This window comes from Thunnus maccoyii, chromosome 14 (assembly GCF_910596095.1).
Source record: "Thunnus maccoyii chromosome 14, fThuMac1.1, whole genome shotgun sequence".
In the NCBI taxonomy this organism is placed as follows: Eukaryota; Metazoa; Chordata; class Actinopteri; order Scombriformes; family Scombridae; genus Thunnus; species Thunnus maccoyii.
The window spans coordinates 29,993,100-30,053,199 of NC_056546.1; the positions used below are offsets into that span (position 1 = coordinate 29,993,100).

At 40.2% G+C, this 60,100-nt stretch overlaps 4 protein-coding genes and 1 long non-coding RNA gene across 5 annotated transcripts in view; 3 read left to right on the forward strand and 2 right to left on the reverse strand.

Annotated features, from left to right (window-relative positions):
- ncapd3 (non-SMC condensin II complex, subunit D3) overlaps positions 1-11,685 on the reverse strand; it is a 21,298-nt gene extending 9,613 nt beyond the window's left edge. The window contains exons 1-21 of the mRNA XM_042434133.1: positions 11,578-11,685; positions 9,995-10,167; positions 9,608-9,770; positions 9,115-9,281; positions 8,767-8,937; positions 8,617-8,678; positions 8,439-8,526; positions 8,205-8,338; positions 7,332-7,404; positions 6,984-7,109; positions 5,865-6,117; positions 5,498-5,536; positions 4,154-4,246; positions 3,921-3,994; positions 3,629-3,763; positions 3,306-3,526; positions 2,160-2,351; positions 1,954-2,051; positions 1,757-1,866; positions 862-969; positions 262-376 (exon numbers count right to left, since the gene is read on the reverse strand). Coding sequence (XP_042290067.1) covers positions 262-376; positions 862-969; positions 1,757-1,866; positions 1,954-2,051; positions 2,160-2,351; positions 3,306-3,526; positions 3,629-3,763; positions 3,921-3,994; positions 4,154-4,246; positions 5,498-5,536; positions 5,865-6,117; positions 6,984-7,109; positions 7,332-7,404; positions 8,205-8,338; positions 8,439-8,526; positions 8,617-8,678; positions 8,767-8,937; positions 9,115-9,281; positions 9,608-9,770; positions 9,995-10,167; positions 11,578-11,638 — 2,656 coding nt within the window. The 5' untranslated portion in view covers positions 11,639-11,685. The remainder of the gene's footprint in view (positions 1-261; positions 377-861; positions 970-1,756; positions 1,867-1,953; positions 2,052-2,159; positions 2,352-3,305; positions 3,527-3,628; positions 3,764-3,920; positions 3,995-4,153; positions 4,247-5,497; positions 5,537-5,864; positions 6,118-6,983; positions 7,110-7,331; positions 7,405-8,204; positions 8,339-8,438; positions 8,527-8,616; positions 8,679-8,766; positions 8,938-9,114; positions 9,282-9,607; positions 9,771-9,994; positions 10,168-11,577) is intronic.
- Positions 11,686-13,204: 1,519 nt separating this feature from the next.
- hells (helicase, lymphoid specific) lies at positions 13,205-24,561 on the forward strand. The gene is made up of 23 exons (XM_042434134.1): positions 13,205-13,410; positions 13,952-14,049; positions 14,582-14,700; positions 14,862-14,984; positions 15,094-15,135; positions 15,231-15,258; positions 15,409-15,467; positions 15,563-15,604; positions 15,760-15,987; positions 16,346-16,528; positions 16,768-16,911; positions 17,345-17,541; positions 19,081-19,174; positions 19,365-19,526; positions 20,134-20,276; positions 20,575-20,719; positions 20,932-21,015; positions 21,197-21,316; positions 21,492-21,608; positions 22,207-22,366; positions 22,575-22,671; positions 22,779-22,855; positions 23,507-24,561. The coding sequence occupies exons 1-23, from the start codon at positions 13,403-13,405 to the stop codon at positions 23,593-23,595; spliced, it is 2,559 nt and encodes an 852-aa protein (XP_042290068.1). The 5' UTR covers positions 13,205-13,402; the 3' UTR covers positions 23,596-24,561.
- Positions 24,562-25,194: 633 nt separating this feature from the next.
- On the forward strand, positions 25,195-37,734 carry LOC121912072 (calcium homeostasis modulator protein 2-like). The gene is made up of 6 exons (XM_042434135.1): positions 25,195-25,405; positions 25,556-25,908; positions 27,250-27,377; positions 27,487-27,614; positions 32,273-32,893; positions 36,853-37,734. The coding sequence occupies exons 2-6, from the start codon at positions 25,622-25,624 to the stop codon at positions 37,264-37,266; spliced, it is 1,578 nt and encodes a 525-aa protein (XP_042290069.1). The 5' UTR covers positions 25,195-25,405; positions 25,556-25,621; the 3' UTR covers positions 37,267-37,734.
- A 40-nt stretch (positions 37,735-37,774) lies between these two features.
- LOC121912074 lies at positions 37,775-42,029 on the reverse strand. Its single transcript, XR_006100010.1, has 3 exons — positions 41,950-42,029; positions 41,290-41,596; positions 37,775-37,862 (listed from the first exon to the last, which is right to left on the reverse strand). It is a non-coding gene; the product is annotated as an uncharacterized LOC121912074 (long non-coding RNA).
- Positions 42,030-42,183: 154 nt separating this feature from the next.
- LOC121912073 (ras-related protein ORAB-1-like) lies at positions 42,184-51,410 on the forward strand. The gene is made up of 6 exons (XM_042434136.1): positions 42,184-42,610; positions 45,899-45,971; positions 46,384-46,479; positions 47,196-47,291; positions 50,150-50,281; positions 50,955-51,410. Exons 1-6 carry the CDS (start codon positions 42,597-42,599, stop codon positions 51,153-51,155), a joined length of 612 nt encoding a protein of 203 aa, XP_042290070.1. The 5' UTR covers positions 42,184-42,596; the 3' UTR covers positions 51,156-51,410.
- Positions 51,411-60,100: the final 8,690 nt, after the last annotated feature.

Here is a 60,100-nt window from a genome sequence, read left to right on the forward strand (position 1 = left end):
CTTCAAAATCCTCACATTTGAGAAGATGAAACCAGCATTTTTGTTGCATTTTTGCTTTAAAAAAATGACTAAAACAAATATTTAGTCATCAAAATTAACTGCCTATTAATTTTCGACTACACAATTAATGGACTAATCGGTCTTTACCCTCTCAGGGAGGAATGTAGCACGCTCAATCAAACAAGCAGTGGAAAGTTATATCAGATCCTGTAGATTTGAATGCAGTGTCTCTGTTTTTAGATGTCCATCCTCTCCTACTACCTGTGAGTTTGTCAGAATGTGTGGTGAGGACAGATTCCACCAGCAGGACCGTCCTCTTGCCCACCCTGGCAGGACAGTGGAGTGAAGCCACACCCAGAGTGTGGAGGTGTTTTACCTGGAAGACAGAACATTTTCAGTTCTATCAGAACCTCTGCAGGTACTGACCTGGGATAGTGCAGCACCTGGGGGCTGTGACAAATAGAGTAGTGTGACTGCTGGCACATACTGAGCACTAAGCAGTTGCTTAACTAGCTCACTACTAGTTCACACTGCTTAATGACACCCAGGCAGCAATCTGGTTGGTTATTTGAACATCAGTCAAAAAATCCATTATAAGACATCAGCCAACGATGTGACCCAGACTGTATTCTGAAAGCCTGGCTTTAAGAGTTGCTTGCCCCAAACACAGAGAGGTCAGGGTCAGAGAAACACATGGTTATGGGAAATTTGTCTGTCAAAACCACAACAGTAGTTGTCAGTGACAAATAAAAATACAAAGAAAAACTCTTTTAGACCGGTGTTTATTGAAGAACAACGACAGGTTGGAATTGGAAAGCTGACTTTTAACCTGCATAGTAAAGATAATAGAGTAGTTCTCACCATCAGCTCCTCATTTAGGTTTTGGGTTCCGTTTTCACTCAGCAGGATGCTGGCTAAATGTGCCTCACACACCGACACCAGCTCACCACAGTGCTGGTTCAGAAAAGCCTGAGGAAGACAAAACACATTCTACTGTAACACAACAGAAAGTGTTGAGGATTAGGGCTCAGTTATGTGATTTGAAGATGTTAACATTGCTTAGTCCTACTGTTAATTCTTAGAGTCTCTCGAGTATGTGTGAGTTTTTGTTTTGTCATTCATGATGCAGTGTGAAGGTTTTTTTGGTCTCATTCCTCATTTGTAGCCTATTGAAACTCCAAACTTACTATCTGGCATTTGGTTTCTTGTTGGGTTGAACTGAAGCTGATCCGTAGTGTTTTCAGTTCAAAAGCTCATCTGTCTCAAACATACAGGTTATGACTGTGAGATTTCTCTGTGTGCCATGTCTGTGCGTCACCATAGAAACCAAAGCCATGTGGCTTTCAATTTTATTTAAATCTTATCTTTTAGTTGTTATTCAATGTCCTTACTAACTCAAATGCTTTGGACAGTACACAATAGTATCATATGTACACTATGGAAGAATTGCATTTCTAAAACAAAGTTTCTGCACCTTTAAACCTGCATTAGCTGATTTTTTGGCCACTTGGGGGCAGTGGAACAACACTGACATACAGTTTAATCAACCTTTAAGTTGATACGTTGAACAGTAATAATAAGTATTCATGAGAATGAAAAATATGTATAAATAAGAACAAGCATGATAAATTCAAGTACCGAAGTCGGAGGCAACTATTAATATCTTGAGTCTGCATTTTTAACTATAAAACTATACACGAAAGAAGACTTTATTATTACATCAGCAGTTGTAAAGTGAGAAGGCAAAATCTCTGACCTGAGTCTGTTTGATGTCTTCGCTGCTGCCGAGTTGATAAAGAGTCTCTACTGCAGCACTGATCATCTCCAGAGACAAAGTAAAAGTCTTCAACCAAGACATCAGATCATCTGGGGACGAGAGAGAGGAAGATTAAAGCAGGCGGTTCCAGAGTGAACCTGTGAATTTTCTCATCATCCAATCCTGTCATTACTCACTAACTATCCTGTTCTTGGTATCGTCGTTCAGATGAGCAGCAATGTCTCCCATCACACACAGGATATGACAGCAGGTTGTCACGTTTACATCCTTTGAACTGAGAGAATAAAAAAAAAAACTTGGTTTCTCTGGATTTTTAGCTGAACATTAAACAAGGGCTGAATGTAAGTTTGTTGTTGCTGTAAATAAATATTGCCAGTCTCACCTGACCATGCTATCCCAGGCGTCCAGGATCTTGCCGTAAGGCATTCTGGGGGATGAAGCGACAACCTTGGAGAGCAGCAGCCAGGCCCCCGCAGCGTGATCAGCCTCCGTGTGTGAGATCAGGTTGGTGATGAACGTTTGTGTGAACTTGTTTTTTTTGGACCAGATGGTGAAGGCCCGGCTGAAATATCGGCTGGAGAACCAGGAAAACAATATCAGCAACAGCAGAGGTGTGGTGTAAAGATAGTTAAGAAATGACTGCTGATACCTGATATTTATTGCCAACATTCAGGATTATGTTTCATATTTCAAGCTAAATACAATAATGAAAGTTAGTTTTGGGATAATTAATCGATTATTGATTAATTGTAGTTAATTATTTAACCTATTGAAAAATAAGTCAATGCAGAAGACGAGGGATGTGTGGTGCAGCTGTCAAAAAAAATGTAGATCTCTTGTAGTACCTGCTTGCACCACAAGGGGGAGCCTCTTACTGTTGAATGAGATGAGTTACAAGTGTGTTTGCTGACCAACAGTAAGGGCTGAACAAATTGTAAAGCCAGCAAGGAGATAAGTCATCCGCTCTGTTCACTGTAGCAGAGTCGTGTTCATGAACTCTGCAGCATAGAGTTGTTGTGTGGTGGCCATCTAGTTTATCTAGCTATCTGAGGCTCATGCTAATGCTAAACTAGCATCTTCAACAGAAGTAGCAAGCAGCTGTGAATGCAGGCTGAGCATCAGACAGCAGAGAGCACCTGCTGTAGCTGCGGTGCTAACAGCTTATCTAATGTTGAAGGCTGCAACGTTTGTTTTAATTATTAGATGTCTACACATTTAGTTTGATCTCATTTATGTTTTCTAATAAAGCTGGAAGAATTGATTATTGGTTAATGTTTTTATTAACCAATAATTTACCTGAATTTATAATTCAGGTAACTTGATGTTTAAATTATGTACTTTGATTTTGTGTCGAACATCAGTCACATCAGTACTTAAAAACACTTTTATTAAGTAAAAACATCCACTTCATAAATTCATTAATTGCCTATTGCTTATTAACATGGCTGACTATCAATTAAGGAAATTGCTTTAAATTTTCATTTTTGAAGTTTGAAACACAAACTGGACTAAATGTAGTTGGTCCAACCTGAGGCTCTGGCACTCGTTGCAGAGCAGGCCCAGCAGGTCCCAGGTCAGCCTCTGACCGGCATCCAGGTGGCGGCCGGCGGAGTACAGTTTGACTTGGCTGAGCAAAACCTCGTCGAGAGCCTCCAGGGCCTTCTCCTGAACCGAGTTCTCAGTGTCCACCACAGCTGGCACCACACCCTGCAGCCACGCCTTCTGCACCGCACTGCACTCTGGTTTAGCCTGGTGGTGGAAGTAAAACATATACAATTTGACTTTGAAACTTTTACTGATGTTTATTGTCAGTGTTTCTGAGTTCTCTGTGTTCTGCTGGTTGAGACTCACAGTAAGCAGCTCTCCCACACACTGCAGCGCTTTCTTCTTCACAGACACAGCCGGGTCTCTGCAGCGCTCAGACAGCACAGCCAGGTTCTCCCAGCTCATGGGGATCACATCATGCTTCAGGAGACCGTTCAAGGCCTGAGGAGAGACAGCAGAGCGCAGAGGTTAAAGGTCATCTGTGCATCTCTTTGTTCACCACATGCACACTGCACAACATACATAATGTACAGTGAATGATCTTTCATTCCATGTATCACCCTTTTGATTTGAAACATGAAGCCATCTGATAAAGTACCTGCAGTGAGGATTTCCTCACGTTAGTCTTGGGGTCTTGTACGCGCCGCAGGAGAAGAGCCAGGTTCTCTTTTGCTGCATTGAAGATATAAGATAATGACTTAAATCTCCTTAAGTTCATCTCAAACATTGAGTGTATAAATCTACATAAAAAGTACAATGTGTAAACAATACTTTCACATCTCTTCAATTTACATAATGCTGCCAGATACCTGTTGCATGTGAATGACTCACCATCACAGCTTGAGCTGTCAGTGCTGCTGATCTCCACAGTCCTGAACGGTAGGGTGCGGTAGGTTTTCTGAGTCTGCTGCGAGCTGAGACTTCCTGAAGCACACAGTCACATCTATCAAACACCACAACTTCAAACAACATGGACTATAATGAACCAAACGTGGGTATCAAACTTCAAAGAGCTAGCACTGAATGCTTGGTTTTAGGCCTTGTTTACTTACCTTAAGCAATGTCATATCTCAAACCACTAGTGGTATCTGTCCACACAGTTAGTTTTGGTTTTATTTAGTGAGGTTTTGCTGCTGAAACTGCTGGTGGCAGCACTGTTGCAACCATCATCTCTTCTTAATGACAGTTGTTAAGAATAATACTGGTTTATTACAACTTGGGTATAATTTTCAGAGTTTTGGCCATCATTTCTATTGGCTAGAACATGATACTCCCCAGATTTATTACCTGGAATCTGACAGGTAAAAAAAACAAGAGCAATCAGACAGGTCGTAAACAAACTTATGTACTTTCTAGAAGTACATGAACTTTGGGTGCAGGGTTTGCAGGTATGACTCACTGATTGGACACATTGGACAGTGCAGCTGCTTCAACTTGTGTACCACTTCATTCACAAAACAAGGAAGTACTGTAGTATCAATTTAAGACAAGGGGAGGACATTTCTCTCTTTGTTAACATTAAAAGTAAAGTAAGGAATTGTTGTCGGCTTCCTGATTCATTTTAAAAAAAGGGCGAGAGATAGTGCCAAGGAGCTGAGAGCATGAGTGAGAGAGAATGTGGCTGTGTTTGGAATCACATACTAACGTAGTATTCATACTAAGTATGACATGGATTTTATGTACGCAAGAAATGCCCGCATGTATACTAGATTAGCAAGAATTTCTGAGTATGCAGTGTGAGTATTGCATCTCTTTAGACTGCGCAATCACTGAGATTTTGAGCCAGGCTAAAAGCTGTTAAAATGTCACTTTATTAAGTTTTAATATTTTTTCAGGCAAGAAAGTAACCAATTCCCAATATGTAATCAGTTTATCCAAATAACACCTGTTTGGAAATTTGCTGCAACATTTTCGAAGATGTGAGGAACTGCTGGCCATCAGTCACATGACACGCAGTCACATGACTGTCTTGTTTGAGTATACTTCAGTGTTTATGGCATACTTATTTGTTTATTTAGTAGGCAGTATGCAGTACATACTGAAGAGTATGTAGGCAGTACGTTGTGTGTGATTTCAAACACAGAGAGAGAGAGTGATGATGGTCAAGCAAGCTAGAGAATAAAAGAGAGGGAGCAGCAGTAGCGTGAACAAAGCCAGTGAGACAAAGGACTGTACCTTCTGTGGTTTCACCCTCCAACATGGTCTGGGTTCCAGCTAAACACAGAGTAGAGAGGTTACTGATGTATTCAAGGAGTTTCTATGTGATTCTTTAATAAACCCATTTCTTCTCAATCTGACTTTTATTTCAGTTAATGATTTCCTACAGTTCCCAGAGAGCCTTAAATGAGCCCTGGAAAATAAAATGTTGTGAACATGTTATGGGGAGAGAGAGAATTAACACTACATGAAAAACTGCTCTGGATTCTCAAACTCAGGTCCAATGTGTGTGTGTGTGTGTGTGTGTGTGTGTGTGTGTGTGTGTGTGTGTGTGTGTGTGTGTGTGTGTGTGTGTGTGTGTGTGTGTGTGTGTGTGTTTTCTCACTGGCGGAGAAGAGGTTGTGGACGGCTCGGGTGGCGTTGAATGAAGGCAGCTCCAGACACTGGGCCAGACAGGCGAGCGCGTGGCCTTGGACGGTGGGTGAATGGTCCATCCGCCGAGCAAACAGCAGACTCTGGATCAGGAACTTGTGTGGCAGGAAGCGGGCGAGCTCTGGGTCCTCACATTCCTCCGTCCTCCTCTCTGGCTGCTCCAGTAAAACCATCACCACATCCACAGAGAATAGCCGGCACACCATCTACAGAACCGGTCCACCATATTATTGGCTGAATTTTAAGATTTGCCTATTAGATGAAAGAAGGACTGTTGCTAATCAAGCTTAGCTTGTATCATATGTTTGGGCATATATACAAAATAAACCAACATACAGTGTTTGAAATACATCTTTTAAATAATTAAAGAAATGATATGGATTTTGCCTTCAGAATAAAAGTAATTAACACATTTCTTTTTGAATGCACAATATGTCATTTCTACCACGAGGGGTCTCTCAATCAAAACAATAACAAAAGACGGAGTTTGATGATATTGTGAAGTAGTGTGAGATCATGGATTGTTAAACAACCAGCTTCTCCCAAACAGAACAAACAGACCCGGTGATTAAAACCAGTAAAAACAGTGAATAAAGTGGGTTCACGTTAAAAATGAGTGTTTCTCTGACAGTGTTCGGTGGACACAGGGCTTAAGGAGGGTCAACTTGTTTCTCTGACAACTTAAGATCCAGACATCCAATGACTAAAATCCTTCATCTGGTTAAAAGATATGCTTAAAAATGACCAAGATCTACAAAGTTTATCATAAAAATGTGGCTTAAAACTGAATAAAAGTCAATTTATTGCCAGTTTCTGGCGGACAACGCACATGATGATTATGGCGTATACTCTTTGGTGTAGGGATATGACGCCGTTGACAGACAACCAAATGAAACAGACCGTTGGATTTTCTCTTGGTTTGAAAATTGATGGAAACATTTGGGATAATGTAAGAGCACAACTCAACAAAATATATAACATAGGTCTAGTCATTTTAATGCGGAATAGTTATATATAATAGTTTTGAACAAGAGTGTGTGTGAGTGTTGCTGTCATTTCTGGAAGGTGTTACCTTTGAGTGTCTGGAGAAGTTAAACAGCCACTTGACAAAGCAGGCATAGTCTGTACTTGCCATCTGAGACGTCAGCATGCCCACAGCCTGGGCTCCATGAGTTCGAAACTCATTTTTCTCCACCATCTAAAAACATCCACAGCAGACGCATTACATCACAGCAATACATCAGCTAAAAAAAAACACTGGAACAACAAACGATTCTACCAATACGATCATCTGTAAACATGTTGGGATGTGCCTTCATAAACTACAACACAAACAGTTGAAATGGGCGCTCTGCACTATTTTTATCTTGACAGGGCGACTGCAGAGCAGAGGTGGGTCAGCATGTGCTGGAGGATTCACCTGGAAGCAGATATGCTGCAGGAGGATTTGTAGGAAAGGCAGCGCCAGCTCCTTCAGCTCATCCACAATGTGACTGTAATCACAAACACACATCATGTTAGAGGTGAATGATCGGTTGATTGAAAGAAAAGTACATGGCTTTGATAAATTTGATAAAATTGACAACTGAGTAAAAAATGCCAAACATTCTGTTGCTGTTGCACGAAACAAGCAACCTGAACACATCACCTTGTGCTCTGGGAAAACGCGACGGCCATTTTTCACTATTTTCTTTTTTTTAAGACTAAATGTCAAATCAAAACAATTATCAATAGATTGTTCAATAATAAATATAATTATATAATTGTTAGTTTCAGTCCTAGATCATTTGCAAAGTGATGTATTGTTCATGTGTGCAGTTAAATTTTAAATAATATCACAATTCTGAACTAGCAGGAGAAATCCTAATGTGAAATGTTTCCTCCAACCTTTAGACTCCACCAACAGAGAAGAAGAAAAGAAGGAATGGTTGATAACTTGGAATACTTCATGTCATCATTTTATTCTTATGACTTGACAGCTGGATTGTAAGATGTAATTGTCCCGATTGGTTATAAGAAGTTAATTCTTCGTATTAACTCAAGACATTTGTGGCTATTTTATAACTTTAAAGGATAATGATGACACCTGATTTAATTCCATTCACAGATGAAGACCATGAGATGCAGTCCAAAGCTCTGTAAGAAGCTAGTAAGTGAACCTTAGGTTGAGATTATATTGATGAACTACAACTCCCAAAGTGGAGAATGAGCACTCAAATCTCTATACACCATCTTAAGATTTAGAAAAATAATTCTACTAGTTGGTTTGACATTTGATCGAAGCACTGTTTACCAAACGAAATGGATGGCCTGGTCACGGGTAGCGAGGATGGCTTGGCTGGGTACGAGGAGGGTGGGTTTCCCTCTGTTGCCTTTATTCATCATCAGGATCACGTAGAGAAGCCGGTGGAAAACCCTCCGCAGGGACTAGACAACAGATACATTGGTTTAAATTCAGACATTGCTACTAGCCTGCTGTGGAGCAGGATTGTTCATTGCTGCACTGAGTGAGAGGTTTGGAAAGTACTTCTTTCTGGTCTCCGTGTTTTGGTGAGTAGAGTAGCTGCAGACCGTAGAAAGCCATCTCAGGAATGCTCTTCAGCTTAGTGATTTCCCTGTGCAGAAACAAAGACAACCTTCAGCTCTCCTGCCTCCTGGAGACATTTTCAAAAACACAGAGAAAAAACAAAAACACTTCAACTCACTGTCCAGCAGCAAAGGTCAGCTCTCCAATGGCCGGCTCAAAGTAAAGCAGCTTACTGAAGATCTGCAGAGAAAAACAAACAGGTCAGATATGAAGACAGAGTCCTGCAGTGAGGTATAAAGTGGCTGTGATGATGGTAGTCAGTAAGTACTTGGGTGCAGTTGCTGGCACTCTGTGGTGTTTTTTTAAGGGGAAATGTCTGCAGGAGTCTGAGGATGCTTTGAACCAGGAGAACCACAGCATCTCTGATCTTCATCAGGTCCTGACCAGAGAAATGAAGTTCCTCTTCCTCATCCTCCTCCTCTTCCTCATCTACTTCCATCTGAGGGTAACAGACACAGGTACCATCATTACTAGCCATCCTGACTAATGCTGCCACACGGCTAACCTTTATCAAGAAAGCTTTCAAGCCAAGCAAGTGAAGTTACATTTCCTGAGTTAAAGAAGTAAATGGATCATATCCTATGATATTCTTGTGAGTCGAGGTGATTTCTGATACCTCTGGGGTGTCTTTTCGGTGTGGTTTGGAGCGTTTGCCCTCTGCCTGAGAACTCTTCAGGTTGTCCTTCTTGCGTTTCTTTCCAGAGTCCTGAGGCCAGCAGTGAGAGGTCATGTCCAAACACGTGTCCAACAAAACCTCATGGAGGACCTTGTTAGCAATGCTTCCTGGAGGCAACATACACATATACAGTATTACTGCATTATTTTCACACACTGACACGCACACACACACACACACACACACACACAGTACTGTAGCTTTTGAAAGTCATTTACTTCATTTATTTATTTTGCTGTATGTATTATTTGAGCTCTTTATCTGTTTCCTACATCATTAGACTGTTTCTTTTCCTGCTGTAACATGTGACTTTACCCTCTAGGGATCAATAAAGTCTTACCTCAGCAATATTTAAACATTTGAGACATTTGACTGAAACAGTGAGCAGACTTCCCTCCGTGTATGTTCCCCAGATTTCCCAGCACATTCTTACCGGGGATTCCCAGCAGCAGCAGGTAGAGCGAGGCTGCGTGCAGGCTGCTCACCCTCTGCCGGACATTGGCCGCTTTGGCTTTCCCTGCCAGGACAAAGAAAGACAGCGCGGCTACCAGAGACTTGACCGACATCCCGTTCTCCACCAGCAGTGCCCAGATACTCTGCAGTGCAACATGGGAAACAGTCATGGATTACTGCTGCTACCAAAAATGATGAATATGCAAATAACAGCTGGACACCAGATGTCTCTTACTTCACTGTAAGTTGTACACTGGACCACGAATGGCCATGCTAAACTACATATATAGCCATTTAAATAAATCAGTCCTCTCTGCAATTTCATTTTTTCCCTGCAGCAGGAGAGCAGAGTGTGGATCAGTTTTACCTGTGAAGCTTCATCACTGCCTGCAGATTGTTGTTGTTCTTCAGCATGAGCCAGTAAACATTGATACAGGTTTCTGAAGGCCTTGTCTCCAGCAGCCGTGAGTTCTTCCTTTATGGGGTCATCCAGTGGCTTGCTCTCTGTGAATTCCACATCCCACACTGCATCCACCCAGGCTGGAAATCACAACACAGTTGTTAGATCATTTTAGGTGATCTGAAGTCACACTGACAGGCTGTTTTCAGTTTTCTTCATAAGAGCAATACTGATTGTGCCTTTTAAATAACCCTGTTGTGTGGAGCTGTAGGGAGAGCTGCATACGCTTAAGAATCAGCAGTTTGGTGATGGCCGTTTCAGAGGTTGTACAGGGATTAGAGCAAGAAAATATTTGTGCACCTGAAAAGTTGTCCAGGAGGAAATGTGTACAATGAATTGAATTAAGTATTATATGAATTTAAAACTGCTCTTTGCCTGAAATCTGTCATGGTGCCTGAGAACTTTAAGTCCTGCTTCTAAATAGGGCTGCAACTAACAATTATACCTTTTAAACAGTCATTCACAACTTCAGTCTAAACCCATCAGATTTGGTATCAGACGTTTAAGAGGCTACTAAAATAGAAAAAGTGGCTGATGAAAATACAATGCCCTGTCAACTCTGTATCAACTGCCACACTTACATCACAGTAGATTAATCCGTTTTAATAGGATGTAATAATATTAAATGAACAGCCCTTGATGACAACAAATTACACTCTCTTCCCCTTTCATTGATAATAAAAGAGTGAGTTGTATGCATTGTGCTAAACACATTTTGATAGTATTCAACGGGCAGAAGATCCTGGTTGTCCCAGAGGGACTGGGATTTGACAGCAATGTTTTGAAGCGACCCACTGGACTAACGTCGAGCAGCTGATCACCCAGACGTGACATCATCAATTACGTAGACTGTATTTGTATTGCTTATAATTCATATTCAGTGTACACATGTGTATGTGTGCGTACAGCTATTCCTAATACTTGACTTAGTGTAAGATTGATAAGTAACGTTATGTGGAGATCCTGGCGCCAAACTCCCTTTATGAACCTGTCAATTTAACGTTGCCTCGGTTAAGCTTCGTGACTTTTTGGTACAAGTAGGCTATTACACATTTGAGCGTATTTTACCGACGTCCACTCTTCAGTTGTACGAAGAGCTACCTGATTAAAATAAACTCTAATAAAATAAAATACATTTCATCGATCGGTTGGCGTTTCTTCTCAGACTGAAAGGTCAGCCCTCTGAGGACACAGTTCAGTTGTTTGCCGAATTTTCCACCGGCTCCCAACGGTTTAGGTATGAGGTCTGATGTTTCGTTATACGAGTGGCTTTGCTTCCAAACCCGGTGGCATTAGCTAATTTACGACATATGCGAATGGGATTGAGAATGCTGTTCTTCCTGTACACATGAATACGGCATATTACCCGATAAATACGTTAGGGTATCTTCTCTATCTTCCCTATCTTCTCTTCTTATCCGAGCCAGGCGGCCTCAAATTTAACTCTACAATTCAATATAACGGAATACGCACAAAATACACAATTTTACCTTCAGGAATTTCATGTAACTTCAAAAACTGCAGCGCAGGAATCAACTCCATCTTGTTCATGTTTTGAAACAGCGCGCCGAAACTACAGACGTTTACACATGCGCAGTAAAGCGTTCTACTTCTTCCTTTTTTCAAATTTCATCACCGCCCCCTCTGGTCTAGAGAGGGAACTAAGCATGGATGTTTTATAATCTACTGCATACCATATATACTGTATCTTATAATACATCCATGGACCTAACCCGCAGTCTGACCTAACCACATTAGCTAACACTAATGAAGTGATACTGCGAATACAGCAGATGCCTCTTCACTGAGGGGACTTTTAATAAATTGTTCTTCAGAAGCCTTCAAGAACATTTACACTTATGAAATCGCCCTTACTAAACAACTGCAGAGCAGAGCAGAACACCTAAAATTTATTAAAATACAAAACAACTGGTAAATAATTGAGTTTGATACTTCCCTGAAGAAGGAACTTCAGGAGACCACTACATTCATATTCCCAACCTCTATACAATCAATAACATTTTTAAAGGTGCTATCAAATTAATTTTCACATTAATTGTTGGCATACATTTTTCTTGTAGAACAAATTTGCTGCAAAAAGTTTATCGAGAAGTAAACTGGCATATAAATTAACTTTGTGTCTCCCTGAGCTATATTATATTACTATATATACAGTATAATCAAATGCAGGCTGCAGGAGAGTTCATTTACAGGTTGATCCAATGTGGCATTCTGTACTTTACGTTACTGTTTTGCAGATACTAAAGTTTTGTTGGTTGTATGTGTAGCATGTAAACTCCACTTGGACCTGAAGAAACATTAAAATGCTGCTTATTTGTTAACAAACTAGTAATAATCATCCCATAGTATAACACTGACAGGGGCCACTCTGCATGCATGATGAAGACTTACTTGTTTTAATGATAATACTTATGTGTTTTTACATAAGGGAGGTTTGAATACATTAGTTTTATTTGTAGTGGAGTACTGAGATACTGCAACTTTTAAACTTTCTTCCACCACTGCCAACATGAATCGAGAGGTCGGCTGTGCACCTATAAACATCAAAGGCATTTACTATTACGCATTTGCTTATTCATTGCAAAAATCCTGCAAATTCTGCCTACTGCAAGTAAAATTAAATCTGCAGGCCATATGACTAGCTAGTGAAAAAAACTTCAAAGCCAGTGTGGAATATGATGACTTTATTGACCCAATATATACAAATATGGATAAACCTTTTCCTGCAATCTACATTCGCGGGAAATATCAGATTAGGTTTGGTACATATATCCAATTCGAGGGGTGCTACATTGTTAAATTGTTTTCCGTGTTCACTGAAATGCTCTGTAGTCTGTAAATAACTTTTAACCCTCACTTCTAAATAATAAAGAAATCGTTATTTTTACTCCGACCTTCGTATTCACGTTTAAAATACCACAGTATCTACACTCGTAAACAAAAATCAACCCTGTTTTATAAGCAGTGGTTTAGTCCAAACTGGCGCGAAAGGGAATGATAGCCCCGCCCATAACAACACCCCTCGCTGCGTCAAGTCAGTCGAATTGACGTAGAAAAGCGGCTGGAAAAAGGTACTTTTGCTTTCAAAATAAACACAATCACGACCTGTACAGCCAGCTTTACAGCGTAAACGGGCGGTACACAGTTTTATTTTGAAAGATATCAACCGGAGGTGCATTTCATTTTCATTTTCTATCCCTTTACTGTAAGTTAGTTCAGGACACGAGAAATTTTTTAGTTCAGTTGTAACTTCGAACCATATTAGCCACATCCTCTGCTTCGCTGTTGGTAACAATGAGCTGGTAAGTTAAATAATTTTGCTTCTAGTTTTCATTGAAATAGTACAACGTCGATTAGAATATGGTCATTGTAATATTGAGCAAAGCATGTGGGAAATAATGCAAAAGCATTCACTTGACGTTACTTAACGTTAGCTAGCCGTATGTGTTAAAGAATTGACTAGTATTGCCAAGGATATTCAAATTTTTCATGATTTACTCGCTCACTTAACTGTTCAAAATGTAATGCTCTAAAAATCTACCGCACTAAATTTCATACTAAAAACGGTGGAAAAAGTTAAATACTGCTCACCCTCTCCACAGAAAGTAAAAAGAAAAAGGCTGGTAGAGTATAATGTAGAAATATTTTGTGTTCATTAATTAACCACCATATATCATTTTTTCTTATTTCTGTCTTATATTGTTGGTTGTAGACGGTGTAGACCATGTTCGAGTGGAGTGCTTTGAAGTTTGAAACATGTGAATGAAGTGTGTCCTGCCTGCTGTAAAACCAGCCGGAAAATTTCCCCCTCTGGATTTCATTTGTGTTCTTCTTCACTGACAGCGTGAAGGAAGTAACTCGCAGTGCCTCCCCTCACTGCCCCAAACCAGATGAGTCTGAGGAGCCGCTGGGCACAACCATGGAGACTGGAGCTGCGGAGGGTCAGTAACACTCCAGCCCAACATATAACCTCCCAGACCCAGAGGAGTTTACTATGGGGTTATCTTGAGCTAATCCTGGTTTAATTGTCACTGTCATGTAATCTAAGGTTGGCATAATGAGGGACTGATGGCGCTTATCACAGGTTGTGCTTCCATGAATCTCCTCACCTACATTATTAACATGGAATCATATCATACTTACATTAAAGGACGGGTTCACAATTTTTCAAGTGTCTTAAAACAACAGTCAGGTGCCCATATGATCACTGAAAGAGGTTTTTCTTGCTGTAATCATTCCTCCTGTTCATGCTGGTTATTAAAAAAATCCTTCAAATGTGCTTTCAATATAAGTGATGGAGGCCAAAATCCACAGTGTGTCCACACAGTCATTTAAAAGTTGATGTGAAGCTCATATGAGGCTTCAGCAGTCTGAGTTAGTCATATCAAGTGGATATCTGACACTGATAATATAATAAGGTAATGTTGACTCCTTCAGCTTCAATATCAATGTTGTTTTTTTTTAAATTTGAAGATGCCGGTGTGAAATCTGAGAATATGACATCCGAAGTGGTTATCACCAAGGAAATGGAGGACGAAGAGAAGCAGCTGATGGAGGAAGGGGAGAAGAAAGAGAAGGAGATGATGGACAAGGTTTGTTGCTCAGTAATTCCTCTCCTCCCCTTTTCTTTCCTTTCTTTTTTTCTTCTATCATGTCTCGGGTTGAGTATTGAACGTCAAAGCTTTTTTGGTAGTGACTGAAATTCGTAGTCTCTGTCATTAATGTCTGATCATTTTGCAACACTCACCATAAGGCACGGGAATCCTGGCAGAGAGACTCTCATGACATGCGATTCAAGAGACTGCAGCATCTTCTTCAGAAGAGCAACATCTACTCCAAATTCCTGCTGACTAAAATGGAACAACAACAGAATGAGGTACTGTGTGTGTGTGTGTAAGTAACTACCTGTGCGGTTTGTGCATTTACTGGCTACAGGCTGAATCCATCCAACACCTCACATTCTGTTTTTCCATCAATGATTCCAGGAGAAACTCAAGAAGGAGAGAGTTGAAAAGAAGACAAAGAAAGTGAGTGAATGTTCACTGCCAAAACATTTTTGCTCAGCATTAAAATATTCTTGTAACCTTTTATTCATTGAACTATTTTTGCTTTTTTCATGCAGAACATAAACAGTGCAGAACCAGAAAAAGGTGAGTGAGGAGTTCTGATCTTATGATGTTCATATCAAGAAAATAAATGAATTAAAGTCACTACTTAAAGTACAAGTCTAAAGCCTGTTTTCAGTAAGCTTTTAAATCCAAATGAGAGAGTGTATCAAGTGTTGGCTGTTCTTTAACTAGATAAAAAGAAGAGGAGGAGGGATGACGACTACAAAATTGCAGATGTCATGTCAAAAGAAGTAAGGTCTCATTTAACTTGTTTGTTTTTTTTTTTTTTGTGAATTTGTCATTTTCTGATCTGCTTACACGGGTTTTGCCTGATTTCATCTTCCAGGAAATCATGTCGCAGGCAAAGAAAGCAAAGGTGGAGGACAAGGTAACGGTTCATTTTATGTTTACTTTTACCAAAGTTCTGGGTAGGATAACATTTGAATAATCCATAAGGGGGAAATTTGAGGTGTGGGACTGTATAATAAGGATAAGGCAAATAAGAAAACAGCCACCAATATATGTCAAATATTTTGATATTAGGATGTGGCACCCGCCCAGAAGAAACTGCAAGCTGAGGATATCGAGAAGATGAGCGATTCCAACCAGGACATCAAGAATCGTCTGTCGGAGGCGGTGCGAGACAACGCCAAGCATCTCCTGCACCCTGACAGGAAGGTGAACGGCCAGCCGGTCCCCGCCCAGCAGCCACACTTCTTCACCGGAGGAGTCATGAGGTGGTACCAGATTGAGGGCATCGAGTGGCTGAGGGTGAGAACAGCCTGACCAAGACACAGAAACAGATTTATTCATTCAGTAGATAATACTTCCATTCCCCCATGAGCAAGCAAGGCAAGGAAAAACTCCCTTTAATGAGAAGAAACCTCAAACCTCCTCGATTAAAGGCTGCTCCAGTAATTATTTTGCACTTAAATAAAGTTAGAATTGCAAGAGATGGCGAGTTTTCCTTCAGATGGTTGGAAACTACACACTGCACCACATCACATGATCAGCGTAGCTTGTAGCACATCAAACAGACCCCGTCAGTCTCTTCACAGTAGAAGTCAGTGAGTGACGGTGTTCCTGTTGAGTGTAAGCCAGCAGCCTGTTCTCTCTCTGTGCTTGTCAGATGTTGTGGGAGAATGGCATCAATGGGATCCTGGCTGATGAGATGGGACTAGGAAAGACCATTCAGTGCATAGCACACATCGCCATGATGATAGAAAAGAAAGTGATGGGCCCCTTCCTGGTGGTGGCCCCTCTGTCCACTCTGCCCAACTGGATCAGTGAATTCAAGCGCTTCACACCAGAGGTAAGAGGGACGTGTTGTTGAGATGTAATCTGATGTTACTGTCACACTGGCTTAGACAATAAAAAGATCATTTGTGCTTCTATTCATTATATTCAAGGTTAGTCAACATCTTTTTAGAAAGGAAAGATTTCTCTGATCAAACATTTTGGTTTGAAAAATAAAAGCATATGGACTAGCTGTGGTGGCATTTGCTGACCAGTAACGCAGAGCAATCTGAACATGTCACATGTTTGTCCTAGGTGTCTGTGCTGCTTTACCACGGGCCCCAGGCAGAGAGGGCCAAGCTGCAGAAGCAGATCCGCAGGCCTCAGGGGCCCCTCAACATGTGTCCTGTGGTCGTCACCTCCTTTGAGATCGCCATGATCGACAGAAAATTCCTGCAGGTAGGATCACTGCTCGTTCTTCAGTAAAGTAAACACTTATTATACAAACATTATAAAGGGCCAGTCCATCCAAAAAAGTATCATGAGATTACACCTGAGCTACAAATCCTGACATGTTTCCCATCAGTTCACATAAAATACCATAATACATACATAGTCATCTTGTCATGTGCAAATTAATGAATGAGACAACAACAGAAGTTGAACCAGGAAGCATGTGTGTAAATTGAATGTACAGCTTAAGCTATAAGCAATGCTTCACCATAAATGACAGGAATCTGCCTTTTGAGGTTTTGCACTATAAAAACTTGACCTGACAAGATCATCTAGAGGACGTCAGAGCTGCAGCCACATGTGAATCAACAGGTCACAATCTGACTGTGGTTGTAAGTATTGTATAAGAAGCCAGGCCATGTCTGTTTTTCTTTTCCAGCGCTTCCAGTGGAAGTACCTGATAGTGGACGAAGGCCACAGGATCAAAAACCTCAACTGCCGGCTGGTGCGGGAGCTGAAGATGCTGCCCACCGACAACAAGCTGCTGCTGACAGGAACACCGCTGCAGAACAACCTGGCTGAGCTCTGGTCCCTCCTCAACTTCCTCCTGCCAGAGGTCTTTGATGACCTCAAGAGGTATGTTTGATCACCGGATGCTGATCAGTTTAAAGATGTACTGCCTTGTTGTGGCCTCTCATAACACTCCTCCACCACTTGCTTTTTGCTTTTTATTCAGAGGATTAAATGATGCAGCAAAACTAGAAAATCAGATTGATGTTAAATGGAAAAATTGGTAATGAAACAGTAGAGGCTTCGCTTTTTGTCCAAGTGTAGTTAAATGTGGTGAGTTTTGTTGTTGTGTTAGTCTTCTGGTGAATACTGTGACTGAACTGCTGCCACGGGAAATCTTTCACCGAGACAGCTAGTCAGCACTGCAACCGGCAAATTAAACTTTCCCTCACAATTTACACACTTACTCGTTCCCTTCCCCTCATGTTCACAATCTCTCACTGTTGTCTCAGTGCTCACACATGTATACAATGTTCAAGCAGAGAAGTTAAACAAGCGTTCCTACAATCTACAACAGAAACTGCAGTAGTGATCCAGTCTGAGCGTACTAACAGCTGTATAGTGATGGAAAGTCTGCGTAAACACTTTGAGAATTTGAGAGGTGTGTTTACCCTCCACTACAGTCCTGGGCCTGCTCCAGAAAACGCGTGAGTTTGTCAACCCTGAGATGAGGGAAACTCTGGCTTTTCAGTTCCAGAAAGTAAGCTAACTTAAACTCAGGGTCAGTTACCATGGTAACTAAACTGTTACCGTGATAAACATTTAAAATCTACTGTATTTTTAACCTCAACACCAACACATCATTACTGGATGATACTGTGAGCTTACAGTCATGTCTCTGTGTCTTTGATCTATACATTTTAATAAATCTGTAACTGTATTTTTCATCTTCAGTTGCTGCCGTCTGTGTTTTGTCAGATTAAAGCTGAACAACCACATATTTAAAATGTGACGTAGCTGCAGCCTGGTACAGTCAGATTCCACTTTATCATCATTAAGGAAATGTAAGTCTGCTAAATGATGAATTAACGGACAACACTGAACGAAACTTTGTGTTCACTTATTGACACTTTTCCCGCTTTGACTCAGGCTCTACGTCAACTAGATTAAAACGGAGGCTTTATCTTTTATTTACCTGTCGTCATGGTAGATTGTAGTATTGGAGCTCCACTCTACTCTGAGTTTCACATCTCAGTGTTACTCAACTCAGAATTCAGGGTTAGGCTCAGAGTTTTGTTTAACTTGCTTTCTGAAACAGGCTTCTGATCATAGCGCTTTGTTTTACCAGGCGTTTAGCTGTCTGATGATCACTGGTATCACACACACACATTCAGAGCTTCACACATGACTCTCTTCAAAGTCCTTTAGTTAGGTTTATTTCCCCTTAACTTTAGTTTCATGTCTGAATAATTCTCAGTAGTACAGACCTGTCTGCCTTCATATGCTGTTAGATCAGACATCTGTTTCTCAGCTTTCCACTGAGTGAAATGATGATTGGCTGCAGCAGGGTATAGATATCTGCTAACCAATGATGAGGAAAATGTCCCCGTGTGAACAGAAAGTATCTAGTTGGTTTAATCTCTCGTTGACATGTTTGCTGTGCAGCTTTGAGTCGTGGTTTGACATCGACACCCTCGGTGAGGCAGAGAACGTGGTGGCTGCTGAGCGTGAGCAGAACATCCTGAGCATGTTGCACCAGGTCAGTCCAAACATCACTACAGAGTGTGATCACTCGTATACTTACAGTACGTGTTATTATGTGTTTATGATGTGTGTTTTAATATGACGGCTGTGTGATTGGCTGCAGTTATTTGCAATATGCTGTTAAGCCACACTTTTTTTTCTCATTATATTACAATAGACTGAAGATACTGATTTTTCCCCTTCAGATTCTGACTCCGTTCCTGCTGAGGAGGCTGAAGTCAGACGTGACACTGGAGGTTCCTCCTAAGAAGGAGATCATTGTTTACGCTCCTCTGACTGCCAAACAGGAAGCCTTCTACACTGCTGTGGTCAACAAAACCATCAGCAAGATGCTGGGCCAGGAAAAGGTAACAGCACAGAGCTTTCACTAGTATTGATGTCAGGTTGTCTCTGTTGGTTCATTATCCATCCATCACACAGCTGCAATGACTAAAGAAGCTGTTCCTACGGAGTGTAGCTCTGTTGATAAATATCAGATATAAAACATGTCACTGAACATCAGTGTTTCCCCTGTAACAGTACAGGCCCGGTGGGCGATGATGATGATGATGATGAATCAGCCAGGTCGTCACACTGACTGCTGTTAGCTTACTGCAGATATATCTGAGGATGTGCAATATCAATGTATAATGTACTAAACTGTACAATGTCTGGTAACTTATTATATCCTAGACCACAAGGTGATGTCATTAAATGGTTTTGTTTTGTTTTGTCTTTCCAACAGTCCAAAACTCTAAACATTTTCTGCTTTTTCTGGTCTTAAATATATTACATTGAATATTTCCATATGTGAGGAGCGCGAGTAATCAAATCATCATAATATTTGCTTGACAAAATACCTAATTGACAAAATACAATCAAAACAGTCGCAGATTTCCTTTCAATCGATTAATCAACTTATCATTGCAGCTCTAATAAAACTTACTATGAGTAATTAGAGTTTGTTGTCTTTAGACGGAGGCTCCTGTGGCTTTGACATCGAGCGGCAGGCCAAAGCGCCGCAGTCGAAAGGTGGTGGACTACAGCGAAGCAGATGGAGACACTCCGTACGACCTGGAGAAATATCTGGACAGAGTCCGAAAGGAGCAAGAGCATAGGTCAGCACTGAGCACTGCCCGCTCACATCGTAGTTTCACACTTAACATCATTTCATGAAGTTGTGATGCCTGTCTGCAGAGGCCATCACTGATCTTATTTCTTCACTTTGTTTCATCTTAGTTGTAAGTAAAATATCACGTTATTATTTACATTCATGAACCTCAGTTGTTTGCTTGTTCTGTTAATACATGATGTGCTGGTTTCCATGTCTCCACGCTCTTCTATCCTGCTGCTATAGAAATGATGTCCTGTAGCTGTGCACCAGTCTGACTGTAATGTGTTCACACTTCTTCTCAGCTCCCCTCCCGTGCTGGATGTCCAGAGCCCACTTGACACTCAGATCAACCTGAAGCTGCAGAACATTCTCATGCTGCTGAAGAGATGTTGTAACCACCCGTACCTGGTTGAGTACCCGCTGGACCCCGCCACACAGGAGTTCAAGGTAACATTCACTCACATGTACTTGTTTGCTACAGTAAAGTTGGAGCGTGCCAGCACCTACAGGTGTATTCTCTTGTGTCTGCCACTCTGAAGCACAAATGGTACAATATGTGTATCTGTCTGTTGATTTTATAATGAAACGAAGTGAAACTCATGATGAAGCAGTTTCTATGACTGTCATTTTAATGTTGTTTGCGATTTTTGATGATGCAGATTGATGAGCAGCTAGTGCAAAGCTCCGGGAAGTTTCTCATACTGGACAGACTGCTGCCTGCACTGAAGAAGAGGGGGCACAAGGTATAACACAGCACCAGTGGCTAAATATGTAACCACATAAAGGTGGTGTTTATCAAGATTTCTGGCTGACGTGGTGCTGCTGTGTCAACAGTCTTGTTCCCACGTTGCTGTTGCCTTTTGTTTATTCAGTGCCTTGGTATTCACAAGTCACACATGTGACTGTTTGCTTGTCGTGGTCCAGGTCCTGATCTTCAGCCAGATGACGTCCATCTTGGATATCTTGATGGATTACTGCTATCTGCGGGGCTTCCAGTACAGCAGACTGGATGGCAGCATGTCCTATGCCGACAGGGATGAAAATGTGAGTTTAAAACAGCAAGATGATAGAGGTTACCTAGATGGCTGCCCTAAACGCACTACAGAGGGTTTCTGTAATTTCCTCATTTGTTAAAACCATGACGCAAAACAAAACACTGATATGAACACGTCAGCTGTCTGTACTGCTGCATCATCGGGTTCTTCTTTTTCTCCTCCAGATGACCAAGTTTTCCAAAGATCCAGATGTTTTCTTGTTCCTGCTGAGCACCAGAGCTGGAGGACTTGGGATCAACTTGACAGCTGCTGACACTGTCATCATCTTCGACAGTGACTGGGTGGGTTCAGACGAACGAGACCAAGAGTCTACAGTCATGCTAGCAGCTCTCTGAGACTGTATTCATTCTAAACTTGGCGTGTTAGCTTGCTAACATTTGCTAAACATTAAGTACAGCTGAGTCTGAGTTTTGCAGGTATTTGGTGACAAACCAAAGTATTGAACAAATGGAAATAGTGACCTATGATGGTCCTAGATGAAAAATTGAGAGCGTAAAGTGATCAAAATTCATCCTCTGGTTACCATGAAGGTCTGCACAAAATTTCACAGCAGTTCATACAATAGTTGAGATTTTTCAATAAACTAAAATGTCATCTTCATGATGCTGCTAGAGCAAAGTGAGGGCATCACCAGTAGAGTCAGTTGAATTCATCCTCTGGGAACTATGAATGTCTGTACTAAATGTCATGGGATGTAGCTAATAGTAGTTGAGACATTTGAGTCTGGACTAAAGTGATGGACTGACGGACCAACACTGCCATCCATAGAGTTGCAGCAGGTTGATGATATTCGGCCATGCTGCTAGCTGAAACATTACCATTACAAGTGTACATTTATAGTTTTAGTCAGCGTGTAGTGATACCTGCTTCCCCTCTCAGAACCCCCAGGCAGACCTGCAGGCTCAGGACCGCTGTCACCGCATCGGACAAACCAAACCAGTGGTGGTGTACCGCCTGGTCACAGCCAACACCATCGACCAGAAGATCCTTGAGAGAGCCTCGGCCAAGAGGAAGCTGGAGCAGATGGTCATCCACAAGAGTGAGTGTCACTTCAATGGGCTACCAGGAGCTTTTATTGTCTCAAGCTTGTCCTTCATACACTGTAGCAGCAGAATATTTTCTTAAACCCAGATCAGTTCGATCTGATGTTGTGTCTCATTTTAGATTGCAAGCATTGGTTTGGTCATCTGAAATACTCCCCAAATGTAGACTGTTAATCTTTTTTCTTTTGTTGCTTTCCTCCACAGATAAGTTCAAAGGTCAGAGGGCAGAGCTGAACCAAGGTAAAAGCTGCATTGATCTTGATGAGCTGATGGATCTGCTCAAGGCCAGAGGCACTGAGAAGTATGTATGAGAATCCTGCTCCATTACTACAAATGTAAATGTTTTGAGAATTTAAATAACTATAAATGAGCTGATATTTATTTGGCTGTAACTTTTGTCCCTCTCAGGGAGGTGAAAGCATCGAGAGGGAAGGTGATCAGTGACAAGGACCTGGAGATTCTGCTGGATCGCAGTGACTTGCTTGGTGAGCAGACAGAACACTGCACAATCTAAATAATAAATTGAAAATTATAAATTTATTGTGGGGCAACACAGACCCTACTATTGTCTTTGAGATATTTAGGCTCTCTTATATCAAGGTAGGATGAATCAAAGCATCATCCTTTTACCGTGTTAGCACAGAAAATCTCATCGCTATAACTTGTCGAGGTGCTCCTCAAGTTTACAGAATCCAGATTTGCAGCCCTGGAATAGAATGTCTCACAGTTTGCAAGACACATTTTAGTCTGGATGGAGGAACAAGACAGAGAAGAAGATGCATTTATTAATTTTAGCCAGCTTAGTGTGGACATGGTCATAATTTAGACCTTAGTGTCTATGGTTGAAATTCAAATAAGGTTGTGGAGTTACAGTCTGTTTCCAGGAATCTTTTTCATAAGATTTCTGCTGCTACCTCGATGCAAAAATTGGAGGTTAATGCGGTTTTTTTTGTTGTTGTTGTGCTATTAAAGTTTGAAAAGATGATTTATTTACTTATCTTTCATCATTAGGGTCAACTGATGACTTAACCATTTACTTTCATGTATACTTTCCATTTACCATGATACCTATCTGCTGATATAAATGGTTTCTGTTAGCCATGGTTTTAGCTGTAGTCTTTTTTTTGTACTTTCAGACAAAGAAAAGGGCAGCCTGAAGAAAGAGAAGGTGGGAGTCTTCAGAGTGATCGACGCCAAAGAGTCATCAGAGATCATGTTGACCTGAGAAGACTTGAAATATTCACATGTGAACCTCTGACATTCCAAAAAGTTTACAAAAGCACGCACATCCAAGCGATAAATACAAGGTGCTGGACAGAAGAACATGTGGAAAAACAGAAAAATAGTGCGCACACCAAATAATGCTCCCATGAACATTTATTGGTATGCAACCAAGTGACTCATCTTCAAGAAGAGCTGGTGGTTTACCAATAAATGTTCATGGGAGCATTATCTAGTGTGCAGACTATTTGTTCATTCAACCTCTGACATTCCTTCAGAAAAAAAATGCTAAAGCTGTATCCAGATGGCTTGCAATTGCTGCCGCTTGTAGACGGACTGAAACTTTGAGCTGTAAAATATCCTGAAACTGCTGTTTGTAGACTGAAAATACTGTATTTTGTCTTTTACTTTCTTAACTGCCTTAATAGTGCTCTTTGTTCTTGAGCTTTTTGTGTTGAACGTGATCTGTGGTGTATGGTATGCTGTACCCTTTTAGGATTTGACTGACAATGGGGTTTTGAAGGCTGAAACTGAGATTTTATGTTCATCTCATGTATTCCCTGGCAGGTAGGAAGACTGCAATGGCATTAAGACTATCATAGGACACTAGAACCTGTCAGTGAAATCCACAACACATGTTGAATACATTCATGAACACACATGGAACACAATCAAAATTTTATATTAGGAAGTGTTCACAGTCTTCCCAGTTCTATATATATCTATATATATCCTGTATGTCCTTTCAACTCTGTGGATGATTTCTTCACTTTGAGGTTGGTGTTCACATAGATTATTTTTTCCTCACGGACACTGCCCCCTGACTGACAAAACCAAGCTGTAGTGAATTTGGCCATTTAAAACCAACTATCTTCATTTAAACAATGTAAGCAACGCACTTTCATGCAGGTAAAGCATACATGTTCTCTGTCATGTGTTTTTATATAAATAAACTATCATTTGAAAACTTTCTGTTTTGTCTTTTTGACATCATCCTGTCAGGTTCTGTACTGAGCAGAAATGCTTTCTATTTTTTTTTATAAAACCAAGTTCTAAAAAGTGAGAAGTCACTTTTAGGCCTTTTGCCAGTGCACTCTGAATGCCTATTTGAAAATAGTTTTCTATTTTTATTTCAGTATCCACGCCAAGCCTGCATCTCAACCACTAGAAATGGCTTTTCCAAAATGCTCTCCAGAGTGGGGGCTGTTTGATAATGCCAGTGTGGAGATAGGAGCGTGTGTGGTCTTTAGATGATCCATGTTGAAGGCTTTTCACAGCAGTGTTATTAATACAGTGTGTCTGCCACAATCTGATTTCAACTTGAGTCTTGGCGAAATAACAAAGACATCAACGAGGTTGGAAACAAGCCCCCAGCTTAGTCAAACTTATTTGTCTGATTATCTGCTTGTATTTCTTCACCCCTCAAATCATAGCCTATAAAAACAAATTATGAAAATAAGAGATTATCTTTTAAGAGACCTTTAATATTTTTTTCAGTACAACCCCAACAGTGGTTTGTCTTCTCTACAGTCCCATCTCTTTTAGAGTTGAGTTTCAGTCCCAGTCATTAATACAATACAGCCCTACCAGGAACTAACACTGTGGCTACTTTGATGTGAGTGCTCCTTTAACAGAGAGATAGGGTGTGGTCAGACAGCTCTGCACCTGGTCAGGTGTATTCATGCGTTCTCAGACTCTCCCTGGAACACTGCAGGACTCACTTCATAACAGGTATCTTCCCACAAACGCTCAGGCTGTGAAGTGAGAATGCTAAACTGTGGATTTGTTCAGGAAAGATAAGTTCATATTGTGAGGTGGGGTGAATTGTTTGGAATTTGAATTAAATAATCAGACTGCAAATACAGACTTTTCATCTTTAAAGAGTATTTTTACAGAAGCTAAAGCATTTTGTAACACTGTAAATGCTATTTCTGTTTTATGTCAATATCATTGTTTGAATTAAGCCCAGCAGCAGGGGGACCATCTTGCTGTTTCTACTTCCACCCTGAACATTACCTACAGTATAAACTATGGAGCGTCTGAAGTTAGTTCTGCAGTATTTCCAGACCAACTCTGAGTCCATCTCCAATGGGATCTGTATCATCCTGGCCTTGGTCAGCGTCAAGCTCTACACTAGCTTTGACTTCAACTGCCCGTGCCTTCCTCAGTACAACAAACTATACTCTCTGGGAGTGATGATTGTCCCACCCATCATACTGTTCTTCCTGGGGGTCCTGGTCAATCGACATACGGGCGTCATGATGGATGAGTGGATGAGACCTGTTGGGAAAAGATCCAAAAATCCTGCTGTGGTTAAGTGAGTCAGACATTCCCAATTCATGAACAACTCATGATGTGTATTCTTGGAGTTTTAAACCACCAAATGTACTTGGCAACCTGTTTCACAGAAGTGTTTGTTGGATGGATAAACTGTAGTTAGTCAAGATACAATTTCTGTTTGAGTACAGATTAAACAATCCGCTCTACGCTGCAGTGGACTAAGTTTAGACTAGAATGATGGGGACTTTTGGGTTCATTACTCAATGTAGATTTTATGAAGATTCACCTCTTTCAAGTGAAATTATTATGACCTGCTAACAGAAATAGCTACTCCACTTAAGTTCAGGCTTATTCACTTCAAACTATACCTATTTAAATAACTGACCCCAGACAATGGTAATAATGTTTTATTGATGGCTCAGTTGTGAATTGTAAAAAATATTTTCTTAATTTGAAATTAACCAGAAAATAAAATAACCCAAATAATACAAATTAAATCTTTTGAAATGAAAAATAGACTCCTGATGAGGGTTTTTTCTCACCTGAAAACGAAGAAAATAAGAAGTGCACGGCTCCCAGGCTCCTTAGAACTTGAAATGTATTTATTTTGCCATCAACTGTTCAGCATATATTCAAATTTAACAAAATTACCATAAGCAACCAAAGCACAACAACAAACATAACAAGAATACAACACTCCAGTCCCCCAACCAAAGCAAATTACTGGTGCTTTTTTACTGTCTTTGCATGTACCAGTAGCTCAAACACTTTTTTTCCTCTGTTTTGAAGCTATGTGCCTCAGTCTGGCTCGCCTGACCTCCTCCACTTCAATCCTCCTGCTTTCCTCAGCATTGATTGTTGGCTGGCAAACCAACACTTCCTGCTACCATCTCTTCTGTAACATCTTGTCTAAATCAAGGCTCAAGCAAGCTACAAGAAACTGAAGTTGAAACTTCGCATAGTGCCTCAACAATAATGAACAATTATTTAACATGATTTGGATCTCAGTTGATTTAATCTCTAATTTTTTCCGACGGGTTGCAAACATATTAATTAAAACATTTTTTTAGAGGTGTTTGTAGAGGTGTGATCCATTTTTGAACTTCAGGCTATCTGATTCCCTCTGCTGCCAGTCTTCTAAGCTAGGCTAACCATATCCTGACTCAAGAGTGGCATCCATCTTCTCTCTTCTAAAATGTTGACCTATTCCTTTAAATCTAGTATTCAGTGCGCACTACAGATGGTTCAGTACTACATTTAGCATAAAATGCTGCTGACACTATGCTACAGACTAAAAGGTGACACTGAGAATAATTTTTAGAAGTTGTAGAGATTGTGAGGCTCAGAGGACAAAAACTGGTCCTATCTCTTCCTGTAGGTATCTGTTCTCAGCCATGATCCAGAGGGCCCTGCTGGCACCAATGGTATGGATCCTGGTTACTTTGCTGGATGGAAAGATCTTCATCTGTGCCTTCAGTATGAGCGTTGACCCTGCACTCTTCTCAGGTAACTGCAAACACCAGGGACATTATACATACATATATACATATTCAATGAGTATTCTCAGTAATCTCAACTGTTTCAGTAGTACTGAGTCTGTGGTATCTCTCCTCAGGTTTGCCCAACAACACAGGACTGGATGTCATCAAAATCATGGCGAAAGTACCCTGCAAGGAGGACATCATCTTCAGGAATAGCTCTTTCCGCAAAGCAGTCTCTCGTTATGTTCGCTGCTACTCCCAAGTAAGCCAGTCATCTGTGTGTGTGTTGTTTGTGTTTGGTTTTTTGTTGTTGTTGTTGGTTTTTTTGTACCATTTTATTGTATGAAATCTTGTATAGCTCTGCCATGTCATGACCACTGCTCACTGTGTTCTATTATTTTAGGAATAGTCTGTCCAGTATCTTGTACATATGGAGATTATGTACCTATATTGTATTTACCTTGTATTTCTCTACAGTACCAGTCAATGGTTTGGACACACATACTCATTCAAGGGTTTTTCTTTATTTTTTACTATTTTCTACATTGTAGAAAAATGCTGAAGACATCAAAACTATGGAATAAAAATATGGAATCATGTAGTGAACTAAAAAGTGTAAACAAGTCAAAATATCTTTCATATTTTAGATTCCTCAAAGCAGTCACTTTTTGCTTTGATGACATCATCAGACCAACGTACAGATTTCCACTGGTCTAATGTCCATTCTTTGTGTTTCTTAGCCCAAGCAATTCTCTTCTTCTTCTTCTTCTCTTCTTCTTCTTTTCTCTTCAAGGCAAACACTGACTACTTTGAGGAATCTAAAATATGAAACATATTTTGGTTAGTTTAGACCTTTTTTTGTTTACTACATGATTCCATATGTGTATTTTCATAGTTTGATGTCTTCAGAATAGAAAATAGTAAAAATAAAGAAAACCCATTGAATGAGTAGGTGTGTCCAAACTTTTGACTGGTACTGTATATGCACACACACACACACACACACACACAGAGAGAGAGAGAGAGAGAGAGAGAGAGAGAGAGAGAGAGAGAGATCCTTGTATATTTAACGTTATGACAACCTTCAGTCAGTGGTGTGCATCTGAAAGGGAACCTGTGTAATGGAGAAACTGTCAGTCATTATACAAAGTGCCATAAAATATTTTGAATATTTTCTTGACTGACAGTGGAAATGGCAAAATGATGTACAAATTATTGTGATTTCAGTCTTTACTATATAAAGCAGAAATCTGTAGCTAATGTGGAGTGAAATGTATTTATTGTATGTTCCACACAACTTTTGGGACAAACCCATAATGAAATCAAAGGTTACATTAATTGGGCAACAAACACAGGCTAGTCAAACTTATTTGAAGAGAAAACAAAGATGAACAGTAAAATTATGACCCAAACTGTCTGTTGTAAACATCCACCAGTTTACAGACCCACTTCCTGCTTTAACATTTCAGATGCGTACACTTTCAGTTTAAACTCCAAATAGAGTGGTTTGGGTAAACTATTGCTTGTGTTTCTTTTCCTGTTGGACTTTGTTGTAGTGATGTCACCATGTTCCCAGATGTCAGCTATTAACTTTAGTACAATGGTATGATAGTTAATGGAAATGATGGCTAAGCCTTCCAAAAAGACCTAAATTAAAGTAAACCAGAATTATCCTTTAATCCTTGAGGAGGTTAGGATATTCAAAAATAACTGTAAAGGTCTTATCTCACAGTGGTTTTCACAAGGACAGGAAAACAATGTACATAGTGTCTACACACAAACACTGACTTTCACATTAAATGGCAAGTTGTGTGTTTAGTATTTCAGTCATTTGTAATAGAAATGTAATCATACTAGTCAGCTGATCAGGCTTTTGTTATTGTGTTTGCACACACCTACACCCTCCATGTTTAAGAGTATCAGGGACTTGTGGTGCTACTGATTGATGGCCCTTTGTGGGCTTGTCACAGTCTCTGCACCAAATGACTGATAGCTTTCATTGGTTTTGCCAACCATTGGTGTTGCTAACCTTCCTCGCCTTGTCTAGGCAGTTGGCTGGTCCATCCTCCTCTTCCTGATTGTACTGGGAGCACTGGGACGCCTCATCAAACCCTGTTTTGATGACCACTCCACCTTTTTGCAGACACGCTACTGGAGCAACTACCTCGACGTGGAGCAGAAGCTCTTCGACGAAACCTGTGTCCTCCATGCTCGAGACTTTGCCCGGAAATGTGTGGTACAGTTCTTTGAGGACATGAGGGAGGACGCCATACTCCAGATCCCCCATCCACCCTTCATCAAGCACTCCAGAGATGAGTGGGAGGATGAGGAAGAGGAGAGACTTCATGGGATAACAAAGGAAGAGCAAGTGGACCAGCTCCTCAACAAGTGGTACTACAGTAAACCTGAATTGGACGTGACCAGGATCGCCTACAGACCCAGAATGTGTGTTACCTGGGAAGACCGTGAGGGGAAGACTTTATATTCGGATGTCTAGGACACACTCAGTGGTGTGTAGTGGTGTGTGTGTTTGATGCGGGTGAAGTACAGAATCTATGTGATCATTTTTCTTTTTCATGTCATGATGAAGGCCTTTGACTTCATTCTTTTGTGTTTGGGACTATTAAGATAGTTGCTCTTAAGAGCAAACCATGTTTTGACGGTCATTTGAATATGTAAGGGTTTGGGCTAGTTGATTTTGCATACAGGTAGTTCACTTTACCTAGAGCTCACTCACACAGACTGATGGAAACATGCAAATGAACATTTGGAACTTCAATCAAAGGCTCTGTTTAATTTAACTTGCTTTAAAGCTGCACTAATAAATACGCTAGCGGCATGACAATGTTGGTCGGACTGAAATATCTCAACAACTATTGGACGGACTGCCATGAAATTGTGTACAGAAGGATGGATTGATGACGGAGGATGTAACCTACTGACTTTGATGATCCCCTGACTTTTCCTCTAGCACCATTATTTTAACTATTTGTGGTTTTTAGTGAAATATCATAATAAGTATTGGGTTGATCGCCATAACATTGGGTTCTGACATTCATGTCCTCCCACAGAATGAACTGTAACAACTTTGGTGATCTCATGACTTCTTCTAGCACCATCATCAGGTCACAATTTCACTTTGTAAATACTTTGGTTTATGGCCAAACACCTGCAAAACTAACGACATTCCCAACAGCCTCAACTGTAATATGTGTTTAGTGCTAATTAGATAAATGTTAAATGCTAGCAAGACGGTGAACATAGTAAACATTTCCTGCTAAACGTCAGCATGTTATCATTCAGATGTTTTCACTTAGCTCAAAGCCTTATAGAGCCACTAGCAATGATATGTTAACAATAGGGATGGGTATTGATAAGATTTTATTGAGACCATTGACATTATTGATTCTGCTTATGGGTCCAATTCTTTATTGATTCCCTTATTGATTCCTTATCAATTTTCTGTGTGGAAAAAAAAAATCATAAAATGAGAGAATATTTGTACAGCATTCATTTTCATTTAGGTTTTCTTAGTCAAAGAAAAAATCTGCTAAGCCTGCCTGCATGGCGCTAATGTTATTATAACATAGGATATTGGTAACGGACACGCTGCTCGGTGGGGGAGCAGTGGCACTCGTGCATAGAGTGTCAAATACATGGCACTACTGGAATTTAAGCCCATAGTGCATAGAAAGATGAAAGACAGACATTACAACTAGCACTGTTGTTATCTTTCTTTGTGAAATGAAGCCACGCATTGGACTATTTCTTCCTCTCCGCCATGACTCCTTCTTTTTGCAAGTTTCCAGCAGTGTAGACGCATGAATTTGATGTCATTGTTTTGCTATGCTCTACTATCAGAAAAACATGCCGGCGTCGATAAAAGGAATTGATCATCTCGGAGGCATACAACTCCAATGGACTGGACAATTTGGAACCAGTGCTCAACTGGACCACTCCAGACCTATTGTTTTCTACTGAAGATGTAAAACTTAAAATATGCTTACAGATATATTTATAATATATAATATATAATATAATAATTTCACAAAACAGCTGGTCACTGTAGTTATTAACAAATGTTACTCAAACAGGAGGAAAAAGTGTATTTGTTGGGGACTATTTTAACGGCGGATTAATCCACAGTTTTTAATCCACAGTATTTCTGGCTGCAGGATGGTGTGTATGGAATTGAGTCGAAATAGACTACAGTATGTGTGTTCATGGTAATGAAAGAACATGTCACCCAGTGCAACACTGTGGCTCATTACTGTCTCTTTTAGTCAGATACAGGCTTCTCCTTTCTTGGGCTGCTCCACCTTGCCTCCATATTGCTTTATGATCTCCAACACATGTTTTCACTCACAGACCACATTTTTTCTGTGGATAGGAAACTGGAGGGCAGTTCCTGACTGTGACTCATTACTGTGCCCAGCCTGCTGACAGAGACACAAAGTTGCACGCTAAAAGAAGGAACTCTCTTTTCAGTCCTTCATGTATAAAGTTAATTTTATGTTTTGGACTCATCGTATTTTTTCCCAGTTTTTCTTGAGATTTCAATGCACTGGATGTATTGCTAATGGATTGTTAAGGCTTAGTCACATGTCCTGCCTCAGGACACTGCCAGAGGGTGAGTTTGCATGACTGCATTTCTTTGTTGTCTCTGAAGTTGCTGGATTTATTTTTGAAAAACTTTCATTTGTGTTTTCAACAGACTTTCGCATCTTTTTTGATCGACGCCATAAGCATTACATAACTGTAATACTTATTTCCTGCCAGAAAACATAACCCATTCATTTACAAAACAGTCATTCACATTTCAGACTGCTGTAATAACCAAACAGTGTGTTTGCTTGAAACAGAAATTCCTATGAGATGTTTGGTTTCTCATTTATTTCCCTTCTCTTTCTCTCTCTGTAGCCTGATATCGCTGTAAACCAAACTCACAGCTCTTCAGTGTTATTCTCAGTAAAGACCCAACATCCCAACATGGCTGCTGCTGCCCTTGTAACAGAGAACTTTAAGTTTGTGTCTCTCTTCTTCAAGAGCAAAGATGTGATGATCTTCAATGGTCTGATTGCTCTGGGCACTGTGGCCAGCCAGACAGCGTACAGTGTTTTTGCCTTTCATTGTCCATGTTCCTCTGGGAGGAACTACCGCTACGGCCTGGCTGCTATTGGTGCTCCAGCTTTGGCATTTTTCCTAATAGGAATAATGATGAACAAGAACACCTGGGACCTGGTGTTCGAGTGTCGCCTCAGAAACTGCCGTAAGCTTTCGCGAGCCGCAGCCTTTGCACTGCTGGGAACCATCATCGGTCGAGCTGTGGTGGCACCGCTAACGTGGGCAGTTATCTCTCTGCTGCAGGGTCAGGCATACACATGTGCCCTCAGTGAGTTTATTGACCCCAATACACTGGAGGGCTTCCCCTTAGGCCAGGGTTCAGAGATCATGGCGAAGTTCCCGTGTCAAGAAAGTGTTCCAACAGAGCTGCAAGGCTTCTGGGCAGAAATTGAGCGGCGTCTGAAATATGAATCTCAGGTAGTAGAGTACCTTTTCTACAACTGTCTTTTATCTCTTGTGTGTTTTATAGACATTGGTTTAGTGCAGTTATTATAGCTGCATAAAAATTAATGCTAGCCCCTACATTTAAATATTATTTAGCCATCAAAACCCATTAAAGGAATACAACATTTTGGGAAATATGTTCATCACTCTTTTACCAAAAGTTAAGTGAGAAAATCAATACCACTGTAATGTCTAAGCAGGAGTCTGGACATGGATAGCCTCACTTAGCATAAAGACTGGCAGCAGGGGGAAACAGCTAGCCTGGCTCTGTCCAAAGTTAAAAAAAAATACACCTACCAACCCTTCCACAGCTCATTATTGTGTCACATTGTGTCTCATTTGTTTTACCTGAAACAGAAATGTAATTTGTGGTTTTAGGGGGAGTTAGGGGCTAGAACTATTCCTTGATGAACAACAGTTTATCCATCCGCCCAGCGTGATGGTACCAAACCTGTCAACCTCACTGTTATGACACGATTCCAGGACGAAGCACACAGTCACTGCACCTTGCTGTTGTTCACCAAGAAATAGTTCCAGCATGTAGTTTAACTTTCAGAGAGTCCTCATCGAGAAGAAAGTGAATAAACATTTCCTAGAATATCAAACTATTCCTTTGACATAAATTAACTGTGTGGAGCAACGTGGAACAATGAGCTATTGCAACATTTAGTCAGTGTGATTTAATCATTACCTTAGCTATGGCTCAACTAACCGCAAAGGGGACGTTTTCCCTTTAAGGCCCAACTAACCCACACAGGTGTTTTCAATTACTGCCGCTGATTAGACCTCTGCTCAGGCTGAACTTGTGTGGAGCAATGCTGGGAATTACATGATGTCACCAATCTCTATGTACTAATAAGAATGATAAAGTTGTAAGCCCACATGCCTGTAAGTAGAGGTCTAATTGTGCAAAATGAATGAAAACATCGGTGTGGGTGTACCATGGGTGTGTGGGGCCTTTAAAACAATTGCTTGACAACTGGTCTACTGTGAAACCCACAATGAGGAGATTAATATTAATTTCACCTGTATGTCCAGTTGGTCCAGGATATCCTTCACCTACTTACACAAGGACTAGAACAGGAAGGTCTCTGTCAAAGGTTAAAAAATACACCTTTCAACAACTCCAAATGTGTCAGCTTTACATCTTATGTTGTTTATATAACTTGTTTGTGGAAGCAATAACTTCAGTACATAAACAGCATAGAGTTACTATTATGTAGAAGGCACTTGATATTAGAAAAACATCCATAAACCACATCATGGGTTATATATGTTGAAAATTACACTGATGGACCTTTTTCACAGCAGACATTTTGACAAGGAAGCCATACTGGTGAATCATAATAACAATACCAGTGTCATGAATTTGGAAAACTAAATGTGATTTAGTCATCATTAATGTTATTAATTGTATCTGTGTTTTTCCTGCATTTCAGATTGTCTGCTGTGGAAAATCTATCAGCTAAAGGGCCCAGTGTAATTAAGACCTGGCAGCCTCACTATAAGGATATCATGACTTTTGAGATGCTGCACACAGTCACAGCAAAAAGCTAGTAAAGAAATAGCTCCTTTTACATTCTTACACATGTTAAAAAACCAAGATAAGCTGTGTGAACAACACAGCTTTGGAGCTGATGGAAGACTCCAAGCATCATTTTTCTGTGTGCCTTTTTCCCACTTTTGATGGAACTAGACTAGCAGTTTCCCCCTACTTCCAGTCGTTCTGCTAAACAAGTAGAAACACATCCTGGACTTACTGAATCTCTGTACTGGATGCAAAGAGATGAAAGTGGTAATGATGTTCTCAATCTGATTGTAGGTAAGACAGCAAACAAAAATGTCAAACTGTCTGTAAAAGAATAAGTCTGGTGATATTCTATATTTTTCTTCTTGTCAACCAATCCCATATGCAGGCCCAAACCAGTAATGAACATGTTCCTTCATTACCATGAACACACACACTGTAGTTTAATTGGACTCAATCACCAACACACTGTCCTGCTGCCAGAAATACTCACTAGAGCACCAAATATGCATTAATCCGCAGCTGAAAATAGGCCCGAACAAATGCACATTTGTTAAAAACTACATTGTAAGGAAATTACTGAACTTTTTCAAAATTGGAACTATATATTTGTGAGCTGTTTTTAAACATTTAAGTAGGGATCAATGGACTTGGGAAGTCAGAAGGTGTTGAGAGAGTAACAAAGTGTTGGTTTTCGTTTTTACCATGGGACCTGTTGACAGTAAGAAAAATAAGGAATATTATTATATAATTATTACATAATTAATCTTTATGGTGACTAAGAAAAAATGATTTAACACCTTTTCCCGCTGACATTTTGCAAAAGCCATTCACAATGTATTTGCATTATATGTGCTCCTCTATTGCACTAATTTCCATATTGAAGGTAGGATCTGCCATTGCTGCTTGTATGCTAATACAAACAGTAGTAGTGTAGCACACAGTTTTGCATCAGCAGATGCCTACATGAATACAGGGATATGCACAATAAACATACATACACCATTTCCCACCCACATTAAACAATCCTTCATTATGAAGCACTTTGTAAAGCTTCTCTCAATATGAGTGCTGTAAGCAGCTGTAAATCTGTGACAGCTTAGTAACACAGGACTTAGACTCAAAAGCACAACTCACAGGCAGGACAGGTAGGCAACAAGCATGGAGTCAGAAAAGACAACCAGGTCTAAAAGAGCATAACCAAGCAGATTGACATCCAAACAGGCAGGCAAGGATTTTTAAAAAAGCAGTCTAGGTGACGGCTAAGGGGAAGGTATATACTGTATGAGGAATACTGAGGAGGTAATGAGGGAATTAGAGGCAGGTGTGCAGGTGGGTGTGGAGGTCAGGTGATGCAGAAAGGCAGGACCATACTGCAGACAACTGCTCAACATGGATGCTTTTTTATTTTTTATTCTTTTTTTTTTGCACATTTAAAATCAGGCCAGAGAACAAGATCAGAGTATTAACAGCCAGACATTGCGCTCAGGAAAGTTGAACAGAGAGGGAACAGGCAGATACTGGAACAACAGGAGAGATTAGTAACTGACAGACCAACCATATCGCCAGACATGACAAACAGTCAATATTGGACAATTCTGCAAAACCACATATAATGTTTTTTTTACATCCAGTGCCAACATTTTTTAGGATTCTCACTTCCTACAATATCTGTGCATGGCAGCTACAGTTAAAGTTAGGGAAAGATCATTGTTACGGTTAATAAAAAGGCAAATATTGCAGGGCAGCGATGAGATATGAACTTTGGTATTCCGCATGAAAGTCAGATGTGCTACATGCCCATCCACCATCCCCACCTCCACACCCCTACTCTCCTATTCCCTACACTACTCCCAGCATTGGAACTGAACTTTAGGATTACATGTATGTAATCATCCAATATGAACAGGATATTGGGCTGGACAGCTGGAAAAGCTGCAAAATAAAAATTGTGAATTAGCTGTCATTGATTTCTGATATTGGCTATTGATGATTAAGAAATCACTACCAATTATGGTTTATGGGTACATGTGATAAATTAGTGATAACAAAGGTGCTATAATTAGCCACTGTCGTCAGTAAGTCACAGCATTTTCTCTTTGCCATTCTTTTCATGAACAGATATAAAGACTGGTAGAACAGAGATAGGTATTAATATACAAACAGTTCCTGTGTGCCTACACTCATCTATGGGAGTGGAAGCCAGTCTATTGGATGCATGCTAAGGTTTACAATGGTGGAGATGTACAGTGTAAAACATAACGTGCATATGAATGGCTTCATGATGAAAAGATTGTATATGCATATTTCTGTCTATGTGCATACAGAGAGTTTTAGTTATCATGGTCCAGTGCTTCAGAACCTGCATTAAAGTGTTGACTCAGGGACTGTCTGTTGTTTACAGCTGATTGGCTGGCTGGTGGTGGCAGGAATGTCTCTGATGGTGTTCCTGTTGCTGTGTATGAAGCGCTGCTCCTCTCCCTTTGGGTACCGGCAAGAAGAGTACTGGTCCCAGTACCGCTCCAGTGAAAATACCCTCTTCCAACGCACAGCTGCTGTCCATGCCCGCCTCCTGGCTGCTGAGAACATTAAGAGCTTCTTTGGCTTCGTGGCTTTGGAGAATGACGAAAAGGAGTTGCTTGCTGAACACCAGAGTGCTAGTCCTATCTGCAGCAATGAGTGGAACAGAGTGACTGGTGTGTACCTCTACAGGGAGAAGAACGGACTGCCTCTGTACAGCAGGCTCAATAAATGGGCCACGTACAGCCTGGAGAATAACATGGAGGCCATGGAGAAAGAGATGGATGTGCTCAGCTGACAGTATTCTGTCCATTAAGGCATCAGTATGCTTCAAATAAACTGCTGGTCAGATTGTCATTTTAGACAATCTGTATGCAGTGATTGGCCAGGTGTGTGGAGGTATGACAGTAGGTGGGATTTGAACTTCTCTACTCATGCTCTTCTGATACTTTTCATGTGTACAACCATGAATGCCACCAAACACATTGTGATGCTGAACGCTGTCAAAGAGAGACTTTTTGAAAGTGTGCACCCTTAACTTAACCCTTAACCCTTGATTGATTACATCACTCTCTATAAAAGATGGGCTTTCACCTTTAAATGTGTTTGAATGAGCTTTTGTAAGAACTGGTTCATTTGAAGCATACTGAACCCTTAATTTAACTTCAGCACTTGTCAAGTGCTGAAGTGCTAAATACCAAAAAAATTCTGTAGCAGAAGCCAAGCAGCACAGAACTATAGTGCTACAGCAGTAAGGATGGAAGAGCAGTAAATAAACCTCAGACCTGTAATTATTGTGTTTTGTTAATTTATTAGCAAAAATTCACTGTCAGTGGTTGACACAGGTTTCCTCACAATCTTCCCCTTCAACCCCTTCAACTCTGTTGGCTCCAACTTTATAAAGACACATGGTACATTAATTTTGGAACAAGTAGATTCAGAATATTATTGTTATACAGTGAGGAAAATATAAGCAAATGTAAAAAGAAATGTAAGCCACATTCTTAAGAAAGCTGAAAGGTCACATGACTCCATCTCTTCCTGCTGTCTCAAACTCAAAAAGCCAAAGACGAGTTCTTCCACTGCAAATGAAAGATAAGTGGAACCTACAGCAGCATCTTTCCCTCGATCTGAGAGGCACCATATTCATATTTGTTGACAAGTCTAACTGCTCCACCCACCTGATTTATTGAATTTGATCACAGTTTGATCACCTGTGGGTCATTAATGCAGCAATACATTTACTGGAGCTCCCTTGACATGCAGAAATCCTCAAGCCAAACATGTCATGTTTACTGCAGATTGGACAATGTATATGTGGAGCTAGAGAACAACCACTAATCATATGTCATGCTGCTGTATATCATGTGGAGACCACACCATATAAATTTCATGTAAATTGGATTATGTTTCTCATATAAGGCTGACTTCCTGTTGTCAGTAGGTGGCGCTATGACTATGACTCAATATGGGCGTGTATATGTCTTCAGGCCTGGACTCTTATCCAGTATGTGAAAAGCTAGAATACATGTGAGATGACTGGGAGAAGCCAGCTTGCCTGCTGTTACTGTAACATTTGTGAGGGTGGCAGCAGAGGACCATTTATATCATGATATTTATGCCCTTGTAAAAAAAACTATTTTATAATTTACGGGTTGGAGCTGCTACTTACTTGTAATCTGTAACTCCAGGATGTTGTACCACCTTTTTGCATTCTTCAGGGGTTGAAAACAGCAGAGCACTGATTTTGTTTGTTTTTTTCTGATGAGATTTGTTTCTATTTCAGCCAGTTTCCTATCATTTCACACTGTGACATCATGTTGGGAGTGGTTACAGTTTTAATAGCGCACAATTTTGACCACACGCTTATGCGATGGTCGATGTGATCGGAGGTGAAACAGGCTTGAAACTTTAATCTGTAATCTGAAAATAATTTTCAGGTTTTTTTCTCATTTATTTTTTTCATTCTAATCTTACAAGTTGTAGTCTATGAAGAAAATAATTCAGTTCATTTGTTTTCATTTTTATAGTAACATATTTTATCAAAAATTTAAAATGTTGAGGAATTTGATCAAAAATAGAGTAACATCCCTTTAAAACAGCATATGCACTGTATAGCTTATACTGAAGCCTTGGGCCACATAATTGGTCAAAGGAATGCCTGAAAGATCATTTTCATAATAGTACATTTCTCTTTTCTTTCTTGGGGTTGCAATTTGGAATTCTTGTATTTTATACACACTTTTTGTATAGATTTCCCCCTTTTCTTCTTCCTATCTTAGATTTTGTCTTTCTTGTTACTTGTGCCCTTCTGTTTCTCTCCTTCTTGTGCTCCTGTACCACTGTACTACATATGAAGAATTGTATTAGCACCAAAGTGTGTCTTAATCACCTTCCTGACTGAAATCGTCTCTTTTTTTTCTGTTTTTTTTTTTTTTTTTTTTTGTATGTAATAAATAATTTTTCACAAAAATTAAGGTGGGTAATATAAAGAACAAAAATCTTTATGTAGACATCCTAATATTTACTACTTACTATATTTACTGTCTTTATCATTTTAGTTGATCTTATTTGCATGACTTACCAGTAAGTCTTCACAGAGATTCTGTTATGGCATGCTCTTTCACTTTGACCCTTGGGTCACTAGGGGGCAGTGCAATGCAATATGGGGAGGAAGTGGCCTGAATCTTTTTATACATACTCTCCATTAGATATGATGACTTACAAAAGATACATTACAGTTTTTTTACGATTGCTTACACACTAAAATTAACTAACACAGTTAGTGAAGGAGCAAAACATCAGCTCAGATCTGCACAACTATAAGTACGTTCTCAGCTTCACACTTTTTGCAAAACACTAAACACACTTCTCCACATTACACAGAAATCTAACATGATGTCACTACTTTGCCATTTCAAGGCATTGCCTTTCAAAATACCACACCTATAAACCAACTGATTAAACATGGCCGTCAAGTGTACAGAAACTGAGGTGCTTAAGTGTAAACTCACCAATCAGGGGTAAGCTTTATAAAAAGGCATCAGGTGAGTGTACCTGTCTTCAACAAAAATGGAAGGCAACATTGCAATAAGAGGAAGAGGAGGAGGGAGAGTGAGGATGAGAGGGGGGAGCTCGCAGAGGAAGAGGGGTAGGGAGAGGAAGAGGTAGAGGTAGACCTGGAGGAAGACAATGACAGAGGCCGGACAGATAGTTCAGCCCATCCTCAGCAGATATACTGTTGCAACAGTTATTTGGACATTTCGACAAGAGCACAGGTGAAAAACAACTTTTCTCTACCTTCTAAAGTAAAATCAGTACAATTCACTGCATTCCATGTTTGAAACAATGCCTTGTACACTGTCCTATGACATTTTACATGTAATTTGATTGGTCTACATAGGATTGAGTGTCTAGAACATCAAGGATGAAGGGGACCATATTCTCAGAGGAACAAGAGAGAGCTATTGTAAACATGGTTTTGGCCAATAATGCGATACGCCTCAGAGAAATTCAAACAAACATCCTCAGTGACCACACATTCTATTTGGAATATGTTCTGTTCTGATTTTCAGTGCAAAATGCAACCTTTGGAAATGCATAGATGTATTGACTGATGTTACAATGTGGAGAGAAATGAATAATAATTACAATAAAGTCTCTGAAGCCATAAGAAAATAGAACCTCCCTTTTCCCAACAGACACAGACTCACCACCAGTCTTGATTTCATCGGTGTGCAGTACTGGTCTTGTGTGTTGTGTTTGGTCGATATATTCATGTACTTTAATAATATCTCTGAAAAAATCAAACTCAAAAAATCAAAGTGAGACTATATCATTAGAAAAGTAGAAATGTTAGAAGTAGAGATGTTTCAGGTTGAGCACAGCAGTTTGTAAGTGGTTCAAACAATCAGTTCATATGAACCATGTGTGATCCATACTGTGACAAAATGGGGTTTTTATGAATTATTACATAGTTTTGAATGAAGTGTTTCATTTTGCAAAAGATATGAGGTGTTCTGCTACTTGTATGTGTGGTTGCATGAATTGTGATTAGTGTTTTGACAAAATGAACTCTGTTTTCAAAATCATGCTTAAGCAATCATAAAAAACTGTAATCCACAATGATCCAGCTCTTTCCTAAGGGTCTGGGCCCGACCCAAGGCAGGGGTGATTCGTGATGCTTATTACTTCAAACAGGAAACAGGAAAACTTGGAACCAGACAGCCCTCTGACCATCTGATTATTACATATTTATTTGAGGTTTTCTCTTTAATTTTCTCTTGCACAATATCAACACACAAACATGAACACTACTTACCTGTGCTGATCAGACAGTATGTCAGCCAAATTGTTATTATATTGCAGAAGTGTGGACTCAAGTGGACATAAGACAATTGAGTCAGCCTTGAGTCATGAATCCGATGACTTAAGAGTTGACTTGACGAAATGCAACATCATTTGCAACTGGATTTTGGCACCAGTGGCTGATGACGACACCTGGACTTTAGCCTTCTGACTTGGAATGAGTTATAAAAAAGAATGTCACCTATACTTTGAATCAAGTGGACAGTAGCCATGTCGCAGAGCAGGAGGTAAAGTTGTGTTTGTCATTGTAGACCAGCAGACTGAAAAAACAGACAAACATACAAAAGCACACGCATATCTTTAACATAATGTACCTTTAAAATATTTTTTAAAACCCACTGACTCTTTATAGGTATGATTAGAAAAAATAATTTGCTACCATTAATCAGACTGACTCATGATGACTCATGATATTTGTACCTGTGCACAGGTGCTGACATGAGCTACCACCGTTCTTACTCACACCTATTTCTGAAGACTAGTGATAACAAGACCGTGACTCATGACATGAACTCAGGAGAGAAGTTTCTGGATTTACGGCTCACTTGTTTGCAATGTTATTAGATTATATTGAATGTTTCTAATAAAGTAATTTGTTCACACTAATACATACTTTTAGGGACCACGGGCCAATAGAGTGTCAATCTGGGATAAACAGCAGTGAAGCTGGTATGGTAAACTCATTTACTCAGCAGATGTGTCAAGCTCGTCATGTCTTTAAAAATAAAAGCATCACTGTTAAGCAGAAGTGAATCGCACAGAATGCACCTTAGTGTGGTTTATTTTGAAGTATTTGACCGGAAGCTGCGTATTATGTGTACCTTGACACAGAGCACTCGCTGACTCTTCTTTGCCACGTTTCACTAAATGACGTAATCTCTCTGAGGGCTTGACAGGTTGCTGTTTGCGGTAACGACACACTTACCGAGAGGGAGACATCCATACACATCCCCTGTTTATCCGCTGACGGGTTACGGCTAAAGAACGAGTTAACAGTCTCTTCTAAAAGACCAGGCATCTGTAAAATCAAGCCGCGCACTTTGTGTTACTACTGCCTCGGCTAACCAGCTGGCTAATGTTAGCTGTTTCCTGGTCGGAGTTGCAGCCATTTTGGATTTTTACTGAGCAGCAACCAGCCGGCCGTGTTTCTGGTTCTGGTTCAGTTTCTGGGAGCAGTGTTAGCTAGACAGCGCTGTTTATTTGCAGACACGGGACAAGAGACATTTCACGACACGGGATACCCTATACAACGAGTCAACAATGAATCCTGAATAGTAAGTATCATTATAAAGACCACTGTGTTAGATTCTCACCAGCTAGCTGAGGTTAGCCATGGGCTAACAGGTAAGTCAGCTATTGGCAAATAACTTAATATTAGCAGTTGAGCTAAGTTAGCAGCTAACGTCAGCTGACATTAGCCTCATGCCTGCCTGAGATAACTTGCTGTGAACATTTTCTCGGGATATTGGTGGTATGTTGGTGTTGAACAGAAATCAGTCGATAGCTGTGTTTTAATAAACTACGAAGCGTACATTCAGTCCTCTGAGGAACATTGTTAGCCAGCTGTTAGCCAGCTGTTGGGCAGCGGCACAGATGTAAATACAGGACAAAGGTGCCTTGCTGACTGCTAACGCTACCTGTATCCGTTATTGCGAGTCTGTCTTTGTGCGGAACTGTTAGTCTATTTATATTATCAGCGGTAGCAGCTAGAATTGACCTATTGAATTCATAAAATTATAATGGATACGACTTAACTACAATGGCTTCCTTCATCAGAAATGTTGATCGATGACATTTGTAACGTTTGGTTGGTGGTTATGGTTCAGTGTTGTGGGTTTATTTGATAGCCCACTGATATCCTCGCTACTGTCAGCAAACAGATACTGAAGCGGCAGTGACCCGTTGTTTACGGCCAGGTAACCGGTTTTACGCATTACCTGAAGTTGAGCATGACTCAGTTTTCAGTCATATTGTTGTCCTGTAGAGCTGAAGCAGCCCCTCCAGTCTCAGTCATGTGTAGGTCACATGCCACAGGACAAGCCCACGATTTCACCACAGCAGTGTTGAGCAATCACTTACTTTAGCTTTCTGTCTTTCTGTGGCTCTCCATTCATAAATTGATGAGTGGACTGTAGTTATGAGTACAATTTTCCCTGATTTGGCAAGCTGTTTCACAGTGTCATTCTTTAAGCTAAAAAATGATCTTGTCGTTAATCTATTATAGACATTGATATTTGATCCCCATATTCCTCTGTAGACTGTTAATCGTGTATTAATGATTCACCTTCTTGGTACAGACTAGATACCCCTAGGCGAGGTCCAAAACCTTCTTACTCCATGAGAGTCAATGGTAAAATGAAAAGGAGGCATCTTTATCCACATTACAGTTTAGAGCACAGTTCTTTACGCTGAATACCACACTTGAATTTGAAATGATGAGCAAGCAATTATGTGTCTGTATGCATTTCTAAATTGCACAGCTTGACTTTTGATCAGTGGCGTATTTGGGATACTGTGGTGAATAGTTACGAGCGTGATGGTAATTGGAATTTGCATGTAGGACTTTGTTCAGACTATAGGCAAATCAAATTTGTTTTTCAAATCAGATCTATAAGACAGACTATCTGTACTGTTATTTGCAAGTGATCATATTGGATTTGTGTGTCCAGACATCACCGACTTATCTGCATAGGTTGCTATGGTAACGTCATAGGCATCAGTAACCATGTACGCCGGTGATGCGGCTTTCCAACGTGGAAGCATGAGAAATGTGTTGAGTAGTGAGCCGTCAGCCTTGCACAGGGACAGCCATTGTCCCCAGTCATAGGCTTAACGAAGGGGGCATGACTGGAATCTATTACAATGAGAAGAAGAGGAACTGGAGACGGTTTAGGGAGGCAGGATAAGACTTCCCGGCTCAGCTGATGTGTGAGAATAAAGTTGCACATTACTGCTGTTCCTCTGCTGGTGATGCATATCAGTAGGGTTTTTTTTTGCCACATTGTGATTGTTAGTTATAATAGATTGACTGACACGAGTCATTCAGGTCAGGTTGCGTGTGTGAATAAGGTAGAATATTAAGTTTCCATGCTGGGATCTATTTGTAACCAGGACACCCGCATTCCATGTAAACAGGGAGTTGCACATTATTCTTCCACCATCACAAGAGGTCCTCACTCAGGACTTCACTCCCCGAGACCATAATTTGTAGGAGAAGTCCTAGAGATGGAGAGAAAAAAAGTGTTGTTTTAGGATTCTTTTATCAGAGTGTAGAGCTGCAGAGGATCAGTAGGAACAGTTAGACACAGAAAAAGGCTGAACACTTGACAAACCAAATATTAGACAGGCATAGTAACCTGTGTGTACATTGCGTCGATACTCTGTGTGTGTTTTTGGGAGGTTAAGTATTATCATTATATTGCCTAATTTGATATGGGTGTAAGTGAAGCAGGATGTAGTTTAGACCTGTTTGCAGGCTGTAGGCTGCTTATGCTTGCCTTGCTGCAAGATGTGTTTTAAGTGGGTCATTGGGTTGGTTCATCTGAATGTAATTCAGAATGCCCTGCCCTTAATATGGTAGTTGTCCTGTGCCTGAACAGTGCTCTCACAGAAGGAAAAGTGAGCAGCTCTCACAGTAGAATACAATGTCAGACTCTGTAATCCCAAACTTTCAGTCCCAGAAACAAAAAGCTTGGGCTTCCATGGCATCTCAACAACTGTGAATATGAAGCATATTAGACTGGTAATGGATTGAAAAGCATGCTGTCTGAGACATCATTTTTTGCTCAAAATCCCACACAGTTGTGTGACTCATGTTTAGACAATGTCAGAGGGTTTTTTTGTTGGTAACAATTTTGAAACAATCAGCAAATTAAATGAAGTTTAGTTCTTTTTTTCCTCTCTTGCTGACTCATCACAAAAAGAGTAGACAGGAAGTGGGCAACGCAACTGTTTATTGAAACAAAAACATTTAACAAATGTCCCATTCTGTATCCTAATATTGATAGTAGACATAACTAGCCCTTGTGTTTGGGTCTCTGGGAAGTACCTCAGGAGGAGCAAGGAGCTCTGATCCAGGAACCAAAACTGAAACTACTGTAGACCATGTGATTAAAAACCAAGGTGAATTCCTACTTAAACATGGATTAGACTAAACTGAGAACCGGAGCACATAGGTACAATATGTGGTCAAGAAAAGAGAACCTCTCCACTCTTCCTGCTCTGCTTCATGTGTCCAATCACATGATCTGCTGGCTTCCTGCATGTCCTTCTGAAAATATGGCTGAGCTCAGCAGTGTTCATTGTCCTGACGGTTTCTTTTTCTTGTAAAATGCGAACCTTTCACCCATGATGCCAAATGATGTAATGACACTATCAGACACTACGACCCATCAGCATATTTGTGTCTAACTGAAATGGACATTAGATCAAAGAACTAGAAGGTTTTAGACTGAAGTGGACCCATCACTGACTTGTGTGTTCTCAGGCTGTCACTATGGCAGCTATTTATGAAGTCAAATGGGTAATCTATTACTTTGCTAACCTATACCCTTACCTTGCAGTGACTATTTATTCAAGCTGCTCCTGATTGGTGACTCTGGTGTTGGAAAGTCTTGCCTTCTTCTCCGATTTGCAGTAAGTTTCCCCAAAATGTATGATGTTATAGTCTATGTATGTGTTGTTTGTGTTGTGTAACAGGCTTGAATGTGTAGTTCTGTACAAATGCAAGAATGTTAATAAAAAAAACCATCTCTATCTTCCCTCTAAGCAGGCAGCAGTCACTATTCAACAGTATATTTTCACTATCTTAACTGGGTTTATTATTACCTGAATAAGAAACCATTCAAGTTATTGTTCACAGGATATGATGCTCACATGAGCAAACTGTAACACATTCATTCACCTGTTGGTATACTATTGAAACCTCCGGTCTATTTTCCACTAGTGTTAGTAATGACTGATGGTGCTGTTCATGTGTGTGCACAGTGAAGCAGGAAGTGAACAGGATGTGTGAGCCGTCTAACTCTGACTCTGTTTCTCTCTCCAGGATGACACATACACAGAAAGTTACATTAGCACTATTGGTGTGGACTTCAAAATACGAACCATAGAACTAGATGGAAAGACCATTAAACTTCAGATTGTAAGTAACTTCTGGTTTCAGTTTTGCTTTTAAGTTCTTTCATATTAGTGCCCTTCAGTAACTTTGGCTCACCCAGAATGCCACATTTACAGGGAAGGAGAACATATTTTCCCTTCTAAACATTAAGGGATCAGTCTGGTGATATTCTATAGTTTTCTTATTATCAACTAATCCCAGGAAGAAACCAAACCAAACCTTAATCAGTATGTGGCTGTCATCTCCAAGCCCAAAATATGTAAATCTTGTGTTCATGGTGAGGAAGGAACATGTCATTGATGTGTGTTTAGACAACAGTGGAGCTCTATGGCACAGAGGAATGAGATATATCTGGCTTTGATACACACACAATACTTGTTGTCAGATTAATTCATTGTTGGTTTGAGTCATTAAGGATTTGTTGACAATAACAAAAACATAGAATATCACCAGACGTCTCCTTTGGAACAAAAAGGAATGAGCATGTAAAGAGAGTAGACACATGTGATGAACTATGAATGCTGCTGTTGTTATTGTGGCTCTCGGTGGAGAATTTGAACATCCCAGGAGACTTTTAGACTCTCACAAGAATAAAATTGTGTTAGGAAGCACTTAATACTTGAATTGTGTTTGTCCAATGGTCAAATTTAAAGATATTTAATATCAAAGAGTGTTTCTTTTGTCTTCCCCAATGTAAGCACACAGCAAGTCATCACCTCCCTCTTTTTTTCCTTTGACAGTGGGATACAGCGGGTCAGGAGAGGTTTCGTACAATCACGTCCAGCTACTACAGAGGTGCTCATGGTATCATCGTAGTGTACGACGTCACAGACCAGGTCAGTGTAACAACACACCATCTCCTGACCATTCAAACTCTGTGTTTAATACATTTCTACACTAGCAGATGAGATTTTGTCATGGGAACCTCATATGGGAAGACATGGTCATTTGTTTATTGAACTAGGTTGAACTTCCTACCATCTAAATTGGGTTTGACATTGAAATTCAGTGTAACAAACCATTCCTGGGTTTGTTTAGGGCTCCCTGGATACCTGTTGAATAGTTTAGCAGCCCTCAGAGAAGAGGATTCTACTTGTTGTTTTCACTTATAGCTGGGCGGGGTGGAGTACAGAGTTAGACAGCAATTAGGGATGTCAGTTTCGGTTACTTTCCATAGACCGACACCCAATAACTGGTAACTAACCAGTTCATTGTTAAGAGAGTTGTGATGTAGCTTTTTTTTGGGAGAGCTGTCTAGCATTTGGTGGTCAGAACTAGCTTGACTGCCCTGCTTGGCTTGACTTTTAGCTCATCCTTCTTCAAAGTGTTTTCAATGTGTTTAGTCACAAAAGCTCTCGATGGCATAATTTACTCAGGCTTGAGTTACCGAACTAGCTCTTTCAATCCTTCACCCTCTACCTCACTGATTGGCAGGATATGGGTCTCAATCATTCAGCACACCAACTGGGTTATGGCCTAATAACAAAGTAACACCTACGTTGTTAATACAGATACGCCGTGACGTCTTTCAGAGCACACAAACACAGTAAACACACCTGTTACCTGCCTCCATTGCTGTTAAACCGGAGACACTGCAGCTACACCTTATTTTTATACAGTCTATTGACTACACACTGCAAAGCATGGCTATGCTAATGATGCTAGTCATGCTAACTAGCTGCTTGCTGCCATGCAGGCTGGTAAAATGGATCTGTCACATCTCTTTGTATCTGCGGGTTGGTGCTCCTGTCAGTATTGGAGCTTCTGTTTGAAAGGCTTCAGTCTGGAAATGTGTGTTTTTAAAACTTATTTCGGGGCTGTGCTCACTCTCAGTCCCACAAGGTACCAAAATTTGGCACCGATTGAACATGAAGTAACAAGTTTGGTACCCAACCCTGGTATGCATGCGTAACCAGTCAAAAATATTCTAAGTGGTTAACCGTTGACATCCCTAACTGCAATAATAAGTGTTTAAGACCTTACTCAAATCACTGCTGTCTGGTCTGTGATGAGGAGAAATCAGTCTGTCCTCCACTAATGGAAGAATGAAACTCTCACTGAATGACTCTGAATGCGGGTCAAACAGATTTGATTCAGGGGTAAACAACAAAAAATGTTCATGTTTTAGATGGCTGAAACATTATCTACTGTTAGCATCTATTGTGTGGTTTATATTTGGCCAGGAATACATCTGTTTTTAAGGTTGGCCTCTAGCTTCCATCTTTTAGGTTTTCACAAAAATGCATCTGGTTTCCAGTAGCTGGATGTTGCTTGGCACCAGGAGATTGTTTAATAAGTGGTGGTGGTGAAATGAGAGGTGGGTCTTCCTGGAAGCAGTGTTGGTAATGAAAAAGTTCAGTTAAAACAGCAGTCTAAACAGTTCCACGTTTTGTTCTTCAGGCTCTGTGCTTCAGCACATGATGTAAATAAAGTCATGGATACTACATGAAAGTGCCAAGTCTCAGATTTCATTTGAGCAGGTGGTTTAATATAGAAAGACTGTGTGGGAGATATAATATTTTTAAAACATAGTGCCTAGGGCTTCAAAAGTAATTGGACACTTGGTTACTAAATGTTTGTTGGGTAGCTGTGTGTCGTTCCAACATCAGTTCAGCATAAAAGAGCTGAAACGTGGCTCAGAGATGATTGAAAGTTGCCATTTAGATTGAGGTGGAGTTGTCTGTCAATATGAGGAGTAAAGAAGTGACCATGCACGTGAAGAAGATAATAATGAGGCTAAAAAAAAAAAAAGCTCAAATCTATCAGAGATATCAAAGGTACTTGGTTTGCCAAAATCATCAGGTGGGTTTGTTTTAAAAATGCAAGTGAACACAGGAAAACTAGAAAAAGGCAAACAAGCTGGTAGACCGAGGAGTCTTGTGGATGATCAGAAGATGATTTGCATGGTGAAGAAAAAACGCCTTTTGTGATTACACAGCAAGTCAGGAATGGTTTGGACATGATAAGCAGGAGTCTCTGGGAACACTTCATCGCTGCTGAACTTGACTCTCAGTTGATACTTGTCTCAGTAGGCAGATTTTCACCTGTGATGTTGACTAGTTGCAATTGTAAAGCAGGTATTTTCATCCACTCTGCTTTTATAGTTGATGAAAACAGTGATTTTTCTGCTGTGGAACTTTTCCCACATCCTGACATGATTGCCTTGTCTAATACAAGTCTTCATGTAGGATCGATCGCTCCTTCATTACATATTGGAAGCACTGTAAAACGTTCCTGCATCCCTTCATCTATCCACTTCACCTGTGCATGGTTCCAGCTCACAAACCAGAACCAAACATTAAGCTGCTGTGTAGTGTAGTTTTTTTTTACAGGAGTTGCTAAAAGTGTTGTGTTTAATGTTTAAAAAATGTGAACTTAGCTCACTGGCACTGTCAGCGAGTCTTGAGGTTGTTTCACAGTGAGGACCTACCACTGCTGCACATTTGTTGTGTTGAGCTGGTATCAACAGTAACTTAATGCAGCAACATTAGCTTACTGCAACAAATGAATAGAGCAGAATAGAAAAGACTGGGGCTGTTTGAGCGACAGAATGACTTTCAATAAATAGTGTGGCGGGCTGATAGAAGTCGCATTAGCATAAATATACAGCCGCCTTGAATGAGTGTGTGTGAAAGCTGCTGCTGTAGTAGATCTTTAACCTCCTCTGCTAATGTTTGTCTGCTTCCTGTCACAGGAGTCCTTCAACAATGTCAAACAGTGGCTACAGGAGATTGACCGCTACGCCAGTGAAAATGTCAACAAGCTATTGGTTGGGAACAAGTGTGACCTGACAACAAAGAAGGTGGTGGATTACACAACAGCAAAGGTAAGGCTCCCAGGCACATAACGTGTTGATTATAACCTTTTTATGCTTTTAACAGTTTTTGTATTTGAATTCTTTCCTTATTTTCTTTTGCTGTATCCAATTTACTGGTTGGGAGTCAGTAGCTTTTCATTAGTACAACAATAAAGAGATATGGGAGATAACTGACAGATGACTTATTTAAGATGTGTTACTCAAAAAAACCTTCTTCTTAGTGTGATAAACTCAGATAGGTCTCTCTCTAGAGGGCGCCTTTGTAGGGAAACCTGCAGCACAGAGAGAAGTGCAAACCATGCCTATTTTGACACCTCCACATCTGATTGTCTGTTTTGGAAAGTAATCACAATTGTGGGATGCTGCCCCCCCCCCCCAATTCAGATGTGAGAAAATGGTTTTCAGATGCTGATAGAGAGTATGAGAAGCATTTAGTTTGAAGCAGACTGAGGCCTTTACACACCTCCAGCATGTACTGACACACAGAATCCAGGACTCAGGTTACACTCTGAACTTATTCCTCACATTTACACTACAGTACATCCTGTGTTTTTCTCTGCTGTCCCCTTTAATGTCTTGTAATGCTTAGTGTTTCTCTGCCATTTCATGCCCTGTCGCTCAGCACTAGCAAAAACAAAAAAATATGCCTAAACACGGCCATCTCTCCTTACATTGTGTCCAGGAGTTTGCAGACTCTCTGGGTATCCCATTCTTGGAAACTAGCGCCAAGAACGCCACCAATGTGGAGCAGGCCTTCATGACCATGGCTGCTGAAATAAAGAAGAGGATGGGCCCCGGGGCCACAGCCGGCGGAGGGGAGAAACCCAACGTGAAGCTGACCCCTGGCACTACTGTCAAGCCTTCATCAGGAGGATGCTGCTGAGAGAGAGAGAGAGAAGCCACTTCCACTTTGACCCTCCCTCCCTGCCTCCCCCCCCCCCCTCTGCAGGCCTGTCAGCCCGGCCGCCACCCTCCTCTAAACTCCACTGTGTCCCAGCAAAGGCCCACCACAACCAGACAGGACAGGGAAGACATGAGTCACAACGTGTGTATGTGAGAACAAGATGAAGTTGCCTGTATTTGTACTGTACATAATGTAGCCGCACTACCAAAAACAAATAAAGCATCCTTCTTGTCATACTGTCCTGTTATTGATGACAAATTCTACAGATAGGTGATCATTCGACCCGGCCCTGACTCCTCCCCCATCACCTCCCATCTCAGACCTCTCAGAGACTAATCTTTTATTTGGCCCTCTGAATGCAGATTCATGAGAACGGTCTGTGTGTGTGTGTGTGTGTGTGTGTGTGTATGTGTGTGTGTATGTGTGTGTTTCTCTGCATTCCTACAGCAGGGTTGGTAATTGAATTTGTTTCATTAAGGTTTCTGTTTGTACGGATCTTTTCTGTCGTTTCTCTTTTCCTTCAATGATTTCTGTTGCTGTTTATATCAGCATGTGTCTGTCGCTCTGTCCCCATTTCAAGGTGTGTTTTTATTTTCTGCACAGCAGTGTGTCTCACTGTCCAGCATCTTAAGTCTAGTGCAACAGTATATGTACATAAGCATTATGTATATATATATAAGTAAAATCTGATTTGCCAGTTCTGTAGTGCTCAATACATTCTTGGGATAGTCTTGACTCTTTATCTCTGCATTAAATTTGTGGCTGAAGACAACTGTAAGTTTGTTGCTCAACATGTAACACTTCAACTGAAAATAAATATTGTACTACCAGACTGTATGAAATGGAAAGACCTGTCTGCGATTCTTGGTGAGATGTGTAGAAAAGCTGTTTTAATTATTTATTCTACATTCATTTGGCAAATCTACTGCCAGTTACATAGGGTCTGTTTGCAAATTGCTGTGTAATCTCAGTACAGAATTGCATATATAAAATACAATGTTCTTTTGTTTTCATAATAAAGGCAACTGAATTCAGTTTGAAAGGAACTCTGGGACCAGTGTTTGCTGTATGGATAAGAATGTCAGAACAGTGCTCCATTGTACAGCTCAACTATGTGAAGGTCAGGTCACAACACAGCGGCTATAGATGTGTGTATGTGTGCATACGTTAGCTCGTTAACCTCAATCCTAAACTGCTAGTGTGCAGCCTAGTTTCTACTGAACACAAGTCAGCAGAATTACTCAGGAAATCCCTTAAAGTTCCAGTTGAATGTCAGGAGAAAGCGTCTGAGTCAGCACTTCTCTAAAACATGACATCCTAAATGCTGCATGAGACATGTCAGTGGATATAACACTGAGCAGACTTCCCAGAAACCTTCACAAGTGTGGTTCCTCCAGAGTTACTGTCTACAGAGAAAATCCCAGTCAGTGAAACCTGGACTGATACCTGCATTTAGGATAGACCTTTAGTAAAATTGAAAGTGCATTTCATACTCAAAGTCATGTAATTGCTTGTTAATTTATAGGAGAAATAGATTGATTTTTAGCATCCTTTACTAAAGTAAAAATAGCAATATTACAAAAGTAATAGTACCCACAATGCAGCAGAATGGCCCCTGTCAGAGTGTTAAAAGATAATATCTTCCATTATTTGCTGATGTAGTAACATGTAAGCAGTATTTCGACGTATGTGCTGGAGGTGGAGCTACATTTTATATGCTGTTGGGAACCACCAACTCCAGCTGTCATAAAAATGTAGTGGAGTGGAAGTATAAAGTAGCATAAAGTAAAATACAAGAACTTGAGTGTATAAACTATACTATAGTACAGTAAATGTACTTACATTCCATCGGTAGTTAAAACAGAAAAGGGAAGAACAAAGTAAAAAGGTGAAAAGGGCAAGGCAGGAGCAATGGGAGAAAGGAGGTACAGAAGAGGAAAAGGAAAGAGGACGAAAGGAAGAAAGTGTGAGAGATAAAGAGGAGAAAGGACTAAAATAATGGGAAGGAAAAATAGATAAGGGAGCAAAGAATAGAATGGAAGAAAGAGGGAAATATGAAAGATGTGCAAAAGGACAAGAGATAGATGAAGGGAGGAAGAAAATGGGAGGGAAAAAGAAGAAGAAATTAGAGGAGTGTGTGATTCATCCCAAAAGAATCTGTCTGCAGCCTGCGAGACTATAAGTTACGCCCACTTCAAGTTACCCCCACTTCTTTCTTAAAGGTGTATGACCCTCTGAGGGCATCCTGCCTTTCACCTGTCTCTCATTGTTTTCTTTGATTTGTTCAAATCTATTTTAATTAGCTACAATGACGAAAAAAATACTTTGAAGGAAAAAGTAACTTTGAACAATAAAATATGATGTTCAATGTGCATTAAAAATGCAGAATTTGCATAAAGAATGAAGAGTAGAACTAATTATTGATAGATCAAAACAACCACAACATTAAATTGATACATTTTATAGTTTTTTTTTCCTTTATTCATGTGCAGAGGAGGTGATTGTTCATCAAATCATTAAACAAAGGGAAACAGGCTTAAAACAGTCATTTTCGTCCTCTTGTGTCCAGCTCACCAGCTGCCTAAAAGAGATGTGATGAGTTCATGATTGATCAATATAAATAATCTAGCTGGGCTTTTTTTTTATTTTTTTTTTTGGATCAAAATGTTGCTGTATGTCATTTTACTACATAGAGTACTGGTGAGTTTAGGTGTCTGCACTCCTAAAATTCTTCTCAGCAGGTGCAAAAGGAAAAAGGCCAAACTGTGCAGAGCGGTGTGCATAGAGCTCCTCCACGGCAGAGTGCCAAGTAAATGAAAGTGTTATTTGGCTTAAATGTCCAACTGTCATGGATATCTGGATGAGTCCTCTGTGGACAGCAGGGTACTTTTTACAATCAATAAAGAAGATAAATCTCCATGACTACCACAATTACACACTGAAGTTATTGGCTTTTGCAGTGTATACCTACTTGTGGGCTGTAATAATACATTTACTGCACATGAATGAGTGTACAATTTGTCAGTGTCAATATTGGCAATATTTAAAATGTATGACGAACATGCTCTTCCTGCAACGGCAAAATTATGCAGAGAAGCTCAGGAGAGTAATTAGCCAAAGTATATGTAAATGACTGTCAATGAGGCAAATGTAACCAACTACCATCAGAGAACAGAGTGAAATTTATCTTTATGATTAACTTGCTTGACCAACAGTATCTGCTTTATTCTCTTCAACTCCTTGAACTGATTTCCTTTTAAGTAGCTTCAAACACTATGAAAATGCCACATGTTGTGTTGTATAAAAAGGTCACATTCTGTGTCATGCTGGTTGCGGTCCCAAACTCCAACTTTAACTTATCAAAACCAGCTATAGAAAGAAAGAACCAAAGAACTGGCAGGAAACCAGGAGAACTGGTTCCAGGGTGGCACCAACACTTAGCTGGTCTAGAAGAAAGAACCGCTTACGTCAGGGCCTGAGGGCAGGATAATCGTGACCAACCAAAACCAGAATGCATTGCGTCTCTTCAGACTGTGCAGTGGTGGAGATTCTGAGTCATGTTGAGAGAGTTATGCTATTAATATGCTGCAATGTTTTTTCGAGATATGAAGGGGCTGCTGGCAGGTTACACTGTATTTGGTGACCCATCAGATTCTGTGTCAACCTGCCGTGTTGGAAGAAGTACTCAGATGCTTTGCTTAAGTAAAAGTAGCATTAAAATATATCACTCAGCCCAATTTTCTGCAAAATTAGTGTTTTTATTTTAGTACTTCAAGTAAATTTAGCTGGTAGCACTTCTATACTTTCTATACTTAAGTATGATTTTAAATGCAGGATTTTAAATTGTAATTAAGTATTTTTACATTGTTGTATTGGTAGGCTACTTTTACCTAAGTAACGGATCTGACTGCTTCTTCCAACACTGCAGGTCACAGAATCTGATGGGTAACCAAATACGGTGTAACACCAGCTGAGATGCCTGTCAGTCATGTGATAGCGGCAACCAGCATTACGGTGCTTTACCACCGCCTCCTATGTTGGGGTGTGAAGTGCTTGAAGTTGGTGTTAGAGAAGCCCATGAAGCCTTTCAGATTCCCCTTCAGTGTTATTCTCTTTAACAGAAATAACACACACACACACACACACACACACACACACACACACACACACACACACACACACCAACCCACAATGAATGTCTGGCCATTTGTCTGTCTCCCATAATTTTTTCAAAGACTTCACTGCATTTCCCTCCACATCCTCAAATCATTCTATTGTGTAATGAATACAATGATTCTCATACTGATCATTGATTTCTCTGACATCCTAACAAACTCTTGTCCTAAAAAGCCTGGAATCTCCTCTCATCACCCTGCTGCTGAGCGAGCATGGTCTGGATCTTCTCCAGCATGCTTGCTGCCTTTGCCCTAAACTTTAGTGCTTCTAGTCTGGTTACTGTCTTTCTCAACTCTGACGTGGCTTGGGGGAGGATCAGGTTCATTTCTTTACAGGGTGAGGCTAAGTGAGGATAGCTCCTCAAACATGTCTGAGAGAAAATGGCAGAATACACATAATAGTGCATTCTCCATTTCCGGCTTTACCTGTTAAGTAGTAAGTAAATAAAAACACAATAAAAGTGTTAGTTAAACTTTTATTCCTTGGCCACCCGTCAATTACTTGATTCTTAAAGTTCATTTGACTCTTGAACCTACTTTTTAAAACTAGTGGTATTAGATTTACTGTGTAAAACTGACCTTCTTTGCCTGCCCTTGAACTTCTGCTGTTGTTGATGCTACAGCCAGGTGCTCCATGCGCTGCAGAACAACGGAGTACTGGCCCTCGTCAGTGGCAAAGTCCTTGTCTTGTCCATGCCACAGGAACACTTTGTGGGCTCTGTGGACTGAGGGATCCAGCAGGTTCCCTTGACGCTAGACGGTGTGCAAATAACACCAAGCTCTTCTCCGAGACCATAAAGCTCTTGTTTGAATTTCCACTTAAGTGATGCGTCTTCCATGTCAGATCCAGAAGATCGTACGCAACAGACACCTTTGGCTCTTGGTCAGTACTGCCAGCTCTAGCCTGTGCAAGAAACATTTCCTTGGTATCTTCTAAACAATTCACTGTCTCTCTCTCTTGTGCCAGCAGAAAACAATGATTCTGTGGTAAGTATTTTCCACTCCAGCACAAACACACATGCACACACATGTTCATGTTCATTTAATGTGGTGTGTTTTCCTCAGTGCCCACTAGATGGCAGTATTAGAGAACACATGGCAACCTGGGTTTTTTTTTAGTAGATTTATGGAAAAAAGAAAGAATTCGGTGTTCTGCAGGTCATTGATTTCGATGTAAACTGGTTAAGATCCTCTCTGATTAATGGCAACATTTTTAGTGCAGCCAAGAAACCTCAAGGAGAATCCGACTCTAGGTGGGCGGCCATCGGCCTTGACCGGTTGGGTTGAGAGAGAAAGAAGGAGGCTAATATTCATAGAAATATGACTAGTAACAATAAAAGCACCAGGACACCCATAGGACCACACCACAACGGTGTCCCTGCAGCCATGGTCCCTGCCGACGATAACTGGGGAAGAAACTCTGGGGAAGAAGCCAAATTAGTAATATGCATTAACGGTACATGAGTGCTGCATGTTTCCTGTTTAAAACACCACATTTTATTTAGAAAGAAATTCTTCTATTACCGAGACTGGATGAAAACACACACATGGTCTTTTGTTCACCTTCTGGACAGGAATGAGAACCTGTAGAGGATGTACAGTGGCTATCAGAGTATGGGCGGAGTGGAGTTGGACTGGACCAGGGAGCAGAGCACCATTAATTTAACCTGAGCGAGGAGTGCACTTGAACCATTGACATATATATAAGAACAGATACTTGAACTTGAACAGGTTTCACTCAAACCTGAGCCTCATGCATTTAGCCATGACACTAAATGCATGAGGGTGATAACCTAGTTAGCCTAATATTGTTCTGTTTTCCTTCTGTAGGCCAATTGTCCCTATAATTAGGCTATAGTTCTTTAGATGTGTGCATTACACACACATTTGAGTATTTTTGTTGTATTCCTTTTTGTTTAAATCTAAAATAGAGACTATCATCTTTTCCTGTTGTGGTGAATAAATAGCACGAGCTGTCCAGATTATTGAAATAATTTGATTCAAAACACTACAGTTTTTTGGCTGATTAGCAGAAAAAGGGAGTGAATTTGGAGTTTTTTCCTCCTGGGAGCAGAGAACGGTAACGCAGTGAAGCAGAGCACAACCACGCTGCCGGGGAGTGGAGTTTCTTTTTACTCAACTCTGCTCACATGCTCTGGTGGCTATGCAAATAAAGTTTGAGCATAATATTTTTTCAATTCAAAATCAATCTTTAATAAATGCAGAGGAGACCATTCATCAGTAATCTGCAACCTACATCATTGAACCCTAAATGTAGATCCGTCTGCAAGGTGCAGGTATTAAGAATCCAGTCTCCCTGCTCTGCACTTGGGCTCAGTATGGTTGGTGTCTGCATTCATCCTCAGTAGAGGTGTGCAACTTTCTCCCTTTAATTAATGAGACTGAATGGTTTGGCATGTTCAGCTTGTCTTGTTGGCTGGAAGAACAAATGTTGATGTGTGTCAATTAAATCCTTGACTAGAGTCACTTCTATGTATATGCACAAAGTTAAAGTTCTTTGTGAGATGCCCATGTAGTTGGCCAATGTTGATAATGTAATACACTAACCCATGGGGCTGGAGCACTGTACATTTAAATATAAGCAGTGCTTCTCTGCCCTTTCTAAACTATCAGAAGCCAAACACATCACACAGAAATAGAGCAAAATATATACTTTGAGTATTTGTACAAAATTCATTAAGCAGGAGAGGCTTAATGAATATGTTGTAACATTAATACTTTTATTAATATAAAACATAACATCACCTGGGCACTACCTCCCTTTTGGTTAAATTTGTTAGTGCCAGCAGGAAGCAATAACCCTTAATCAATTTAATCAATGAATCAGTCTCATAACCATAAGTTCTTGTCCCAAACAGTGATTTCTGTTTACTGCAGCTCAAAGAAAACCACAATCATAACTTCTTAGGATAAATGAAGACATTTATTAATAGCTAAACATCTTGGGAATACATGATAAAGCATAAGATACTAGATAAAAAGAATAATAAGGCCTATAAATGATAATAACATAACATAATAAAGAAAATTGTTGAGAGATAGTGGCTTGAAGTGTGTGACTTGAGGCTAACGTCTAGACAATGTCTAGACATCCAGTTTTCATTGATTCAGCTTTCTCAAACCATCTACACTGAAATAAAAGTTTAATACTAAAGCGAATGGAACAAAGTTAAGCAACACTATGTGATCAGATTACTTTCAGGAACATCTTCAAATATAAATTCAACACAACTCTTACTTCATAGCATAAAAACATTCAATATGACTATTATTTCATAATAAAGGAAAACTTCAACCTGAAATTCTTCAAACATTATATCTTTATATTCCTATTACTTCAGAAAATTATATTATACATATGTGTGTGTGTGTGTGTATAGAAATGACTGACTAATGTATGTTTGTCAAATTAAAATCAATGTTATTTGCGTTCATAAGATCTCTACATGAGATAAAATGTAGAGTCAGTGGTCACACAGCTGATTGGTCTTTAGTAATGTTTTTAGTTTGAATGTATTGATAGAACTACAGTTCTTCATATCATCAGGTAGGGCATTCCACTGACTTGTGGCTTTCACAGAGAAAGTTGACTGCCCAAATGTAGTGTGATGAAATGGTATGGTACAATCTTGTATAAAGGATATTCTGGAGGATCTAATAGAACTTACTGAGCGAGTGTACACAAAGTCACATAATGGAGGAGGAGCCAAACCATTTAAAATTTTATAAACTAGACACAAATTGATTGGTCCCACCCTGGAAATTTACTCTGCAGCATGAAAATGACTCCAAACATCCAGCTAGAGTCATAAAGAACTATCTTCAGCAACAAGAAGAACAAGGAGTCCTGCAACAGATGGTCTGGTCCCCACAGAGCCCTGATCTCAACATCATGGAGTCAGTCTGGGATTAACATGAAGAGACAGAAGCAGCTGAGACGACTAAATCCACAGAAGAACTGTGGCAACTTCTCCATAAACTGTGTGCAGGTGTAGCGAGGAGAACTGCTGCTGTTTTAAAGGCAAAGCTGCTCACAGCAAATATTGATTTCATTTACTGTAGGTTTCTTCTGTTTACGGAACTTTGTGTCAAGTTAATTGATGAATAAAAACTATTCATGGCATAATTTTTGAAAGCATCCATTCACTTTTGGTGCCTAAAACTTTTGTACAGTACTGTGCATATATGCATATACAGTATATGTATGTACTGTATGTGTATATACACTACGAGTCAAAAGTTTTAGAACACCTCAATTTTTCCAGTTTTTATTGGGGTGTATGTAGTTTAATGTCTCAATGTACAGATTGGAAATAAAGAAATCATGACATATTTTTAAGTGTATATATAATATCCCCTACATGTCCTGTACACTCTCACTCATACATATACATCTGCACAGGATATTCTGCCAACCTCCTTATCCAGCAGCATCTTCTGTCATCTTCTGTTTTGTACCACACACTGCTCTGTTGTTCACTGTCTTTATTAGTAGGTTCTGTCATATCAAATGTATGTTGTGTTCTGTTCAAGTTGATTGTGTATTGCACTGGGAGCCAATGAATTGATCCACATTTGATGTTCTAGTGAGTATTTCTGGCAGCATGACCAACACACCAGCATGTTTCCATATGGAAACATCAGAAGATGTTTTCCCCTCATAATTTACCAATAACCAAAAATGAATCTAAGCTTAAGCCTTTGAAATAATGAGCTAGTCTGACCTGA

Bases quoted from the DNA above. Each gene is read 5' to 3' on its own strand.
- hells (XM_042434134.1), top strand. The intron at 20,720-20,931 runs GTAACATTCACT...TTGATGATGCAG, and splicing joins CCGCCACACAGGAGTTCAAG to ATTGATGAGCAGCTAGTGCA. The intron at 21,016-21,196 runs GTATAACACAGC...GTCGTGGTCCAG, and splicing joins TGAAGAAGAGGGGGCACAAG to GTCCTGATCTTCAGCCAGAT.
- LOC121912073 (XM_042434136.1), top strand. The intron at 46,480-47,195 runs GTAAGTAACTTC...TTCCTTTGACAG, and splicing joins AGACCATTAAACTTCAGATT to TGGGATACAGCGGGTCAGGA. The intron at 50,282-50,954 runs GTAAGGCTCCCA...CATTGTGTCCAG, and splicing joins TGGATTACACAACAGCAAAG to GAGTTTGCAGACTCTCTGGG.
- LOC121912072 (XM_042434135.1), top strand. From the start codon at position 25,622: ATGGAGCGTCTGAAGTTAGTTCTGCAGTATTTCCAGACCAACTCTGAG. The intron at 27,615-32,272 runs GTAAGCCAGTCA...CTCTCTCTGTAG, and splicing joins ATGTTCGCTGCTACTCCCAA to CCTGATATCGCTGTAAACCA. The intron at 32,894-36,852 runs GTAGTAGAGTAC...TGTTGTTTACAG, and splicing joins GTCTGAAATATGAATCTCAG to CTGATTGGCTGGCTGGTGGT.